This window comes from Styela clava, chromosome 15 (assembly GCF_964204865.1).
Source record: "Styela clava chromosome 15, kaStyClav1.hap1.2, whole genome shotgun sequence".
Lineage (NCBI taxonomy): Eukaryota > Metazoa > Chordata > Ascidiacea > Stolidobranchia > Styelidae > Styela > Styela clava.
In genome coordinates, this window is record NC_135264.1 from 487,617 (window position 1) to 559,705 (window position 72,089).

At 34.0% G+C, this 72,089-nt stretch overlaps 5 long non-coding RNA genes across 6 annotated transcripts; 3 read left to right on the forward strand and 2 right to left on the reverse strand.

Moving 5' to 3' along the window:
- Window positions 1-4,032: 4,032 nt before the first annotated feature.
- Window positions 4,033-13,807, forward strand: LOC144432410 (uncharacterized). 2 transcript variants are annotated; one of them, XR_013480601.1, is made up of 3 exons: window positions 4,033-4,323; window positions 13,283-13,343; window positions 13,625-13,807. It is a non-coding gene; the product is annotated as an uncharacterized LOC144432410 (long non-coding RNA). The 2 variants fall into 2 exon arrangements; XR_013480600.1 differs by lacking the exon at window positions 4,033-4,323 and having other exon boundaries at window positions 12,898-13,343.
- On the reverse strand, window positions 4,322-11,944 carry LOC144432411 (uncharacterized). The gene is made up of 3 exons (XR_013480602.1): window positions 11,473-11,944; window positions 5,118-5,191; window positions 4,322-4,959 (listed from the first exon to the last, which is right to left on the reverse strand). It is a non-coding gene; the product is annotated as an uncharacterized LOC144432411 (long non-coding RNA).
- LOC144411874 (uncharacterized) lies at window positions 8,439-10,499 on the reverse strand. The gene is made up of 2 exons (XR_013468938.1): window positions 10,023-10,499; window positions 8,439-9,745 (listed from the first exon to the last, which is right to left on the reverse strand). It is a non-coding gene; the product is annotated as an uncharacterized LOC144411874 (long non-coding RNA).
- Window positions 13,808-28,071: 14,264 nt separating the features above from the next.
- LOC144411777 (uncharacterized) lies at window positions 28,072-31,362 on the forward strand. The gene is made up of 3 exons (XR_013468887.1): window positions 28,072-28,280; window positions 28,803-28,874; window positions 28,963-31,362. It is a non-coding gene; the product is annotated as an uncharacterized LOC144411777 (long non-coding RNA).
- Window positions 31,363-41,147: 9,785 nt separating this feature from the next.
- On the forward strand, window positions 41,148-46,247 carry LOC144432443 (uncharacterized). Its single transcript, XR_013480673.1, has 3 exons — window positions 41,148-42,516; window positions 42,999-43,082; window positions 43,379-46,247. It is a non-coding gene; the product is annotated as an uncharacterized LOC144432443 (long non-coding RNA).
- Window positions 46,248-72,089: the final 25,842 nt, after the last annotated feature.

A 72,089-nucleotide genomic window follows, 5' to 3' on the forward strand; every position in this document is an offset into this window, starting at 1 on the left:
GAAATAGCCAATTCAGATTTTTACTCTTGGTCGTCGATAGATACCGGTAACACGGCGAAACTAACATGTCGCTGTATACAGGTACGGTACCGGTACCATTAGATGCTGATGTACACGGTATTTAAAGAATATTTTGGTCTACCAACTACAAGTCTACTACTGTAACACAAACATGCTCAATTAACGCATGAAAAGCTACAAAAACCAACCGCCTAAAATAAATATCCACTGACCACAAAGAGCCTCGCTTACCGAGTCCTAATTCCTGAACCAGAAAAAGCGCGGGCTACAGGCACGTGACATTTGAGTGATGTCATAATTGGCACATTACCGGTACAAAATGACCTATGACGGTAAAGAGAAGGATTAAAATGTAGGAAACTTTGATCTCTGCAAAAAGTACCAGTACCGGTACCTCAATAATCAGACCACTACCCGTGGTAAATCCGCACCTACCGTACAGACCAGACCGTTGCTAACACAATCATCAAACTCAGACTCACGCTATTGCATACTTAACATACGTACCGCATTCAGTTTTCATACGCACGCAACCGATCCTGAGCTCCCAAACAGCTTAGAGTCCCAGCCGAGATGGGCGGCACAAGGAAACTCGAAATCAAAAATGCTGCGCACGCAACCTGCCTCGTGGAGTTTTTGCGGATGAATATTTGGAAAAATAGGTCCGCTTACTTCCGGAAAAATAATATATAAAAACAATATCTTATCTTGTCTAATGCAATAGCAAAACAATCAGAATTTTTGGGTGATGAACCAAAATAATTTTAGAATAAAATTAATTCAAATTAATACCCAGAGCAAAATTTAGATGAAATTCTAAAGGAGTATTTAAATTTGCTTCGTGACTATATCGCATGCGTAGATAAATTCGTTTATTGGAAAGAATAATTACTCGTAAATTAGAGGATCTTAGATTTTTTTACTTTTTCCAAGTATACTATTCTTTTTACTATTTTTCTGTTATATTAATTACTAACTGATCAGTGGAATTACTATTCATTAGTAAACTATTAACAAACAAGCACCCTGATTGGCTCAGCTAACCAAGTCACGTGATTTCAATAAAATACTCCTGTAGAAAGTAAAATTCAACGAAAAATTAGTAACAATTTACTAGAAAAATTAGTATATTTACTAATTTTTTTAACAGTGAAGAGGAGATTCTGACTACGAAGATTTGGAGAAGAATAATGACATACGTAAGTTTTTGAGACGTACGATATTTTCGACAATAACCCTGTTTAAAGAATCTTCTTATTCACATTAAAAAGCAATCATATATGAACGTTATGTTTTGTTCAAAATCAAATTATTGACTAAAAAAAATCATGTCTGTATCTTTCAGATATTGGTATTTTTCCAAATGCATTACTTTCCAGTTTGAAGTAGTCCGAAATCTAGTAACAACATAAGAATTATTTTTGATTTTATTTTCCGTATAGTCAGTAATCTCTCGTCATTTTATGAAATTATATTATACTCCGTAATGAGCTTACTCACTCATTCATCCACACTTGATTACATCGCGAGCGAACACGGTTCTTCTTGTTTTGATAACATTTAAGAATGAGTTAATCTTCTACTTTCCTGGCTTACGTGAATGGAGACCATTGTCAACGTGCCCCATGCCCTGTCCCAGCCAAATCGATTTATTGTCAACTAAATTGAGTTTTCAAGCAACTCGACTCAAAGCGATAAAGTGCCCATCTCGCTTTCTGTGCCTCAAAGTTTTGCCGCAATTGAATCCAATTTGAAATCGGTTTAATTCTTTCATAACAATTATTACGATGGTACTTGAAACAAAATCAGGAACATCGAAAGAAACCGATACAGACGAATACTTGCCGTTTGTTGACCAAAGTTGAGTGTAAAATCTTATAAAGGTGTTTTAATTCATTGATAGAAGAGGAGATTCTGACTACAAAGATTTAGAAGAAGTTTTAAGTTTTTGAGATGTAATATTTTTTTTGGATATAACGCTGTTGAGAAACCTTCTGATTCACATATCAACGTAATTTTTTGCTCAAAATCAAATTATTAAATAAATTCTGATATTTTTCAAAATGCTGTATTTCGCAAGTTTGAAGTGGTCCCGAAATCTCGTCACAACACGAGAAATTGATTCGATTTTAATTTTCGTATATTTGAAAATATTATCGTCTTTTAATAAAATTATTTCACCCCAACTTGTGCTGACTCACTTATTTATCCACTCTGGATTACCCGCGGAGGAACCCAAAGTATAATATACTATGGACTATAGTCAATAGGATAATTTCGGTGAAATGTGAGTTTGGTATTTATTTCAGGCGGGTTTGTAACTATTGAAACGCTAATGAAGTAAACTTTTAATTCGTTCATGATATTGATAAACTTTCTTCCGTTGATAGTGTATCTCATCATATCTGAAGTTATGAAGCGGTCTAACTAAACTATTGCAAACATAAAATACTATTCAAGCCGTTAATGCTTCCAAACTCAATAATATTGTATAGTAGTATCAACTCTAACACGCTACTGTACAAAAAGCAATTATGTCGCAATCAAAAAAATAGGCTTGTTTGATTTATAGTTCATTGCAATTTTTGGTTTTCCGCATCAAGGACAAGTTCGTATTATTAATATTAATTGAATTTGTAAATTGTTAAAAAAATCACTTTTAGCTGTTCAGTTGCACTTCCGACGCATATAAAAGATTATATTCAGAAATAAAGTTAAAGACGTATACGCTTTAATTTTTCTCGTTTCCTGATATCATGGAAAATATAGTCCATTGCAAATTTTATTTCCAATAAATATTTAACTAATCATATCTGGGATTTTAAGTTGGTCTTGAATTGTTCCCTAATGTGCAATGTTATATAGAAGTACCTCGAACACGAACACGGTTCTGTAAAGAAAACAACCAAGTCTCCTAGCTAGACTATTCAAAAGGGAATGTTTGCTTCTAGTTTATTGCGACTTTATATGTTATACTACAAAGATTTTGTATATTTATATATATTTAACAAATGCCAAATTATCTTAAGTATTGAAAAAAAATGAATCATCTCAAATGCAAGGAGGTTAGATTCGGTCTGTTTCTGTCAATGACCTAACGGTAACTTAATGAATACTGGCTATGTGATTTTCAGATTTTTTTCAGTATTTGTTGGCGCGTTGGTCCGTTCTTCAGTTACTCAGTAAATGTTTAGTAATATCTCAGATATATTTCAGTAAATGAAAGGACGGTACATAATCTCATTGGTGACAAATAGGTTGAAAGGAAAAAGTTATCCACGGTAGTCATCTAGCATTTTCCTTTTTTTCTTTGTACGGTATTTCCAATGTTTCAACCTGCTTGCCAAAAAAGTTTTAGATATTATCGCATATACGACATACACCTTTACTCTAAACTAAATTTTTTTTTTCCCACTACTCTTGTCTCAAGTCGACTTACCTGAAAGCTTATTCTTCCTATCTTCAGTGTTAATTCTGGATGGTGACAATAAGTAAACAGAAATTGTCACAACCATAGATTCGCGTTATGCATTGGGAAGTCTAACAATTTTTATCGTCAAGTTCGGTTTACTGTGAATTCTCACCCGTTTACAGTCAGTGAAATACCAGACAAAATATTCTATGCTTCGAGATTTTCTTCCACGAGATTCAGCCATTTGGAATTCAATACCTCATATTTATTTCTCAATCAAATCAACTGGAACTGCGTCAGTTGATATTTACTAACGCGCATTACCATTATTCTCTATATATACATAGTGTCAGTATCTATCGGTATTTTAATAGTCGTCGGTAGCTTCACTTTGAGTTTTCGTGACTTTGAGCAAATTTCCAATTGAAACGTCTCAGTGTTATGGTAGTTTTATATTATCAGCATTAATTATAGGCTATCACTTACTAAATCGCGATTGCTGTTATTGACATTCTTTGTGCCAATTTCCTTTCAATCCAATGGTTCAGTGACTCAATTTATTTACGCATGTCTCAAGTCATCCTCAGCTGTAAAAAATGTCAAAAGCGTATAAGTGCTATACGTTGGTACTTTTTTGGTAATTAAATTTTCATCATTACTGTACCATTCCTTGTTTACCAATCCGGTCCAATATGACGCCATAATGAGCATAAACATTGTTTTATAGACTTATAATTTGATTGCAGATAAAAAGCGATACAGGCGATTCCCTGCTCGTCTATCTATGTATGCTGTCCAACGTAGAATGTAGATTTGTATAACGGTGTTTCAATTCATTGATGGAAGAAGAGATTCTGACTACAAAGATTTGGAGAAGAATAATGACATGCGTAAGTTTTTGAGACGTACGATATTTTCGACAATATTCCTGTTTAAAGAATCTTCTTATTTTCTTTGAAAAGCAATCATATATGAACGTTATGTTTTGTTCAAAATCAAATTATTGACTAAAAATACTCATGTCTGTAGCTTTCAGATACTGGTATTTTTCCAAATGCATTACTCTCCTATTTGAAGTAGTCCCGAAATCTAGTCACAACATTAGAATTATTTTTGATTTTATTTTCCGTATAGTCAGGAATCTTCTCGTCATTTTATGAAATCATATTATACTCCGTAATGAGCTCACTCACTTATTCATCCACACTTGATTACATCGCGAGCTAACACGGTTCTTCTTGTTTTGATAACATTTAGGAATGAGTTAATCTTCTACTTTCCTGGCTTACGTGAATGGAGACCATTGTCAACGTGCCCCATGCCCTGTCCCAGCCAAATCGATTTATTGTCAACTAAATTGAGTTTTCAAGCAACTCGACTCAAAGCGATAAAGTGCCCATCTTGCTTTCTGTGCCTCAAAGTTTTGCCGCAATTGAATCGAATTTGAAATCGGTTTAATTCTTTCATAACAATTATTACGATGGTACTTGAAACAAAATCCGGAACATCGACATCTCGAACCTAACCTACAGAAAATAATGAAAAAACTGAATATAACATGCGGATATCTAAACAAATCTTACATTGGTGTACAGTGGCAATTAAAATTTACAAATATAAGCAGATAACTAAATCCATAAAATTATATATACATTACTCTTTTTGAGACTGATTAGATACATACCACATGTTTTAGATCCCCAGGTGACACTATCCAATAAAGTTTAATCCAAAGTGAACTCAATGTAACTTGAATGGCTAAAATATAAAAGCAGCTGTTATTTACCTAGTATAACTATAATACAGCCCTAACCTGCAGTCAAAAATTATATTTTAATTACAATCGGGCATCTCGCATTCAACCCCGATTCTAACTTCAATCCAAATAGGTATTCCTAACCGCAAAATTGAGAATACTAAAACCAATACTCAACATCATAAACGTCTCCGAAGACTTTAACTAACAATGAACATTAAGCTAGACAGTGACAATGCATCCGAGCTGCTTGCTATCAATTTGCTAATTACAGTGATTAATCGAAACACTATCGAAATACTGTTATGGTACACTGCGTCAGATGATTTTCGTCGACTGCGTAACGTCATCAGATTCAGAACTGAACTGAGTCCTTATAGGGGAGCTCTCGTTCAACATAACTGTGTCTAAATAACAAGTTCAAACTGTTACACTTAACGAACTAGTGCAATGAAAGTCATCAGTTAGCACATAATTATTTGAATCTTTTATACCGAGACCCTGACAATAATGGGAAAATGCAAGATTAGAAAAAAAAGCCCGCCAAGTTTTAAAAGAACAAATTAGCAAATCAGTCATCAAGTTAGGGTTATAAATGATTTAAAAATTTTAATTCCCGGAATAATCAGCATTCCTAACCCCAAGCCAAACCCTAACTGGATATTTACTTTTTTTAGTTAGAGCGGTGGCGGGGTTGTTTTTTGACGCAGGATTTGTAATAAAAAGATCCAAACGTTTCACATAAAAGTTACTCAATGTTGGGTTTCTTTGTTTTTGAATCAGGGACTAAGTTTGCCCTGACGAATACTTTTCTCTGTGGAGGTTAATTAAAAACCAGACAGACTTTACTAGAGACTCCGAGAACATTTGGAACAATGTCTCGAGGAGTACGATTTTAAACTCTGCTCTTATTGCGTGTCACCTGCTATTTCTCATTTGCATGTCCGGGTTCGGAGAAATATTTTACGACAGGCGCATCTACGACTAAACGTGACCGCAACCGACGACTGTGAGCAGCAATGAGGCAATTCCTGAACCTGCAAAACGCAGTTAAAACCTGTGCCGTGCGGTGTGCTCAAGTCTTCAGCGATTGCAAACAATCACTTTCAGCTTTCAGTACTTTCATCTGTTCAGTTGACCTACCGACGCACATAAAAGTTTATATCAAGAAACATAGTAAAACACTAATACGCTTTAATATTGCGATAATTATACTTGTTTCTTGATATTGACTCTTATTTCATTGCAAATTTCGTTTCATCAATTTTTTAACACGAACGAGGTGCTGCGAACGCGATTTTGTACATTTATATAATTTTAACTAATGCCAAATGATCTCAAGTATTGAAAAAATGAATTATTTTAAATGCAAAAAGTTTAGAAACGGTCTATTTCTGTCAATAAGCTATGCTAACAGTAACTTATTAAATACTGGCTATGTGATTTTTTCATGCAGTATTTGTTGGCGCGTTGTCCCGTTTTTCAGCTATCAATTTCAAGTCATATCTCAGATAAAGTTTATAATAAAAGGTCGGTACATATTCTCATTGGTAGAGAAAAAATAGGTTGAAATAAAAAAAAAAGTTATCCTCGATAGTCATTTAGTATTTCGCTGCATTTTCTTCATACAATATTTCTAATGTTTCGACCTGCTTGCCAGCAATTATTCGATATTATCGTATATACGCATACGCCTCAACTCTAAAGTGCTTTGATATATTTTCCTATCAACTCTTGTCATAAATCGATCTACCTGAAAACCTATTCCATTTATCCCTTTAATATTCTTGATGGTGACAATAAGTAAAATGAAATTAGTGGTCGTCGTTAGCTTAACTTAGAGATAGATCATCTTTTGAGTAAGTTCTCGTGAGTTTGCTTTGAGCAAATTTACAATGAAAACGTGTCAGTGTTGTTGTCGTGTTATATTGCCAGCATTAGTTATAGGCTATCACTTACTAAATCGTGATTGCTGTTCGTCTATCTACGTTTGCTGAAGTGTAGAATGTAGAATTGTGTTGAGGTGTTTAAATGCAGTTGAAACTCTTGCCGTTTAGGGAGCTTAAGTCTGTGGTAGTCGAAACTGCGCGAGGTAGAATTTCTATAATATTACAATCATTTTTGAAAGATCTGTATAATAGGATTCCTACATAAATTGTTTAACATCGAAAAAGTTTCAGTCAAGATATTTTTTTTAATTAATTATTATGAGGTATTCGGTCTTGTTGCAGGTTGTTTATCGAGCGTGAGAATCTTTAATCTTACATACATTCAGGAAACACGAGTGCGCTTTAGCTTAAAAGCCTTTTATGTTTTCTTTGTCCACATTGAAATGTTAGAAATAGGTTCCTCATGACGCAGTAATTAGTTAAAACAATGCAGTATATGCTTTATTTTTATTCCAGGGAGTCAGCGATACGCGCAAAAGACAGACTTTTATTAAGCTGAGAAGCATTTGAAAAATAAACACAAATTCTTTTAGAAAAGAATTTAGAAAAGAATCTTATTAATTAGTCCCAGGATAAATGAAAAAAATAAAATTCGGCTTCAAATTAATATTGACAATTCAGAAACGAGGCTTGGTGCGACTCCCACCTCAAATATTTCCATTTATAATTATGAATTCATTCACAAACCTTCCAAAACAATTGCTGGGGGAGTTGGCCTATATATTACTCGAGACCTTGGTTTTTGTGAGATTCATGAATACGATCTAGAACATCCAGACTGTGAAGATTTATGGATCAACTTAAAACTAAATTCCAACATCTCTTTCATAATTGGAGTAATCTATAAACACCCCAGAAAAGATATCATCAAATTTACCGAAACTATTTCCAATGCATTAGAAAAGTTGAATAGGGACAAAAAATTATTTATCCTACTGGGTGACTCGAACACTGATTTATTGAGTCATTCAACAGATCTGGCCACTATGAGGTATATTGATATACACCTTGCCAATTTATCACTGCCCCTAATTACTAAACCAACACGAGTAACTCGTACATCCAGTACATTGATAGATAATATTTTTACAAATTCCATTAACCATGATTTGTCAAGCTTTGTCATCCTAAGTGATATTAGTGATCATTATGCACAATTATGTACAATCTCTGCTCCCGTTAGTAAGATAAATAAAAACAGATTACTAAGGCGAGATATGAGACATTTCTCTATTGATAGCTATAGATCTGACCTAGAATGTTCTTTGCACCCCATATCGAATTGCCAAATTACATCTGATAATTTAAATATTTTATTCGATTCATTCATTCAGATATTTAAATCAACCATTGATGCCAATGCACCAATGAAACCACTGAGTCGGCGAGAGAATAGACTTCTAGCTAAACCTTGGTTGACTAAAGGCATCCGCGTATCAATTAAGACGAAACAGAAAATGCATAAAAAATATTTTAAAAATGGTAGCGACACAAAATATAGATTATACAAAACTTACAGCAATTTACTTAGAGTCTTGATAGCTAAAGCAAAGAAATTGTATTACTTTAATAAATTTAAACAAGTCAGTGGCGACGTTAAATCAACGTGGAACCTAATTGGGCGACTGGTCAATATAAAAAAAGACACAACATCAACAACTACAATTAAAGCAATAAAAACAGAAACTGGGCAGAAAGTAAGCAATCCAGATCTTATTGCCAACTATTTTAATGATTATTTTATCTCTATAGGCCCTAAGCTTTCTGAAAAAATCCCTCACACTGAATCTTTTTTGAGCAACCTTAAGAATCCAATAAAAGAGTCTTTTTTTCTGAGACCAATAACCGTCAATGAAGTATATTACACAATAGCAAGTTTACCTGATGGTAAATCGGTTGGTTATGATAATATTCCAGCGAAATTTCTAAAATATGCTGTTGACATAGTTTCCCCATTGCTATGTAAATTATTTAATGCCTCTATAGACTTTGGAATTTTCCCTCATAGTTTGAAAACTGCCAAAGTTTCACCGGTATATAAATCTGGGGATAAAGAATGTACATCAAATTATCGTCCAATATCAGTTCTATCCCCATTGACTTTAGTATTTGAAAGGCTTTTACATGCTAGACTAACCGAATTCATAGAAAGACATGGCATTATAAACAAATCCCAGTTTGGGTTCCAAAAACAACACTCCACTAATCATGCAATTCTCGATATGATTTCTTATTTCTATGATAAGTTAGAGAGTAGGGAATTTATCAGTGCTATTTTTCTTGACCTCAAAAAGGCATTCGATACCGTTGACCATAGCATACTAATTAGAAAAATGAACCATTATGGTTTTCGCGGCCACGCGTCAAAATTTTTCCAGAGCTATCTGAGTTATCGCCAGCAGTGTGTAAAAATCGGATCAAGTTGCTCCGAGCTTGCAACTGTACAATGTGGAATTCCACAGGGTTCGATAATTGGCCCATTAATGTTCCTCCTTTTCGTCAATGATCTTCCGCACGCCACTAACTTGCTTGTCAAACTCTTTGCTGATGATACCGGATTGTTTGGAAGTTCAGCTTCTCCAAGTGATTTGGAATTGGGTATGAACTCTGAAATGGATAAAATTTCAACTTGGATGACTAACAATAAACTCACGATTAATGTCGAAAAATCTAAATGCCTATTAATTAGCCACAAAAATAATCGTAAAAATAAAATTCGACTTGAGATTAGCATTAATGGATCTCTACTCGAAAATGTGAACTCATTTAAATACCTTGGCATCCACATTGATGATCAAATGAAATGGGCCACCCATATTAACTATGTTGCTGGAAAGCTGGCAAGTGCAACTGGTATGTTATACAAACTTAGAAAATTTCTTACCATGCCAGTCCTTCGAATGGTCTATTTTTCTCTTTTCCAGTCATATCTACAGTATGGTATCATATCATGGGGTAACGCATCGACTACTCTCCTTCGAAGATTGGAGGTTTTACAAAACAAAGCAGTTCGATCCATATGTAACGCACCATTTCGGTCTAGAATAGATCCTTTATACCACAGATGTGGAATAATTAAACTTGGTCATATTCATGAATTTGAGGTATTGAAACTCATGCACCAGTACTTTGATGACAAACTTCCCATGGCATTCACCGAATTTTTTACGAAGCAGAGTAATATCCATTCCTACTCTACCAGATCGGCTTCATCAGGTTCATTCCATGTCCCAAGGTACTCCTCGAGCAGAACACAGAAATCCATTAAATATATAGGTGTGAAACTGTGGAACGCTTTACCTAATACCATTAGATCCCTAGCATATTGCACTTTTAAAAGAGACCTAAAAAATAAATATATCGGTGATTATCTCTCCTCTTATACCAGTACGGGTAACCATTGAAATTTCTACTAAGATCGCTTACTTTTTATTACCGTAACGATCTGGCCTACACTGGCTAACGTCAATCAACCCGAACGAAAATAGGTGCAAGGAGTCGGAATCCGAGAGTATCTGCTACATTAATAGTTGATTCAAAAATCGTTCAGAGTGGAGAGCGATAGCTTATTGCCCTTAACCTACGTTCGCTATTATTTTCAATGACCAGGCCGTTTTATCTTTTCCTCTTTATTATGTACATTATATAGATGTAATAGTTTGTTTGTATTCCTCATTAGACCCAATGAGCATATATGCTCATTGTTAGACCTTATCAATTTTTCGTAAGTGTCTCCTAAATTGCATTTGCTGTAAATATTTTCGATTTACTGTTTGCCTTATATTGCTTTTAGTTGCATATTCCGCCAAACTTGCCCTTCCTATATTTTTTCTGTGCTTTTATCTTGCTTTCCTCGAGTTTTTATTAGTTGTTAGTAATTATTCCGTGAAAGTTACATTTTCTGTTTTACTGTGTCATAATCGCATACACTTCGAATGTCGCTGTAATTGTATCAGTTGTGACTTATTCCTAGGATTTATTCATTTTATCCCTCATTCAATTATATTTATTCTAACCTGTAGCGCTGTAGGTGTCGCTGCTTGAAGACCTTCTTAGGTCCCTCGCGACCCCGGTCACACAAAAACATGATTCGTACTGTAATTTATTCATTATGTCACTTCATGTTTGAACGTGTTTTTTTGTGATGACAAAATAAACGATTGATTGATTGATGATTGATTGATTGACAAGGTTCCACTTGAAAATGTCAACTCATACAAATACCTAGGTATCCACATTGATGACCAATTGAAATGGACATCACACATTAATTACATTGCTGGAAAGTTGTCAAGTGCAACAGGTTTATTATTTAAACTAAGAAAATTCCTCACCATGCCAGCTCTCCGATTGGTTTATTTTTCTCTTTTCCAGTCGTATCTGCAGTATGGCATTATAACTTGGGGTAGTGCGTCATCGACTCTACTCCACAGATTAGAAGTTTTGCAAAACAAAGCAATTAGAGCCATATGTAGTGCACCTTTCCGATCTAGACTAGATCCTTTGTACCACAGGTGTCGAATTATTAAGCTTGGTCATATCCATGAATTTGAGATACTGAAACTCATGCACCAGTACTTCGATAACAAGCTTCCCATGGCATTCGCGGGAATTTTCAGAAGGCAGAGTAATATCCATTCATACTCTACTAGATCAGCTTCGTCAAGTTCATATTACCGGTATGTCCCAAGATATTCATCAAGCAGGACACAGAAATCCATAAAATACACGGGTGTGAAACTGTGGAATGCCTTACCAAGTACCATTAAATCTTTAGGCTATTACGGTTTCAAATTATATCTAAAAAGTAAATATATTAGTTATTATCTCTCTTCCATCAGCCATTGATTGGAGTACCGTATTCAGTATGATTCGCCATCTTCTGTTCATAGCCCAGTAGTCGCATTTGTAGACTGTCGCCATGGCTGCCCAAAAAGCCGGAGGAACTATAGGTGTAAGGAGTCTATTTCTAAAGTACCCGGTACTTTAACTTTACCAACCTTGGTGCAACCTCTACACTAAAATGCCAAAATTCGTTATATTTTAATTTATTGAGCAAGCATATGCCTACCATTCTTTCGTAAATTTTATGCCCACTTACTGTGGAGCATATTGTATATATATACATATCAACGTTTTATGATTTATTAGAGCTTACCAACTTCTATTCAATTAGTCACTTACAATTTTGTCTTTGGTCTAACCCAGGGGTCGGGAACCTTTTTGGTCAAGAGAGCCATAAAATATACATATTTCCAATTGCATTTCCGTGCGAGCCATATACCATTTCTTCACTTAATCAGGCCTGAAATGTTTACTCAAAAGTCAACACATATAGTGTCAATATACATTTAATGTGATTTCTGATGCTGCATGTAGTCGCTGCGGGTCTTGAACGGTTGCTCACATGCAGCCCAAGTTGAAATCTACGATACTCATCAGCCTTTTTCGTTTAGGCATATCCGTAGTGTTTTAAAAACTATATCGCTTTGTGATGTCACAATATATGTTCCAGAATCCCCTTGTTTGTCACAATGCCTGTCTAGTAATATCTTACATAACATAGACATGTGCTGGGCGCGTGTTCTGAAACGTATTGGGAATTTCCTGCCAAATTCGGCTATAAAAGAGTTTGGGATCTCGTAACAATAGTAAGCTTAGTCTTAGAATATTATATTTTTCTGGGAGCCATATGCCGTCACCAAAAGAGCCATATATGGCTCGCGAGCCATGGGTTCCCGACCCCTGGTCTAACCATTTTCCCCTCGCTTGTCGTTTGTCTTTTATGTAACTTATATACTTTTATTCAAATATGCCTTTTTTATAAATTTATAGTTGAGTTGTTTTTCTTTTTTTTTCTCTATTATATGATTTTAGTAAAGTTGCGTTTGCTGCGAATTTTTTCAATGATTCAAAATATGTTCATCATAACGACTATTGCATAGTCAATGTTTGTAGCAAATGTAGTTATTTTTTTACACTGAACCAGTAACAGCGCTTTAGGTGTCGCTGCTTGAAGACCTAATAGGATCCCTCGCGACTCCTGTTGCACAAATATCATTATTATTATATTTATTTATTGTACCAATTTTTTGTGCATTTGATGTTTTTGTGACGACGAATAAATGATTGATTGATTGACAGGAGGAGAAGTCAAACCAGTTGCAGAGAAGAGAAAAAGATAACAAGAATATTTCAGTGAATTGTGAGTTTGCTGTTGTATTTAGGCTATTTTGTAACTATTGAAACGCTAATGAAGTAAACAAAATTGAGATCAAAGATCTTTTGAGTAATTTCGCGTGACTTTGCTTTGAGCAAATTTTCCTACAAAATCGAGTCAGTTGTATGGTTGTGTTATATTGTTAGAATCAGTTATATCACTTGCTGAATCGCATTTGCTGTCATTGACATTCAAAAGGTCCTAAACGTATGTACTTTTTTGATATTTAAACTTTTGTAATCATTTCATCCTTCTTTGTTCACCAGGTTGGCCATCGGTTCAGTATGACGTCAATATGAATGGAGTAATAATTTGAATGTTGAAAGAAACCGATACAGACGAATACTTGCCGTTTGTTGACCAAAGTGGAGTGTAAAATTGTATAAAGGGGTTTTAATTTATTGATAGAAGAGGAGATTCTGACTACAAAGATTTAAAAGAAGTTTTAAGTTTTTGAGGTGTAATATTTTTTTCGGATATAACGCTGTTGAGAAACCTTCTGATTCACATATCAACGTAATTTTTTGCTCAAAATCAAATTAGTGAATAAAATCACTTTATAACTTGTAGATTCTGATATTTTTCAAAATGCTGTATTTCGCAAGTTTGAAGTGGTCCCGAAATCTCGTCACAACACGAGAAATTGATTCGATTTTAATTTTCGTATATTCGGAAATATCGTCATTAATAAAATTATTTCACCCCAACTTGAGCTGACTCACTTATTTATCCACTCTGGATTACCTGCGGAGGCACCCAAAGTATAATATACTATGAACTATAGTCAATAGGATAATTTCGGTGAAATGTGAGTTTGGTATTTATTTCAGGCGGGTTTGTAACTATTGAAACGCTAATGAAGTAAACTTTTAATTCGTTCATGATATTGATAAACTTTCTTCCGTTGATAGTGTATCTCATCATATCTGAAGTTATGAAGCGGTCTAACTAAACTATTGCAAACATAAAATACTATTCGGGTCGTTAATGCTTCCAAACTCAATAATATTGTATAGTAGTATCAACTCTAACACGCTACTGTACAAAAAGCAATTATGTCGCAATCAAAAAAATAGGCTTGTTTGATTTAGAGTTCATTGCAATTTTGGGTTTTCCATCGTCAAGGACAAGTTTTAGTAATATTAAATTAATTGAATTTGTAAATTGTTAAAAAAATCACTTTTAGCTTTCAGTACTTTTAGCTGTTCAGTTGCACTTCCGACGCATATAAAATCTTATATTCAGAAATAAAGTTAAAGACGTATACGCTTTAATTTTGCTCGTTTCCTAATATCTTGAAAAATATAGTCCATTGCAAATTTTATTTCCAATAAATATTTAACTGATCATATCTGGGATTTTAAGTTGGTCGTGAATTGTTCCCTAATGTGCAATGTTATATAGAAGTACCTCGAACACGAACACGGCTCTGTAAAGAAACAACCAAGTCTCCTAGCTAGACTATTCAAAAGGGAATGTTTGCTTCTAGTTTATTGCGACTTTATATGTTATACTACAAAGATTTTGTATATTTATATATATTTAACAAATGCCAAATTATCTTAAGTACTGAAAAAAAAATGAATCATCTCAAATGCAAGGAGGTTAGATTTGGTCTGTTTCTGTCAATGACCTAACGGTAACTTGATGAATACTGGCTATGTGATTTTCAGATTTTTTCAGTATTTGTTGGCGCGTTGGTCCGTTCTTCAGTTACTCAGTAAATGTTTAGTAATATCTCAGATATAATTCAGTAAATGAAAGGACGGTACATAATCTCATTGGGGACAAATAGGTTGAAATGAAAAAGTTATCCACGATAGTCATTTGGCATTTTCCTGTATTTTATTCATACGGTATTTCCAATGTTTCAACCTGCTTTCCAGAAATTTTTAGATATTATCGCATATACGACATACACCTTTACTATAAACTAAAGTTTTTTTTTTATTTTCCTACAACTCTTGTCTCAAGTCGACTTACCTGAAAGCTTATTCTTCTTAACTTCAGTGTTAATTCTGGATGGTGACAATAAGTAAATAGAAATGGTCACAACCATTGATTCGCGTTATGCATTGGGAAGTCTAATAATTTTAATCGTCAAGTTCGGTTTACTGTGAATTCTCACCCGTTTACAGTCAGTGAAATACCAGACAAAATATTCTATGCTTCGAGATTTTCTTCCACGAGATTCAGCTATTTGGAATTCAATACCTCATAGTTATTTCTCAATCAAATCAACAGGAACTGCGTCAGTTGATATTTACTAACGCGCAATATTATTTTTCCCTATATATACATAGTGTCAGTATCTATTGGTATTTTAGTAGTCGTCGGTAGCTTCACTTTGAGTTTTCGTGACTTTGAGCAAATTTCCAATTGAAACGTCTCAGTGTTATGGTAGTTTTATATTATCAGCATCAATTATAAGCTATCACTTACTTAATCGCGATTGCTGTTATTGACATTCTTTGTGCCAATTTCCTTTCAATCCAATGGTTCAGTGACTGAATTTATTTACGCATGTCTCAAGACATCCTCAGCTGTGAAAAATGTCAAAAGCGTATACGTGCTATACGTTGGTACTTTTTTGGTAACTAAATTTTCATCATTACTGTACCATTCCTTGTTTACCAATCCGGTCCAATATGATGCCATAATGAGCATAAACATTGTTTTAAAGACTTATAATTTGATTGCAGATAAAAAAAAACGATACAGGCGATTCCCTGCTCGTTTATCTATGTATGCTGACCAACGTAGAATGTAGATTTGTATAACGGTGTTTCAATTCATTGACGGAAGAGGAGATTCTGACTACAAAGATTTGGAGAAGAATAATGACATACGTAAGTTTTTGAGACGTACGATATTTTCGACAATAACCCTGTTTAAAGAATCTTCTCATTCACATTAAAAAGCAATCATATATGAACGTTATGTTTTGTTCAAAATCAAATTATTGACTAAAAATACTCATGTCTGTATCTTTCAGATATTGGTATTTATCCAAATGCATTACTTTCCAATTTGAAGTAGTGCCGAAATCTAGTCACAACATAAGAATTATTTTTGATTGTATTTTGCGTATAGTCAGTAATCTCTCGTCATTTTATGAAATTATATTATACTCCGTAATGAGCTTACTCACTCATTCATCCACACTTGATTACATCGCGAGCGAACACGGTTCTTCTTGTTTTGATAACATTTAAGAATGAGTTAACCTTCTACTTTCCTGGCTCACGTGAATGGAGACCATTGTCAACGTGCCCCATGCCCTGTCCCAGCCAAATCGATTTATTGTCAACTATATTCAGTTTTCAAGCAACTCGACTCAAAGCGATAAAGTGCCCATCACGCTTTCTGTGCCTCAAAGTTTTGCCGCAATTGAATCCAATTTGAAATCGGTTTAATTCTTTCATAACAATTATTACGATGGTACTTGAAACGAAATCAAGAACATCGACATCTCGAACGTAGCCTACAGAAAACAATGAACAAACTGATTATAACATGCGGATATCCAAACAAATCTTACGGTAGTGTACAGTGGCAATTAAAATTTACAAATATCAGCACATAACTAAATGCATAAAATTATATATACTTTACTTTATTTGAGACTGATTAGATACATACCACATGTTTTAGATCCCCAGGTGACACTATCCAATAAAGCTTAATCCAAAGTGAACTCAATGTAACTTGCATGTCTAAAATATAAAAGCAGCTGTTATTTACTTAGTATAACTATAATACAGCCCTAACCTGCAGTCAAAAATTATATTTTAATTACAATCGGGCATCTCGCATTCAACCCCGATTCTAACTTCAATTCAAATTGGTATTTTTAACTGCAAAATTGAGAATACTAAAACCAATACTAAACATCAGAAACGTCTCGGAAGACTCTAACTAACAATGAACATTAAGCTAGACACTGACAATGCATCCGAGCTGCTTGCTATCAATTTGCTAATTACAGTGATTAATCAAAACACTGTCGAAATACTGCTGTGGGACACTGCGTCAGATGTTTTTCGTCGACTGCGTAACGTCATCAGATTCAGAACTGAACTGAGTCCTTATAGGGGAGCTCTCGTTCAACATAACTGTGTCTAAATAACAAGTTCAAACTATTACACTTAACGAACTAGTGTAATGAAAGACATCAGTTAGCACACAATTATTTGAATCTTTCATACCGAGACCCTGAAACTAATGGTAAAATGCGAGATTTGAGACAAACACCACGCCAAGTTTTAAAATAACAAATTAGCAATCATTCATCAAGTTAGGGTTATAAATGATTTGAAAATTTTAATTTCCGGAGTAATCAGCATTCATAACCCCAAGCCAAACCTTAACTGAATAAATACTTTCTTTAAGTTAGAGCGATGACGGGGTTGTTTTTTGGCGCAGGATTTGAAAAAAAAAATCCAAACGTTTCACATAAAAGTTACTCAATGTTGGGTTTCTTTATTTTTGAATGAGGAACTAAGTTTTCCCTCAGTAATACTTTGCTCTGTGGAGGTTAATTAAAAACCAGACAGACTTTACTAGAGACTCCGAGAACATTTGGAACAATCTTTTGTGGAGTACGATTTTGAACTCTGCTCATAATGCGTGTCATCTGCTATTTCTCATTTGCATGTCCGGGTTCGGAGAAATATTTTACGACAGGCGCATCTATGACTAAACAAGATCGCAACCGACGACTGTGAGCAGCAATGAGGCAATTCCTGAACCTGCAAAACGCGGTTGAAAGTCGTTCAATGCGGCAAAAAATCACTTTCAGCTTTTAGTACTTTTGTCTGTTCAGTTGACCTACCGACGCACATAAAAGTTTATATCAAGAAACATAGTAAAACAATAATACGCTTTAATAATACGATACCTGTACTCGTTTCTTGATATTGAAGAAAAATGTTCGATTCCTCTTACATTGCAAACTCTGTTTCATCAAATTTTTAATAGTTCTGGATTGTGACAATAAATAAAATGAAATTAGTGGTCGTCGTTATCCTAACTTTGAGATCATTTTTTGAGTATGTTCTCGTGAGTTTGCTTTGAGCAAATTTACAATGAAAACGTGTCAGTGTTATGGACGTGTTATATTGCCAGCATTAGTTGTAGGATAGGCTATCACTTACTAAATCGCGATTGCTCTCATTTAACATTGTTTGTGCCAAGTTCTTTTAACCCAACGTTTCAGTGACTAAATTTATTTACGCATGTTGTAAGGTATCCTAAGCTTTGAAAAATGCCAATAGCGTGGGTCCTGAACGTTGGTAGCTTTTGGTATTTAATCTTGCATCATTATTTCATCCGTCTTTGTTTCTCAGGCCGGTTTGCGATTTAGTATGACGGCATAAGGAATATAAACACTATTTTAATGAATCTAATTTGGCTGTTCGTCTATCTACGTTTGCTGACAAGTATAGAATGTAGAATTGTATAAAGGTGTTTAAATGCAGCTGAAACTCTTGCCGTGTAGTGGGATTAAGTCTGTGGTAGTCGAAACTGCGCGAGGTAGAATTTCTCTAATATTACGAATTATATAATTTTTTGAAAGATCTTCATAATAGAATTCCTACATAAATTGTTTAACATACTAAATTTTTTGTAAAAATTCTTTTTAACACGTCAAGAAAGTTTTAGTCAAGATATTTATTTTAATTGAATATTATGAGATTTTCGGTCTTGTTGCAGGTATTTCTCGAGCGTGAGAATCTTTCATCTTACATACATTCAGAAAACGCGAGTGCGCTTCATAAAATCGAGTCAGTTGTATGGTCGTGTTATATTGTTAGAATCAGTTATATCACTTACTAAATCGTGTTTGCTGTCATTGACATTCCAAAGGTCCTAAACGCCTGTACTTTTTTAATATTTAAACTTTTGTAATCAATTTATCCTTTTTTATTCACCAGGCTGGCCATCGGTTCAGTATGACGTCAAAATTAATAGAAACATTATTTATGGAGTTATAATTTGATTGTTGATAAAAACCGATACAGACGAATACTTGCCGTTCGCTGACCAATGTGGTGTGTAGAATCGTATAAAGGTGTTTCAATTCATTGATAGAAGAGGAGATTCTGACTACAAAGATTTAGAGAAGATTAATAGAAGGCGTAAGTTTTTGTGGTGTAATATTTTTTTGGGAATATAACGCTGTTGAGGAACTTTCTGATTCACATATCAACGTAATGTTTTGCTCAAAATCAAATTATAGAATAAAATCACTCTATAGCTTGTAGATTCTGATATTTTTCAAAATGCTGTGGTCCCGAAATCTCGTCACAAAAGGGAAATTGATTTGTTTTTAATTTTGTTTAATTCGTATAATTTCGTATAAATTATTTCACTCCAACTTGAGCTCATGCACGCATTTATCCACTCTGAATTACCTGCGGAGAAACCTAATATATAAAATACTATGGACTATGGTCAATAGGATAATTCCGGTGAAATGTGAGTTTGCTATTTATTTTAGGCGTGTTTGTAACTATTGAAACGCTGATGAAGTAAACTTTTAATTCGTTCCTGATATTAATAAACTTTCTTTCGTTGATATTGTATCTCATCATATCCGAAGTTATGAAGCGGTATAACTAAACTATTGCAAACATAAAATTACCAAATTATCTTAAGTATTGAAAAAAAAAGAATCAAATCAAATGCAAGGAAGTTAGATTCGGTCTGTTCTTGTCAATGACTTAATGAATACTGGCTATGTGATTATCAGATTTTTTCATTATTTGTTGGCGCGTTGGTCCGTTCTTCAGTTACTTAGTAAATGTTTAGTAATATCTCAGATATAATTTAGTAAATGAAAGTATGGTACATAATCTCATTGGTCACAAATAGGCTGAAATGAAAAAGTTATCCACGATAGTCATTTAGCATTTTCGCTGTATTTTCTTCATACGGTATTTTTAATGTTTCAACCTGCTAGCCAGAAATTTTTAGATATTATCGCATATACGACATACACCTTTACTATAAACTAAAGTTTTTTTTTTTTTTACCTACAACTCTTGTCTAAAGTCGACTCACCTGAAAGCTTATTCTTCTTATCTTCAGTGTTAATTCTGGATGGTGACAATAAGTAAACAGAAATTGTCACAACCATAGATTCGCGTTATGCATTGGGAAGTGTAACAATTTTTCTCGTCAAGTTCGGTTTACTGTGAATTCCCACCCGTTTACAGTCAGTGAAATACCAGACAAAATATTCTATGCTTCGAGATTTTCTTCCACGAGATTCAGCTATTTGGAATTCAATACCTCATAGTTATTTCTCAATCAAATCAACAGGAACTGCGTCAGTTGATATTTACTAACGCGCAATATTATTTTTCTCTATATATACATAGTGTCAGTATCTATTGGTATATTAGTAGTCGTCGGTAGCTTCACTTTGAGTTTTCGTGACTTTGAGCAAATTTCCAATTGAAACGTCTCAGTGTTGTGGTCGTTTTATATTATCAGCATTAATTATAGGCTATCACTTACTAAATCGCGATTGCTGTTATTGACATTCCTTGTGCCAATTTCCTTTCAACCCAATGGTTCAGCGACTTAGTTTATGTACGCATGTCTCAAGTCACCCTCAGCTATGAAAAATGTCAAAGGCGTATACGTGCTATACGTTGGTACTTTTTTGGTATTCAAATTTTCATCATTACTGTACCATTCCTTGTTTACCAAGCCGATCCAATATGACGTCATAATGAACATAAACATTGTTTTAAAGACCTATAATTTGATTGCAGATAAAAACTGATACAGGCGATTTCCTGCTCGTCTAAATATGTATGCTGACCAACGTAGAACGTAGATTTGTAAAACGGTGTTTCAATTCATTGATGGAAGAGGAGATTCTGACTACGAAGATTTGGAGAAGAAAAATGACATACGTAAGTTTTTGATACGTACGATATTTTCGACACAAAACCCTGTTTAAAGAATTTTCTTATTCACATTAAAAAGCAATCATATATGAACGTTATGTTTTGTTCAAAATCAAATTATTGACTAAAAATACTCATGTCTGTATCTTTCAGATATTGGTATTTATCCAAATGCATTACTTTCCAATTTGAAGTAGTCCCGAAATCTAGTCACAACATAAGAATTCTTTTTGATTGTATTTTCCGTATAGTCAGTAATCTCTCGTCATTTTATGAAATTATATTATACTCCGTAATGAGCTTACTCACTCATTCATCCACACTTGATTACATCGCGAGCGAACACGGTTCTACTTGTTTTGATAACATTTAAGAATGAGTTAACCTTCTACTTTCCTGGCTCACGTGAATGGAGACCATTGTCAACGTGCCCCATGCCCTGTCCCAGCCAAATCGATTTATTGTCAACTATATTCAGTTTTCAAGCAACTCGACTCAAAGCGATAAAGTGCCCATCTCGCTTTCTGTGCCTCAAAGTTTTGCCGCAATTGAATCCAATTTGAAATCGGTTTAATTCTTTCATAACAATTATTACGATGGTACTTGAAACAAAATCAGGAACATCGAGTAGCTTGTAGATTCTGATATTTTTCAAAATGCTATGGTCCCGAAATCTCGTCACAAAACGGAAATTGATTTGATTTTAATTTTCGTATAATCGGTAATCTTACCGCCATTCAATAAAATTATTTCACTCCAACTTGAGCTCATGTACTCATTTATCCACTCTGAATTACCTGCGGAGAAATCCAATATATAATATACTATGGACTATGGTCAATAGGATAATTCCGGTGAAATGTGAGTTTGCTATTTATTTCAGGCCGGTTTGTAACTATAGAAACGCCAATGAAGTAAACTTTTAATTCGTTCCTGATATTAATAAACTTTCTTTCGTTGATATTGTATCTCATCATATCTGAAGTTATGAAGCGGTCTAACTAAACTATCGCAAACATAAAATTACCAAATTATCTTAAGTATTGAAAAAAAAAGAATCATCTCAAATGCAAGGAAGTTAGATTCGGTCTGTTCCTGTCGATGACCTAACGGTAACTTAATGAATACTGGCTATGTGATTATCAGATATTTTCAGTATTTGTTGGCGCGTTGGTCCGTTCTTCAGTTACTTAGTAAATGTTTAGTAATATCTCAGATATAATTTAGTAAATGAAAGTATGGTACATAATCTCATTGGTCACAAATAGGCTGAAATGAAAAAGTTATCCACGATAGTCATTTAGCATTTTCGCTGTATTTTCTTCATACGGTATTTTTAATGTTTCAACCTGCTAGCCAGAAATTTTTAGATATTATCGCATATACGACATACACCTTTACTATAATCTAAAGTTTTATTTTTATTTTCCTACAACTCTTGTCTCAAGTCGACTCACCTGAAAGCTTATTCTTCTTATCTTCAGTGTTAATTCTGGATGGCGACAATAAGTAAACAGAACCATAGATTCGCGTTATGCATTGGGAAGTCTAACAATTTTTATCGTCAAGTTCGGTTTACTGTGAATTCTCACCCGTTTACAGTCAGTGAAATACCAGAAAAAATATTCTATGCTTCGAGATTTTCTTCCACGAGATTCAGCTATTTGGAATTCAATACCTCATAGTTATTTCCCAATCAAATCAACAGGAACTGCGTCAGTTGATATTTACTAACGCGCATTACCATTATTCTATATATATACATAGTGTCAGTATCTATTGGTATATTAGTAGTCGTCGGTAGCTTCACTTTGAGTTTTCGTGACTTTGAGAAAATTTCCAATTGAAACGTCTCAGTGTTGTGGTAGTTTTATATTATCAGCATTAATTATAGGCTATCACTTACTAAATCGCGATTGCTGTTACTGACATTCATTGTGCCAATTTCCTTTCAACCCCATGGTTCAGTGACTGAATTTATTTACGCATGTCTCAAGTCACCCTCAGCTGTGAAAAATGTCAAAAGCGTATACGTGCTATACGTTGGTACTTTTTTGGTATTAAAATTTTCATCATTACTGTACCATTCCTTGTTTACCAAGCCAATCCAATATGACGTCATAATGAACATAAACATTGTTTTAAAGACTTATAATTTGATTGCAGAAAAAAAAGGATACAGGCGATTTCCTGCTCGTCTAAATATGTATGCTGACCAACGTAGAACGTAGATTTGTAAAACGGTGTTTCAATTCATTGATGGAAGAGGAGATTCTGACTACGAAGATTTGGAGAAGAAAAATGACATACGTAAGTTTTTGATACGTACGATATTTTCGACACAAAACCCTGTTTAAAGAATTTTCTTATTCACATTAAAAAGCAATCATATATGAACGTTATGTTTTGTTCAAAATCAAATTATTGACTAAAAATTCTCATGTCTGTATCTTTCAGATATTGGTATTTATCCAAATGCATTACTTTCCAATTTGAAGTAGTGCCGAAATCTAGTCACAACATTAGAATTATTTTTGATTGTATTTTCCGTATAGTCAGTAATCTCTCGTCATTTTATGAAATTATATTATACTCCGTAATGAGCTTACTCACTCATTCATCCACACTTGATTACATCGCGAGCGAACACGGTTCTTCTTGTTTTGATAACATTTAAGAATGAGTTCACCTTCTACTTTCCTGGCTCACGTGAATGGAGACCATTGTCAACGTGCCCCATGCCCTGTCCCAGCCAAATCGAGTTATTGTCAACTATATTCAGTTTTCAAGCAACTCGACTCAAAGCGATAAAGTGCCCATCTCGCTTTCTGTGCCTCAAAGTTTTGCCGCAATTGAATCCAATTTGAAATCGGTTTAATTCTTTCATAACAATTATTACGATGGTACTTGAAACAAAATCAAGAACATCGACATCTCGAACGTAGCCTACAGAAAACAATGAACAAACTGATTATAACATGCGGATATCCAAACAAATCTTACGGTAGTGTACAGTGGCAATTAAAATTTACAAATATCAGCACATAACTAAATGCATAAAATTATATATACTTTACTTTATTTGAGACTGATTAGATACATACCACATGTTTTAGATCCCCAGGTGACACTATCCAATAAAGTTTAATCCAAAGTGAACTCAATGTAACTTGCATGTCTAAAATATAAAAGCAGCTGTTATTTACTTAGTATACCTATAATACAGCCCTAACCTGCAGTCAAAAATTATATTTTAATTACTATCGGGCATCTCGCATTCAACCCCGATTCTAACTTCAATTCAAATTGGTATTTTTAACTGCAAAATTGAGAATACTAAAACCAATACTAAACATCAGAAACGTCTCGGAAGACTCTAACTAACAATGAACATTAAGCTAGACACTGACAATGCATCCGAGCTGCTTGCTATCAATTTGCTAATTACAGTGATTAATCAATACACTGTCGAAATACTGCTGTGGGACACTGCGTCAGATGTTTTTCGTCGACTGCGTAACGTCATCAGATTCAGAACTGAACTGAGTCCTTATAGGGGAGCTCTCGTTCAACATAACTGTGTCTAAATAACAAGTTCAAACTATTACACTTAACGAACTAGTGTAATGAAAGACATCAGTTAGCACACAATTATTTGAATCTTTCATACCGAGACCCTGAAACTAATGGTAAAATGCGAGATTTGAGACAAACACCACGCCAAGTTTTAAAATAACAAATTAGCAATCATTCATCAAGTTAGGGTTATAAATGATTTGAAAATTTTAATTTCCGGAGTAATCAGCAATCATAACCCCAAGCCAAACCTTAACTGAATAAATACTTTCTTTAAGTTAGAGCGATGGCGGGGTTGTTTTTTTGCGCAGGATTTGAAAAAAAAAAATCCAAACGTTTCACATAAGAGTTACTCAATGTTGGGTTTCTTTATTTTTGAATGAGGAACTAAGTTTTCCCTCAGTAATACTTTGCTCTGTGGAGGTTAATTAAAAACCAGACAGACTTTACTAGAGACTCCGAGAACATTTGGAACAATCTTTTGTGGAGTACGATTTTGAACTCTGCTCATAATGCGTGTCATCTGCTATTTCTCATTTGCATGTCCGGGTTCGGAGAAATATTTTACGACAGGCGCATCTATGACTAAACAAGATCGCAACCGACGACTGTGAGCAGCAATGAGGCAATTCCTGAACCTGCAAAACGCGGTTGAAACTCGTTCCATGCGGCAAAAAATCACTTTCAGCTTTTAGTACTTTTGTCTGTTCAGTTGACCTACCGACGCACATAAAAGTTTATATCAAGAAACATAGTAAAACAATAATACGCTTTAATAATACGATACCTGTACTCGTTTCTTGATATTGAAGAAAAATGTTCGATTCCTCTTACATTGCAAACTCTGTTTCATCAAATTTTTAATAATTCTGGATTGTGACAATAAATAAAATGAAATTAGTGGTCGTCGTTTTCCTAACTTTGAGATCATTTTTTGAGTATGTTCTCGTGAGTTTGCTTTGAGCAAATTTACAATGAAAACGTGTCAGTGTTATGGACGTGTTATATTGCCAGCATTAGTTGTAGGATAGGCTATCACTTACTAAATCGCGATTGCTCTCATTTAACATTGTTTGTGCCAAGTTCTTTTAACCCAACGTTTCAGTGACTAAATTTATTTACGCATGTTGTAAGGTATCCTAAGCTTTGAAAAATGCCAATAGCGTGGGTCCTGAACGTTGGTAGCTTTTGGTATTTAATCTTGCATCATTATTTCATCCGTCTTTGTTTCTCAGGCCGGTTTGCGATTTAGTATGACGGCATAAGGAATATAAACACTATTTTAATGAATCTAATTTGGCTGTTCGTCTATCTACGTTTGCTGACAAGTATAGAATGTAGAATTGTATAAAGGTGTTTAAATGCAGCTGAAACTCTTGCCGTGTAGTGGGCTTAAGTCTGTGGTAGTCGAAACTGCGCGAGGTAGAATTTCTCTAATATTACAAATTAAATAATTTTTTGAAAGATCTTTATAATAGAATTCCTACATAAATTGTTTAACATACTAAAATTTTTGTAAAAATTTTTTTTAACACATCAAGAAAGTTTTAGTCAAGATATTTATTTTAATTGAATATTATGAGTTGTTCGGTCTTGTTGCAGGTATTTCTCGAGCGTGAGAATCTTTAATCTTACATACATTCAGAAAACGCGAGTGCGCTTCATAAAATCGAGTCAGTTGTATGGTCGTGTTATATTGTTAGAATCAGTTATATCACTTACTAAATCGTGTTTGCTGTCATTGACATTCCAAAGGTCCTAAACGCCTGTACTTTTTTAATATTTAAACTTTTGTAATCAATTTATCCTTTTTTATTCACCAGGCTGGCCATCGGTTCAGTATGACGTCAAAATTAATAGAAACATTATTTATGGAGTTATAATTTGATTGTTGATAAAAACCGATACAGACGAATACTTGCCGTTCGCTGACCAATGTGGTGTGTAGAATCGTATAAAATGTTTCAATTCATTGATAGAAGAGGAGATTCTGACTACAAAGATTTAGAGAAGATTAATAGAAGGCGTAAGTTTTTGTGGTGTAATATTTTTTTGGGAATATAACGCTGTTGAGGAACTTTCTGATTCACATATCAACGTAATGTTTTGCTCAAAATCAAATTATAGAATAAAATCACTCTATAGCTTGTAGATTCTGATATTTTTCAAAATGCTGTGGTCCCGAAATCTCGTCACAAAAGGGAAATTGATTTGTTTTTAATTTTCGTTTAATTCGTATAATTTCGTATAAATTATTTCACTCCAACTTGAGCTCATGCACTCATTCATCCACTCTGAATTATCTGCGGAGAAACCCAAAGTATAATATACTATGGACTATGGTCAATAGGATAATTCCGGTGAAATGTGAGTTTGCTATTTATTTCAGGCCGGTTTGTAACTATTGAAACGCTGATGAAGTAAACTTTTAATTCGTTCCTGATATTAATAAACTTTCTTTCGTTGATATTGTATCTCATCATATCTGAAGTTATGAAGCGGTCTAACTAAACTATTGCAAACATAAAATTACCAAATTATCTTAAGTATTGAAAAAAAAAGAATCAAATCAAATGCAAGGAAGTTAGATTCGGTCTGTTCTTGTCAATGACTTAATGAATACTGGCTATGTGATTATCAGATTTTTTCAGTATTTGTTGGCGCGTTGGTCCGTTCTTCAGTTACTTAGTAAATGTTTAGTAATATCTCAGATATAATTTAGTAAATGAAAGTATGGTACATAATCTCATTGGTCACAAATAGGCTGAAATGAAAAAGTTATCCACGATAGTCATTTAGCATTTTCGCTGTATTTTCTTCATACGTTATTTTTAATGTTTCAACCTGCTTTCCAAAAATTTTTAGATATTATCGCATATACGACATACACCTTTACTATAAACTAAAGTTTTTATTTTTTATTTACCTACAACTCTTGTCTCAAGTCGACTTACCTGAAAGCTTATTCTTCTTATCTTCAGTGTTAATTCTGGATGGTGACAATAAGTAAACAGAAATTGTCACAACCATAGATTCGCGTTATGCATTGGGAAGTGTAACAATTTTTCTCGTCAAGTTCGGTTTACTGTGAATTCCCACTCGTTTACAGTCAGTGAAATACCAGACAAAATATTCTATGCTTCGAGATTTTCTTCCACGAGATTCAGCTATTTGGAATTCAATACCTCATAGTTATTTCTCAATCAAATCAATGACATTAAACAACATGATGCGCAACTCCGTCATTTTTGGCCGAAGATCGTATCTGATAGCACGCTCCAATGCACATACTTGACGAGACGAAAACGAGCGGATGTGTGCTGCTTTCAAGGCATAGCACAAATGGTGTTCGTGCCTGCTTTGACAGTTGTTGTCGATTTTAATGATATTTTGGAAAGTTGAGGTAAAAAGAAATTGGAAAAAGGTAAGGTAAATACTATTGTTGTATATCACACCCGGGCATCGCACTGTTAAGTACATGTGGGAAAGCCAGCTTTTGTCAAATACTACGAAGTTATTAATTCAGTACGGTACGTAGTTGCCCATTTGCCGAAATTGCATATTTACTTACCCCTTATGGTTTCAAATTGTTCATGCACCTCCATTTAGATTTTTATTTAATCAGTGAGGATATATACTCATTGCTGTAACATACTATTGCTCATTCACTTTTATTTGCGTATTGAATCAAAGAGTTAACAAGTTCACCTAACATTCACTCATACCGGACGATATTGTATAGTCTGATCCCTCAAGTATTTGGAGCCACGAATGCTTGTAATTTTCTGACTAGACCCTTTTATTAGTTGGTTTATATACCAAATTCAGTAAAACATTTTTTACATAAAACATGAGATATTGGATTCATTAGCTTTTCCATTCTAAATCATATAGACTGATTTATTTATTCTTAACGAAAATTAGTAAATCTTCTGTCTTTCTTCAGATGTGAAAGTTGTGGACAAACCTGTCTAAGCATTGTGAGACTCCTGCAGCACAAGAAGCAATAGCAAAAATAGTAAGTATATCAATCAAGAAATTGAGCCGACATAAAGCAAAACTTTCAACTATTCGTCTAACCTCAATTTCCTATTATTTATTCACAGGACAACTGTAGCAGAGGGGAGATATCAGAAGTCTGGCGACATATCATTGACAGTGTGATTCCAAGAAATATATTTAGAGTACTCCATAAATGTTTGCAATAGAAGAACAACCTATGGAGGCATGCAAAGACATTTGACCCTCCGGTAGAGTTGTGTATGGCTCCCATATCCTGCAGTGCTTGAGGAAGATAACTAAAAATTCCAAAGCGTAAGATTCCATAAGCGGTCTTATTTGTAAAATGGCACAAAACACGCCAGACATACTTAAAACAGCTTTGGAAAATGAGGATTACGGGTCACTCACTACACCTGTGTTATATTTGGTTCATCAACTTTTAGTAGTACTATAGAAGAAATTCAGGAAAGGGTATAATCATGATTCACGATAAAATACTGTTATATATTTTGGCCAACTTTGATCTAGACCAGGGATGTCAAACTCGCGGCCCCAGAGAACTTCCAGTGCGGCCCTCGAACGCCTAACAATAATTGTAATAGTATTTTGGAAGTTTTTTTTATCTAAATGAAATAGATTTTTCAAACCTTTTAAAGTAAAATTGATTTACACAGAAAACAATTTACTGAAAGTAGTTTTGAAAAATTATTTTTTTTTGTTCACATTTTGACCCAATTAAGAATACACATCAAGCTAGCAAAAGAATACTTGAATAAAACACTTGAGTGAATAAATTAAACGCAAGTACATGGAGAAGGTGGCATTTTCAAAGAAAATGGGAGTTGCAATATTTCTGCATTTCACAAAATTCTGAAGCAAAGAAGAATTCTGTTTAATTTGTCATATTTCCATCAGTACAATGAAAAAACACACTAAGCTCAGCAGTCAATATGACAAATTCGAAGAGCAACTTCGAACAGAAAATTTCCATGTGTTTGTATATTAATATAATTATACAACGACTTAGTTACTAAAAATCAATATCAATAATAATTCAAGCAATCCTATGCCACGGAATGTGGCGCGAAATGTCTTGTCGAAAAATTCTGTCATTTGTTTTTTTTACTGATCTATACATGAAATGATAAAAGTAACTTTTTTTGCATTACTGGAATTATTTAAACATTCGCAAAGATCCAGATTAACCGATGATCATGTGACCTCGTGAGTTAGAGTTGGTACTATAAAATCATTTCAGCCTGGCCTTAGTATGCTGGTGACACATAAAAGATGCCAAACGTCAGGACAAATGTAATTAAAAAAACAATGAGTTTATACTGTAGTATTTTTGTCAATTTTAGGTCCATATATTTAGATTAAGTGTATGTAATATTCTTTCCTTATCCAAAGCTTGTTTAAAAATAATTTTGATGGTTGTACATAGAATTTTATGATTTTTTGTAAAAAATACAGTAACTTGCAATAATAGTGGAATGCAAATATTAATATGTAATTGCATTTGAAATTAAAGAAAATAATGAAACTTAATCCAACTGTTAAGTTGCATCACAATATATGTCACAAACTGAAACTATCTTTCAACTATACATTATCAAAAACTGTTTGCGGCCCTTTTTACAATTTTCAAAATGCAATGCGGCTCTCGAAAACCCATGAGTTTGACACCACTGATCTAGACGATTCAAGCATTGCTTTGGGAAATAATATCACTTCAAATAAATTGAAAAAAAACTCGCTATATTGAATAAAAAATCGTTGCTATAATAAAGGTAAACCAATTCAGCCACTCGGAATATATTGACCTTCACAAAGCAATGGGGGCAAAATTGAGAGTTCATGAGCTATGAACTTTTGTTCTTTTCCTTGTCTTGAACTTTTCATATTCCACAGCCCCTATTAATTTTTTTTTAATTTAAATTACCATGTGATGGTCATATATATCTTTAACTTGTATTTCCTGTCATGGTGTATTATCTCAATGTGTCAAACTTTTAATTAGTGTGCATATTTTGCTTCCAGATGACATAAATGTATTGTCTTGTTTATCACCTCAGCTTGGAGTATTGACAAGAAAAAGGTGCTAGTAAATTACGTAAAAAAATTTTTAACTCTTTGTTATTATCAGAATTCACAATTAATAGAAATTATAAACAGCCAACAATCAATGAGAATTATATATATGCGAAATCCCTCAGAATAAATTTGTCTTCTAAAATCGGAGGAAAGCAAAACATATAGGTAGTTCCCATTCACACAAATCTTTCAAAAGGACTTGCTCGAGCCAAACTAAATGAGCATCGTCAGGTGGTCGGTAAGGCTGCAAGTTGAATTCAGCCCTGCAACCTCCTGCATCGAAGATAATATTATTGAGCTATGAGCTAAATTTAGACACAAACCTATCTACGGGGCATTATGTACCAGAAATGTTACCTACGATTAACTGAATATGTAATATGTCTAATAAATTCACCTACTAAAGCAAGTTCGATAGGTGCAAACTTTGTGTTATGGAATTGTACCACAGCACTGTAAAAAGAAGTACAAACAGTTTTGCTGTTTTGTATGACACCCTCTTTAAATGAAATTTCAATGTTTAAGCGCAAACATTAAAATTACTAACTTTGAACTTTGTCATTATCTGCAAAATGTTCCACACAAATCTTTACGCTATCGCGTTTGTTATCTTCTCTGATAAAAAAACGTCCATGATGTCCAGAATTACTCTTCACAGCTTGTCTGCAATTCCAGCTTTCCAAGTGAGCAAAACTTCTTAGATATAAGGATTATTTTCTTTCGTTACAGGCGCAAATAGGAAGGTACTACACGTAAAGAAAACGCCGAGTAGCAAAAGCTAGCGGAAAACGGTCGCGCAAGGCGACGAGAAATATGTGCATTGGAGCGTATCATGAAATACAATCTTTCGCCTGTAGCCTTATGGAGTGACGTCAGAGTTGCCTATCATGTTGTTTAATGTCATTGATCAAATCAACTGGAACTGCGTCAGTTGATATTTACTAACGCGCAATATTATTTTCCCCTATATATACATAGTGTCAGTATCTATTGGTATATTAGTAGTCGTCGGTAGCTTCACTTTGAGTTTTCGTGACTTTGAGCAAATTTCCAATTGAAACGTCTCAGTGTTGTGGTCGTTTTATATTATCAGCATTAATTATAGACTATCACTTACTAAATCGCGATTGCTGTTATTGACATTCCTTGTGCCAATTTCCTTTCAACCCAATGATTCAGCGACTTAGTTTATGTACGCATGTCTCAAGTCACCCTCAGCTATGAAAAATGTCAAAAGCGTATACGTGCTATACGTTGGTACTTTTTTGGTATTCAAATTTTCATCATTACTGTACCATTCCTTGTTCACCAAGCCGATCCAATATGACGTCATAATGAACATAAACATTGTTTTAAAGACTTATAATTTGATTGCAGATAAAAACTGATACAGGCGATTTCCTGCTCGTCTAAATATGTATGCTGACCAACGTAGAACGTAGATTTGTAAAACGGTGTTTCAATTCATTGATGGAAGAGGAGATTCTGACTACAAAGATTTGGAGAAGAATAATGACATACGTAAGTTTTTGAGACGTACGATATTTTCGACAATAACCCTGTTTAAAGAATCTTCTTATTCACATTAAAAAGCAATCATATATGAACGTTATGTTTTGTTCAAAATCAAATTATTGACTAAAAAAAATCATGTCTGTATCTTTCAGATATTGGTATTTTTCCAAATGCATTACTTTCCAATTTGAAGTAGTCCCGAAATCTAGTCACAACATAAGAATTATTTTTGATTTTATTTTCCGTATAGTCAGTAATCTCTCGTCATTTTATGAAATTATATTATACTCCGTAATGAGCTTACTCACTCATTCATCCACACTTGATTACATCGCGAGCAAACACGGTTCTTCTTGTTTTGATAACATTTAAGAATGAGTTAATCTTCTACTTTCCTGGCTTACGTGAATGGAGACCATTGTCAACGTGCCCCATGCCCTGTCCCAGCCAAATCGATTTATTGTCAACTAAATTGAGTTTTCAAGCAACCCGACTCAAAGCGATAAAGTGCCCATCTCGCTTTCTGTGCCTCAAAGTTTTGCCGCAATTGAATCCAAGTTGAAATCGGTTTAATTCTTTCATAACAATTATTACGATGGTACTTGAAACAAAATCAGGAACATCGAGTAGCTTGTAGATTCTGATATTTTTCAAAATGCTATGGTCCCGAAATCTCGTCACAAAACGGAAATTGATTTGATTTTAATTTTCGTATAATCGGTAATCTTACCGCCATTCAATAAAATTATTTCACTCCAACTTGAGCTCATGTACTCATTTATCCACTCTGAATTACCTGCGGAGAAACCCAATATATAATATACTATGGACTATGGTCAATAGGATAATTCCGGTGAAATGTGAGTTTGCTATTTATTTCAGGCCGGTTTGTAACTATTGAAACGCCAATGAAGTAAACTTTTAATTTGTTCCTGATATTAATAAACTTTCTTTCGTTGATATTGAATCTCATCATATCTGAAGTTATGAAGCGGTCTAACTAAACTATTGCAAACATAAAATTACCAAATTATCTTAAGTATTGAAAAAAAAATGAATCATCTCAAATGCAAGGAAGTTAGATTCGGTCTGTTCCTGTCGATGACCTAACGGTAACTTAATGAATACTGGCTATGTGATTATCAGATATTTTCAGTATTTGTTGGCGCGTTGGTCCGTTCTTCAGTTACTTAGTAAATGTTTAGTAATATCTCAGATATAATTTAGTAAATGAAAGTATGGTACATAATCTCATTGGTCACAAATAGGCTGAAATGAAAAAGTTATCCACGATAGTCATTTAGCATTTTCGCTGTATTTTCTTCATACGGTATTTTTAATGTTTCAACCTGCTAGCCAGAAATTTTTAGATATTATCGCATATACGACATACACCTTTACTATAAACTAAAGTTTTTTTTTTATTTTCCTACAACTCTTGTCTCAAGTCGACTCACCTGAAAGCTTATTCTTCTTATCTTCAGTGTTAATTCTGGATGGTGACAAGAAGTAAACAGAACCATAGATTCGCGTTATGCATTGGGAAGTCTAACAATTTTTATCGTCAAGTTCGGTTTACTGTGAATTCTCACCCGTTTACAGTCAGTGAAATACCAGAAAAAATATTCTATGCTTCGAGTTTTTTCATCCACGAGATTCAGCTATTTGGAATTCAATACCTCATAGTTATTTCTCAATCAAATCAACAGGAACTGCGTCAGTTGATATTTACTAACGCGCATTACCATTATTCTATATATATACATAGTGTCAGTATCTATTGGTATATTAGTAGTCGTCGGTAGCTTCACTTTGAGTTTTCGTGACTTTGAGAAAATTTCCAATTGAAACGTCTCAGTGTTGTGGTAGTTTTATATTATCAGCATTAATTATAGGCTATCACTTACTAAATCGCGATTGCTGTTACTGACATTCATTGTGCCAATTTCCTTTCAACCCCATGGTTCAGTGACTGAATTTATTTACGCATGTCTCAAGTCACCCTCAGCTATGAAAAATGTCAAAAGCGTATACGTGCTATACGTTGGTACTTTTTTGGTATTAAAATTTTCATCATTACTGTACCATTCCTTGTTTACCAAGCCAATCCAATATGACGTCATAATGAACATAAACATTGTTTTAAAGACTTATAATTTGATTGCAGATAAAAAACGATACAGGCGAAATCCTCGTCTAAATATGTATGCTGACCAACGTAGAATGTAGATTTGTATAACGGTGTTTCAATTCATTGATGGGAGAGGAGATTCTGACTACAAATGTTTGCAGAAGAATAATGACATACGTAAGTTTTTGAGACGTACGATATTTTCGACACAAAACCCTGTTTAAAGAATTTTCTTATTCACATTAAAAAGCAATCATATATGAACGTTAAGTTTTGTTCAAAATCAAATTATTGACTAAAAATACTCATGTCTGTATCTTTCAGATATTGGTATTTATCCAAATGCATTACTTTCCAATTTGAAGTAGTGCCGAAATCTAGTCACAACATAAGAATTATTTTTGATTGTATTTTCCGTATAGTCAGTAATCTCTCGTCATTTTATGAAATTATATTATACTCCGTAATGAGCTTACTCACTCATTCATCCACACTTGATTACATCGCGAGCGAACACGGTTCTTCTTGTTTTGATAACATTTAAGAATGAGTTAACCTTCTACTTTCCTGGCTCACGTGAATGGAGACCATTGTCAACGTGCCCCATGCCCTGTCCCAGCCAAATCGATTTATTGTCAACTATATTCAGTTTTCAAGCAACTCGACTCAAAGCGATAAAGTGCCCATCTCGCTTTCTGTGCCTCAAAGTTTTGCCGCAATTGAATCCAATTTGAAATCGGTTTAATTCTTTCATAACAATTATTACGATGGTACTTCAAACAAAATCAAGAACATCGACATCTCGAACGTAGCCTACAGAAAACAATGAACAAACTGATTATAACATGCGGATATCCAAACAAAGCTTACGGTAGTGTACAGTGGCAATTAAAATTTACAAATATCAGCACATAACTAAATGCATAAAATTTCATATACTTTACTTTATTTGAGACTGATTAGATACATACCACATGTTTTAGATCCCCAGGTGACACTATCCAATAAAGTTTAATCCAAAGTGAACTCAATGTAACTTGCATGTCTAAAATATAAAAGCAGCTGTTATTTACTTAGTATAACTATAATACAGCCCTAACCTGCAGTCAAAAATTATATTTTAATTACTATCGGGCATCTCGCATTCAACCCCGATTCTAACTTCAATTCAAATTGGTATTTTTACTGCAAAATTGAGAATACTAAAACCAATACTAAACATCAGAAACGTCTCGGAAGACTCTAACTAACAATGAACATTAAGCTAGACACTGACAATGCATCCGAGCTGCTTGCTATCAATTTGCTAATTACAGTGATTAATCAATACACTGTCGAAATACTGCTGTGGGACACTGCGTCAGATGTTTTTCGTCGACTGCGTAACGTCATCAGATTCAGAACTGAACTGAGTCCTTATAGGGGAGCTCTCGTTCAACATAACTGTGTCTAAATAACAAGTTCAAACTATTACACTTAACGAACTAGTGTAATGAAATACATCAGTTAGCACACAATTATTTGAATCTTTCATACCGAGACCCTGAAACTAATGGTAAAATGCGAGATTTGAGACAAACACCACGGCAAGTTTTAAAATAACAAATTAGCAATCATTCATCAAGTTAGGGTTATAAATGATTTGAAAATTTCAATTTCCGGAGTAATCAGCATTCTTAACCCCAAGCCAAACCTTAACTGAATAAATACTTTCTTTAAGTTAGAGCGATGGCGGGGTTGTTTTTTGGCGCAGGATTTGAAAAAAAAAATCCAAACGTTTCACATAAAAGTTACTCAATGTTGGGTTTCTTTATTTTTGAATGAGGAACTAAGTTTTCCCTCAGTAATACTTTGCTCTGTGGAGGTTAATTAAAAACCAGACAGACTTTACTAGAGACTCCGAGAACATTTGGAACAATCTTTTGTGGAGTACGATTTTGAACTCTGCTCATAATGCGTGTCATCTGCTATTTCTCATTTGCATGTCCGGGTTCGGAGAAATATTTTACGACAGGCGCATCTATGACTAAACAAGATCGCAACCGACGACTGTGAGCAGCAATGAGGCAATTCCTGAACCTGCAAAACGCGGTTGAAACTCGTTCCATGCGGCAAAAAATCACTTTCAGCTTTTAGTACTTTTGTCTGTTCAGTTGACCTACCGACGCACATAAAAGTTTATATCAAGAAACATAGTAAAACAATAATACGCTTTAATAATACGATACCTGTACTCGTTTCTTGATATTGAAGAAAAATGTTCGATTCCTCTTACATTGCAAACTCTGTTTCATCAAATTTTTAATAATTCTGGATTGTGACAATAAATAAAATGAAATTAGTGGTCGTCGTTATCCTAACTTTGAGATCATTTTTTGAGTATGTTCTCGTGAGTTTGCTTTGAGCAAATTTACAATGAAAACGTGTCAGTGTTATGGACGTGTTATATTGCCAGCATTAGTTGTAGGATAGGCTATCACTTACTAAATCGCGATTGCTCTCATTTAACATTGTTTGTGCCAAGTTCTTTTAACCCAAAGTTTCAGTGACTAAATTTATTTACGCATGTTGTAAGGTATCCTAAGCTGTGAAAAATGCCAATAGCGGGGGTCCTGAACGTTGGTAGCTTTTGGTATTTAATCTTGCATCATTATTTCATCCGTCTTTGTTTCTCAGGCCGGTTTGCGATTTAGTATGACGGCATAATGAATATAAACACTATTTTAATGAATCTAATTTGGCTGTTCGTCTATCTACGTTTGCTGACAAGTATAGAATGTAGAATTGTATGAAGGTGTTTAAATGCAGCTGAAACTCTTGCCGTGTAGTGGGCTTAAGTCTGTGGTAGTCGAAACTGCGCGAGGTAGAATTTCTCTAATATTACGAATTACATAATTTTTTGAAAGATCTTTATAATATAATTCCTACATAGATTGTTTAACATACTAAAATTTTTGTAAAAATTCTTTTTAACACGTCAAGAAAGTTTCAGTCAAGATATTTATTTTAATTGAATATTATGAGTTGTTCGGTCTTGTTGCAGGTATTTCTCGAGCGTGAGAATCTTTAATCTTACATACATTCAGAAAACGCGAGTGCGCTTCATAAAATCGAGTCAGTTGTAAGGTCGTGTTATATTGTTAGAATCAGTTATATCACTTACTAAATCGTGTTTGCTGTCATTGACATTCCAAAGGTCCTAAACGCCTGTACTTTTTTAATATTTAAACTTTTGTAATCAATTTATCCTTTTTTATTCACCAGGCTGGCCATCGGTTCAGTATGACGTCAAAATTAATAGAAACATTATTTATGGAGTTATAATTTGATTGTTGATAAAAACCGATACAGACGAATACTTGCCGTTCGCTGACCAATGTGGTGTGTAGAATCGTATAAAGGTGTTTCAATTCATTGATAGAAGAGGAGATTCTGACTACAAAGATTTAGAGAAGATTAATAGAAGGCGTGAGTTTTTGTGGTGTAATATTTTTTTGGGAATATAACGCTGTTGAGGAACCTTCTGATTCACATATCAACGTAATGTTTTGCTCAAAATCAAATTATAGAATAAAATCACTCTATAGCTTGTAGATTCTGATATTTTTCAAAATGCTGTGGTCCCGAAATCTCGTCACAAAAGGGAAATTGATTTGTTTTTAATTTTCGTTTAATTTGTATAATTTCGTATAAATTATTTCACTCCAACTTGAGCTCATGCACTCATTCATCCACTCTGAATTATCTGCGGAGAAACCCAAAGTATAATATACTATGGACTATGGTCAATAGGATAATTCCGGTGAAATGTGAGTATGCTATTTGTTTCAGGCGGGTTTGTAACTATTGAAACGCTGATGAAGTAAACTTTTAATTCGTTCCTGATATTAATAAACTTTCTTTCGTTGATATTGTATCTCATCATATCTGAAGTTATGAAGCGGTCAAACTAAACTATTGCAAACATAAAATTACCAAATTATCTCAAGTATTGAAAAAAAAATGAATCATCTCAAATGCAAGGAAGTTAGATTCGGTCTGTTCCTGTCAATGACTTAATGAATACTGGCTATGTGATTATCAGATTTTTTCAGTATTTGTTGGCGCGTTGGTACGTTCTTCAGTTACTTAGTAAATGTTTAGTAATATCTCAGATATAAATTAGTAAATGAAAGTATGGTACATAATCTCATTGGTCACAAATAGGCTGAAATGAAAAAGTTATCCACGATAGTCATTTAGCATTTTCGCTGTATTTTCTTCATACGGTATTTTTAATGTTTCAACCTGCTTGCCAGAAATTTTTAGATATTATCGCATATACGACATACACCTTTACTCTAAACTAAAGTTTTTTTTTATTTTCCTACAACTCTTGTCTCAAGTCGACTTACCTGAAAGCTTATTCTTCTTATCTTCAGTGTTAATTCTGGATGGTGACAATAAGTAAACAGAAATGGTCACAACCATAGATTCGCGTTATGCATTGGGAAGTCTAATAATTTTAATCGTCAAGTTCGGTTTACTGAGAATTCTCAACCGTTTACAGTCAGTGAAATACCAGTCAAAATATGCTATGCTTCGAGATTTTCTTCCACGAGATTCAACTATTTGGAATTCAATACCTCATAGTTATTTCTCAATCAAATCAACAGGAACTGCGTCAGTTGATATTTACTAACGCGCAATATTATTTTCCCCTATATATACATAGTGTCAGTATCTATTGGTATTTTAGTAGTCGTCGGTAGCTTCACTTTGAGTTTTCGTGACTTTGAGCAAATTTCCAATCGAAACGTCTCAGTGTTATGGTCGTTTTATATTATCAGCATTAATTGTAGGCTATCACTTACTAAATCGCGATTGCTGTTATTGACATTCTTTGTGCCAATCTCCTTTCAATCCAATGGTTCAGTGACTGAATTTATTTACGCATGTCTCAAGTCATCCTCAGCTGTGAAAAATGTCAAAAGCGTATACGTGCCATACGTTGGTACTTTTTTGGTAATTGAATTTTCATCATTACTGTACCATTCCTTGTTTACCAATCCGGTCCAATATGACGCCATATTGAGCATAAACATTGTTTTAGAGACTTATAATTTGATTGCAGATAAAAAAAAAAAAACGATACAGGCGATTCCCTGCTCGTCTATCTATGTATGCTGACCAACGTAGAATGTAGATTTGTATAACGGTGTTTCAATTCATTGATGGAAGAGGAGATTCTGACTACAAAGATTTGGAGAAGAATAAGGACATACGTAAGTGTTTGAGACGTACGATATTTTCGACAATATTCCTGTTTAAAGAATCTTCTTATTCACATTAAAAAGCAATCATATATGAACGTTATGTTTTGTTCAAAATCAAATTATTGACTAAAAATACTCATGTCTGTAGCTTTCAGATACTGGTATTTTTCCAAACGCATTACTCTCCAATTTGAAGTAGTCCCAAAATTAAGTCACAAAATAAGAATTATTTTTGATTTCTTTTTCCGTATAGTCAGTAATCTTCTCGTCATTTTATGAAATTGTATTATACTCCAAAATGAGCTTACTCACTCATTCATCCACACTTGATTACATCGCGAGCGTACACGGTTCTTCTTGTTTTGATAAGATTTAAAAATGAGTTAATCTTCTACTTTCCTGGCTTACGTGAATGGAGACCATTGTCAACGTGCCCCATGCCCAAATGCAGTTGAAACTCTTTCCGTGTAGTGAGCTTAAGTCTGTGGTAGTCGAAACTGCGCGAGGTAGAATTTCTCTAATATTACAATCATTTTTAAAGATCTGTATAATAGGATTCCTACATAAATTGTTTAACATCGAAAAAGTTTCAGTCAAGATATTTTTTTTAATTAATTATTATGAGGTATTCGGTCTTGTTGCAGGTTGTTTATCGAGCGTGAGAATCTTTAATCTTACATACATTCAGGAAACACGAGTGCGCTTTAGCTTAAAAGCCTTTTATGTTTTCTTTGTCCACATTGAAATGTTAGAAATAGGTTCCTCATGACGCAGTAATTAGGTAAAACAATGCAGTAAATGCTTTATTTTTATTCCAGGGAGTCAGCGATACGCGCAAAAAACAGACTTTTATTAAGCTGAGAAGCATTTGAAAAATAAACATAAATTCTTTTAGAAAAGAATTTAGAAAAGAATCTTATTAATTAGTCCCAGGATAAATGAAAAAAATAAAATTCGGCTTCAAATTAATATTGACAAGGTTCCACTTGAAAATGTCAACTCATACAAATACCTAGGTATCCACATTGATGACCAATTGAAATGGACATCACACATTAATTACATTGCTGGAAAGTTGTCAACTGCAACAGGTTTATTATTTAAACTAAGAAAATTCCTCACCATGCCAGCTCTCCGATTGGTTTATTTTTCTCTTTTCCAGTCGTATCTGCAGTATGGCATTATAACTTGGGGTAGTGCGTCATCGACTCTACTCCACAGATTAGAAGTTTTGCAAAACAAAGCAATTAGAGCTATATGTAGTGCACCTTTCCGATCTTGGCGATCTAGACTAGATCCTTTGTACCACAGGTGTCGAATTATTGAGCTTGGTCATATCCATGAATTTGAGATACTGAAACTCATGCACCAGTACTTCGATAACAAGCTTCCCATGGCATTCGCGGGAATTTTCAGAATGCAGAGTAATATCCATTCATACTCTACTAGATCAGCTTCGTCAAGTTCATATTACCGGTATGTCCCAAGATATTCATCAAGCAGGACACAGAAATCCATAAAATACACGGGAGTGAAACTGTGGAATGCCTTACCAAGTACCATTAAATCTTTAGGCTATTACGGTTTCAAATTATATCTAAAAAGTAAATATATTAGTTATTATCTCTCTCCCATCAGCCATTGATTGGAGTATTCAGTATGATTCGCCATCTTCTGTCCATAGCCCAGTAGTCGCGTTTGTAGACTGTCGCCATGGCTGCCCAAAAAGCCGGAGGAACTATAGGTGTAAGGAGTCTATTTCTAAAGTACCCGGTACTTTAACTTTACCAACCTTGGTGCAACCTCTACACTAAAATGCAAAAATTCGTTATATTTTAATTTATTGAGCAAGCATATGCCTACCATTCTTTCGTAAATTTTATGCCCACTTACTGTGGAGCATATTGTATATATATATATATCTAATACGGTAGTTAAGTAGACATAGCGTGCTAAAAAAGCGACAGTTATGTAGACGGAAAAATTGTGTAGACATTTTCCTGTCCGCTTAATTATTCCACGTTCCATAATTAAAACGTTTTGCGATATTTTGCTGAAATCTTTTTTTCTCTGATAAAACAGTATCAAAAATAATATGTTCTTTCAATATTTTTTAAATAATTGCACATTTTCGCCAACTTTAATGGGACAGTAGTTCTGCTGGTTTATAATCAACGGGTTTAATTTTTGTACATAAAGTGGACATTTTATTTATGCAAAAATCTTTTAATTTTTCGGTATATGTTTTTACGATTTTTGGAGAGTAGATTTGATAATTTTGATACAATAACCAGGCAGAACATGAAGATCGTCCGTTCTGTTTTTTGCAATATAAGCTCAATAAACTGAAAAGGACCTCAATTCACAACTCCGTACTAAAGAGGCTTTGTGTCGCAATAGTAAAACTGTCGGGTTCGCCGAGAACTTTACCACGTTTGCCGTTTTGTTCGCAAGTAACCTGGGCGCCGTGAGGGGATTGGGATCTTCATCAGTGCGTGATTGCCGAAATTTAGATAAAATAGAACAGTTGTGTTTGGAGAAGCGATCCAAGTCTTTTGTGTCAGGTGTTATCAGCTACCCAGTGAGTTGAAGTCGAGTCATAATAAGCAAGGATTTCAACGTCACCGAGGAATGCTGCTGGAAATCATCACTCATCGGATAAGGTGATTAGTCATAACGAATTTTAATATTAGGGTTACTATATTTTTGGTGTAGAGATTTTTCACGTAATCCAGATTATCAAAATATAGACTACTGATACTGTTATGCTTTTACTGGTCGTAGTTCTGATCTGACCATCAAAATAATGCTACGACTGGGTTTGCGTTTGTAAGAGTGTGTAATTCAGAAGGATTTCAAATCCAGATGAAAATACAAACGAAGATTGTGAAAATTCAATGAATTCAATTTTTTGTCGAAAAAGAAGGATATACGAGAAGCGAGTGGTTGACGTTTGTATAGTTTGGTGTAAATAAAAATATCTAATACACCGCTCCATATTAGATTAAAATATTTCATCTTCGGAAAACAGTTTTGAAGAATTGCATTGCTAGCAATTTTGTTTTGTGATTTGGCACATATCCCTGAGTTATTTTACCATCCTCGTCTAGTTATTTACTGGGCTGTATTTTTTGTTCACATTTAGGTGACTCTCCAACGAGATGGCCCACGTTTCAGAACTTGGCAGACGGAAATGCGGGTAGTGATTCGGAGAAAGCTGTGCCAGGAGGTGACTAAATGAGTTTGCTATGCTTGTTTTTTTTTATTAAATACAGTATCGTAAATTGATACCAATGAATGGTAATAAACCAAATCATAATATCATTTGTAGCCCATCACAAATAGCGCAGCTATCTACGAATAATTGTAGTGCACCTTTTAGAAACTCTGGTTTATTTGAGTAATAATGCAATTATCCATTTCAAACATTTCGTTTGTTCGATCAATCAAGAGTAGCGTAATTCTGAATTGGACTAAAACACTGTGATGATGTTTTGTGACTTATGCATGTATTTTTGACCAAAGTTTCAGATAAGTCAACAGACTATACCGCACCATCTTCAGAATCACTTTCAATAAGCAATGTAAGTGATTTCAAAGAAAACCATATATATGGAAAAGAAAAAGGCTGTAAATCAATTTAAAAAAAAAGCTTTTAAACAAACGCGAACCAGAAAAGAAACGACGAAAAGAAAAATATTTGCACGGATTGGTATATCTTGCGAGAAGTTTATTGTAAAGCTTTAAGACATCTCTGTATAATTCATAAAGATGAACCGGCAGTGAGCATAATCTTGTCTCTCCTCAACAACTTAACCTAGTGGGCATATCCACATTCGTATACATACTTAGCATACATTTTTACTATTTAATTATAAATTCAAAATAACAATCATGTTTTTGTATTCCGAGTTGGTGCAAAAATTTTAAATGAATTGTGCAAAGATTCTAAATTGATATTGAGGTTCAATAATTTCATTTTGATCGCTTGTATAGTTGACTGTATAATCAATCACTGCTATAATTAGGCGCCCTGATAGGTAGACATTTGAGTTATAATTGGTGTAATGTTTCTCATTTTAGTTGACATGGCAAAATTTCGTTTCGCATTTATAGGCCCCACTGAAAAGTCACTTAATTGAACATTTGAGATATGTTGTGTATAATGTTTCTCGATATTTTATTCAGAATTTTGTGTTTTAATTATATACCCTCTGAAATGGTCGGAGCTTGAAATTTTTTTTGAATGCTTCTCAATATTATTGCCATTCCAAAATATCATTTTGCATTTACATGACGCACTTACGTAGCTGAGTAGGTTACGATTTGCGATTTATTTTCTGTTTTGTTTTTCAATATGGTTTCAAAATTTTGTTTTATAATATTTGTCACTCTCAAGTTATCGAATAGGTGAACATTAGAGATAAATTTTGAGCAATTTTCCACAACACCAAAATATGATTAGTATTCGAAATTTCGTATTTCAGGTAAATTTCACACACTTAAGTGTGTGAGATATATTTTGTGTAAGATTTCTCAATACGATTCCAGAATTTTGTTTCAATAGTTGTATGCCACACTTAGGTGGTCGGATATGCGGACATTTGAGATATATATTTTGTGTAATGTTTCTCAATATTATTTCAGAATTTTCATTTCAATTTTTGTATGCCCCACTTAGGTGGTCGGATAGGTGGACATTTGAGATATACTTTGTGTAATGTTTCTCAATATGATTTCCGAGTTTTCATTGTGATTGTTTTATGCCACACTTAGGTGGTCAGATAGGTGGACATTTGAGATATACTTTGTGTAATGTTTCTCAATGTGATTTCAGAGTTTTCATTGTGATTGTTTTATGCCACACTTAGGTGGTCGGATAGGTGGACATTTGAGATATACTTTGTGTAATGTTTCTCAATATGATTTCAGAATTTTCATTTCAATTCTTGTATGCCACACTTAGGTGGTCGGATAGGTGGACATTTGAGATATATATTTTGTGTAATGTTTCTCAATATGATTTCAGAGTTTTCATTGTGATTGTTTTATGCCACACTTAGGTGGTCGGATAGGTGGACATTTGAGATATACTTTGTGTAATGTTTCTCAATATGATTTCAGAATTTTCATTTCAATTCTTGTATGCCACACTTAGGTGGTCGGATAGGTGGACATTTGAGATATATATTTTGTGTAATGTTTCTCAATATGATTTCAGAGTTTTCATTGTGATTGTTTTATGCCACACTTAGGTGGTCGGATAGGTGGACATTTAAGATATACTTTGTGTAATGTTTCTCAATATGATTTCAGAATTTTCATTTCAATTCTTGTATGCCACACTTAGGTGGTCGGATAGGTGGACATTTGAGATATATATTTTGTGTAATGTTTCTCAATATGATTTCAGAGTTTTCATTGTGATTGTTTTATGCCACACTTAGGTGGTCGGATAGGTGGACATTTGAGATATACTTTGTGTAATGTTTCTCAATATGATTTCAGAGTTTTCATTGTGATTGTTTTATGCCACACTTAGGTGGCCGGATAGGTGGACATTTGAGATATATTTTTTGTAATGTTTCTCAATATGAATTCAGAATTTTCATTTTAATTTTTGAAAGCCACAATTAGGTGGCCGAATAGGTGGATATTTGAGATATACTTTGTGTAATGTTTCTCATTACGATTTCGGAATTTTCATTTTAATGTTTCATGCCACACTTAGGTGGCCGGATAGGTGGACATTTGAGATATACTTTGTGTAATGTTTCTCAATAAGATTTCAAGAGTTTTCATTTTGATTGTTTTATGCCACACTTAGGTGGTCGGATAGGTGGACATTTGAGATATACTTTGTGTAATGTTTCTCAATATGATTTCAGAAGTTTCATTTCAATTCTTGTATGCCACACTTAGGTGGCCGGATAGGTGGACATTCGAGATATACTTCGTGTAATGTTCTCAATATGATTTCAGAATTTTCATTTTAATGTTTAATGCCACACTTAGGTGGCCGGATAGGTGGACATTTGAGATATATTTTGTATGACGTTTCTCAATACGATTTAAGAATTTTCATTTTAATGTTTAATGCCACACTTAGGTGGCCGGATAGGTGGACATTTGAGATATACTTTGTGTAATGTTCCTCAATATGATTTCAGAATTTTCATTTCAATTCTTGTACGCCACACTTAGGTGGCCGGATAGGTGGACATTTGAGCTATACTTTGTGTAATGTTTCTCAATATGATTTCAGAATTTTCATTTCAATTCTTGTACGCCACACTTAGGTGGCCGGATAGGTGGACATTTGAGATATATTTTGTGAGATGTTTCTCAATATGATTTAAGAATTTTTTTTTCAATTGTTGTATGCCACCCTTAGGTGGTCGGATAAGTTGGCATTTGAGATATATTTTGTGTAATGTTTATCAATATTATTGGAATGTCATAATTTTGACTTGGTATTGATATCTTGACACTCACAACATAGCATCTGTTTAATCCCTATGTTACACCATAGGGTTGGAATAGGCGAACATTTGTGATATGCTCTGTGTATTTCTCAGTTTCAAATATATAACACGTTTGGATCAATTTGTTTCGATTTGTCTACCTTCACGTTGCATTTTGAGTATTTTTTGATATAGAAGAATATTTCCAAAACCAAACACAGTGCATCTCCCTTGCACGAAAGACGGAACATTGAAAAAGAAATGCTATTTTTTGTGATAAATATTGCTAAATCGTTCGAATCCATCGGAAATTGAAGCGAGGTCATACGCTTTAAAATGCGCATTAAAATAAAAGCAACATCATTTATGTAGACATCCAGAGCGACATATAAGAGGGGTCCGGCTTAGTGCCGAAATAGGCTAAAACATTGGGTGGTCTGAATTAAGTGGACGAATTAAGCGGACAAAAATTTTATATCTGTTATCGAGAGGATTATGTTGACTCTTTTTCTCCGTAGTTGTCAACGGCTCTCGCGCTCTCCAAGCACGTATTTAAAAACATTGATACGGACACAGGAACGACGTCCGCTTAAGTACAGCAATTATGGCAGGTCCGTTTAACTACCGTAATAGAGTTATATATATATATATATATATATATACATATCAACGTTTTATGATTTATTAGAGCTTACCAACTTCTATTCAATTAGTCACTTACAATTTTGTCTTTGGTCTAACTATTTTCCCCTCGCTTGTCGTTTGTCTTTTATGTAACTTATATACATTTATTCAAATATGTCGTTTTTTATAAATTTATAGTTGAGTTGTTTTTCTTTTTTTTTCTCTATTATATGATTTTAGTAAAGTTGCGTTTGCTGCGAATTTTTTCAATGATTCAAAATATGTTCATCATAACGACTATTGCATAGTCAATGTTTGTAGCAAATGTAGTTATTTTTTTACACTGAACCAGTAACAGCGCTTTAGGTGTCGCTGCTTGAAGACCTAATAGGGTCCCTCGCGACTCTTGTCGCACAAATATCATTATTATTATATTTATTTATTGTACCAATTTTTTGTGCATTTGATGTTTTTATGACGACGAATAAATGATTGATTGATTGAAAGGAGGAGAAGTCAAACCAGTTTCAGAGAAGAGAAAAAGATAACAAGAATATTTCAGTGAATTGTGAGTTTGCTGTTGTATTTAGGCTATTTTGTAACTATTGAAACGCTAATGAAGTAAACAAAATTGAGATCAAAGATCTTTTGAGTAATTTCGCGTGACTTTGCTTTGAGCAAATTTTCCTACAAAATCGAGTCAGTTGTATGGTTGTGTTATATTGTTAGAATAAGTTATATCACTTACTAAATCGTGTTTGCTGTCATTGACATCCCAAAGGTCCTAAACGCCTGTACTTTTTTAATATCAAAACATTTGTAATCATTTTATCCTTTTTTATTCACTAAGCTGGCTGGCCATCGGTTCAGTATGACGTCAAAATTAATAGAAACATTATTTATGGAGTTATAATTTGATTGTTGATAAAAACCGATACAGACGAATACTTGCCGTTTGCTGACCAATGTGGTGTGTAGAGTCGTATAAAGGTGTTTCAATTCATTGATAGAAGAGGAGATTCTGACTACAAAGATTTAGAGAAGATTAATGAGAGGCGTGAATTTTTGGAGTGTAATATTTTTTGGGATATAACGCTGTTGAGGAACCTTCTGATTTACATATCAACGTAATGTTTTGCTCAAAATCAAATTATTGAATAAAATCACTCTATAGCTTGTAGATTCTGATATTTTTCAAAATGCTATGGTCCCGAAATCTCGTCACAAAACGGAAATTGATTTGATTTTAATTTTCGTATAATCGGTAATCTTACCGCCATTTAATAAAATTATTTCACTCCAACTTGAGCTCATGCACTCATTTATCCACTCTGAATTACCTGCGGAGAAACCCAATATATAATATACTATGGACTATGGTCAATAGGATAATTCCGGTGAAATGTGAGTTTGCTATTTATTTCAGGCCGGTTTGTAACTATTGAAACGCTAATGAAGTAAACTTTTAATTCGTTCCTGATATTGATAAACTTTCTTCCGTTGATAGTGTATCTCATCATATCTGAAGTTATGAAACGGTCTAACTAAACTATTGAAACATAAAATTACCAAATTATCTTAAGTATTGAAAAAAAAATGAATCATCTCAAATGCAAGGAAGTTAGATTCGGTCTGTTCCTGTCAATGACCTAACGGTAACTTAATGAATACTGGCTATGTGATTATCAGATTTTTTCAGTATTTGTTGGCGCGTTGGTCCGTTCTTCAGTTACTTAGTAAATGTTTAGTAATATCTCAGATATAATTTAGTAAATGAAAGTATGGTACATAATCTCATTGGTCACAAATAGGCTGAAATGAAAAAGTTATCCACGATAGTCATTAGCATTTTCACTGTATTTTCTTCATACGGTATTTTTAATGTTTCAATCTGCTTGCCAGAAATTTTTAGATATTATCGCATATACGACATACACCTTTACTATAAACTAAAGTTTTTTTTTAATTTTCCTACAACTCTTGTCTCAAGTCGACTTACCTGAAAGCTTATTCTTCTTATCTTCAGTGTTAATTCTGGATGGTGACAATAAGTAAACAGAACCATAGATTCGCGTTATGCATTGGGATGTCTAACAATTTTTATCGTCAAGTTCGGTTTACTGTGAATTCTCACCCGTTTACAGTCAGTGAAATACCAGAAAAAATATTCTATGCTTCGAGATTTTCTTCCACGAGATTCAGCTATTTGGAATTCAATACCTCATAGTTATTTTTCAATCAAATCAACAGGAACTGCGTCAGTTGATATTTACTAACGCGCATTACCATTATTCTATATATATACATAGTGTCAGTATCTATTGGTATATTAGTAGTCGTCGGTAGCTTCACTTTGAGTTTTCGTGACTTTGAGAAAATTTCCAATTGAAACGTCTCAGTGTTGTGGTAGTTTTATATTATCAGCATTAATTATAGGCTATCACTTACTAAATCGCGATTGCTGTTACTGACATTCATTGTGCCAATTTCCTTTCAACCCCATGGTTCAGTGACTGAATTTATTTACGCATGTCTCAAGTCACCCTCAGCTATGAAAAATGTCAAAAGCGTATACGTGCTATACGTTGGTACTTTTTTGGTATTAAAATTTTCATCATTACTGTACCATTCCTTGTTTACCAAGCCAATCCAATATGACGTCATAATGAACATAAACATTGTTTTAAAGACTTATAATTTGATTGCAGATAAAAAACGATACAGGCGAAATCCTCGTCTAAATATGTATGCTGACCAACGTAGAATGTAGATTTGTATAACGGTGTTTCAATTCATTGATGGGAGAGGAGATTCTGACTACAAATGTTTGCAGAAGAATAATGACATACGTAAGTTTTTGAGACGTACGATATTTTCGACACAAAACCCTGTTTAAAGAATTTTCTTATTCACATTAAAAAGCAATCATATATGAACGTTAAGTTTTGTTAAAAATCAAATTATTGACTAAAAATACTCATGTCTGTATCTTTCAGATATTGGTATTTATCCAAATGCATTACTTTCCAATTTGAAGTAGTGCCGAAATCTAGTCACAACATAAGAATTATTTTTGATTGTATTTTCCGTATAGTCAGTAATCTCTCGTCATTTTATGAAATTATATTATACTCCGTAATGAGCTTACTCACTCATTCATCCACACTTGATTACATCGCGAGCGAACACGGTTCTTCTTGTTTTGATAACATTTAAGAATGAGTTAACCTTCTACTTTCCTGGCTCACGTGAATGGAGACCATTGTCAACGTGCCCCATGCCCTGTCCCAACCAAATCGATTTATTGTCAACTAAATTGAGTTTTCAAGCAACTCGACTCAAAGCGATAAAGTGCCCATCTCGCTTTCTGTGCCTCAAAGTTTTGCCGCAATTGAATCCAATTTGAAATCGGTTTAATTCTTTCATAACAATTATTACGATGGTACTTGAAACAAAATCAAGAACATCGACATCTCGAACGTAGTCTACAGAAAACAATGAACAAACTGATTATAACATGCGGATATCCAAACAAATCTTACGGTAGTGTACAGTGGCAATTAAAATTTACAAATATCAGCACATAACTAAATGCATAAAATTATATATACTTTACTTTATTTGAGACTGATTAGATACATACCACATGTTTTAGATCCCCAGGTGACACTATCCAATAAAGTTTAATCCAAAGTGAACTCAATGTAACTTGCATGTCTGAAATATAAAAGCAGCTGTTATTTACTTAGTATAACTATAATACAGCCCTAACCTGCAGTCAAAAATTATATTTTAATTACAATCGGGCATCTCGCATTCAACCCCGATTCTAACTTCAATTCAAATTGGTATTTTTAACTGCAAAATTGAGAATACTAAAACCAATACTAAACATCAGAAACGTCTCGGAAGACTCTAACTAACAATGAACATTAAGCTAGACACTGACAATGCATCCGAGCTGCTTGCTATCAATTTGCTAATTACAGTGATTAATCAAAACACTGTCGAAATACTGCTGTGGGACACTGCGTCAGATGTTTTTCGTCGACTGCGTAACGTCATCAGATTCAGAACTGAACTGAGTCCTTATAGGGGAGCTCTCGTTCAACATAACTGTGTCTAAATAACAAGTTCAAACTATTACACTTAACGAACTAGTGTAATGAAAGACATCAGTTAGCACACAATTATTTGAATCTTTCATACCGAGACCTTGAAACTAATGGTAAAATGCGAGATTTGAGACAAACACCACGCCAAGTTTTAAAATAACAAATTAGCAATCATTCATCAAGTTAGGGTTATAAATGATTTGAAAATTTTAATTTCCGGAGTAATCAGCATTCATAACCCCAAGCCAAACCTTAACTGAATAAATACTTTCTTTAAGTTAGAGCGATGACGGGGTTGTTTTTTGGCGCAGGATTTGAAAAAAAAAATCCAAACGTTTCACATAAAAGTTACTCAATGTTGGGTTTCTTTATTTTTGAATGAGGAACTAAGTTTTCCCTCAGTAATACTTTGCTCTGTGGAGGTTAATTAAAAACCAGACAGACTTTACTAGAGACTCCGAGAACATTTGGAACAATCTTTTGTGGAGTACGATTTTGAACTCTGCTCATAATGCGTGTCATCTGCTATTTCTCATTTGCATGTCCGGGTTCGGAGAAATATTTTACGACAGGCGCATCTATGACTAAACAAGATCGCAACCGACGACTGTGAGCAGCAATGAGGCAATTCCTGAACCTGCAAAACGCGGTTGAAAGTCGTTCCATGCGGCAAAAAATCACTTTCAGCTTTTAGTAGTTTTGTCTTTTCAGTTGACCTACCGACGCACATAAAAGTTTATATCAAGAAACATAGTAAAACAATAATACGCTTTAATAATACGATACCTGTACTCGTTTCTTGATATTGAAGAAAAATGTTCGATTCCTCTTACATTGCAAACTCTGTTTCATCAAATTTTTAATAATTCTGGATTGTGACAATAAATAAAATGAAATTAGTGGTCGTCGTTATCCTAACTTTGAGATCATCTTTTGAGTAAGTTCTCGTGAGTTTGCTTTGAGCAAATTTACAATGAAAACGTGTCAGTGTTATGGACGTGTTATATTGCCAGCATTAGTTGTAGGATAGGCTATCACTTACTAAATCGCGATTGCTCTCATTTAACATTGTTTGTGCCAAGTTCTTTTAACACAACGTTTCAGTGACTAAATTTATTTACGCATGTTGTAAGGTATCCTAAGCTTTGAAAAATGCCAATAGCGTGGGTCCTGAACGTTGGTAGCTTTTGGTATTTAATCTTGCATCATTATTTCATCCGTCTTTGTTTCTCAGGCCGGTTTGCGATTTAGTATGTCGGCATAAGGAATATAAACACTATTTTAATGAATCTAATTTGGCTGTTCGTCTATCTACGTTTGCTGACAAGTATAGAATGTAGAATTGTATAAAGGTGTTTAAATGCAGCTGAAACTCTTGCCGTGTAGTGGGCTTAAGTCTGTGGTAGTCGAAACTGCGCGAGGTAGAATTTCTCTAATATTACGAATTACATAATTTTTTGAAAGATCTTTATAATAGAATTCCTACATAAATTGTTTAACATACTAAAATTTTTGTAAAAATTCTTTTTAACACGTCAAGAAAGTTTCAGTCAAGATATTTATTTTAATTGAATATTATGAGTTGTTCGGTCTTGTTGCAGGTATTTCTCGAGCGTGAGAATCTTTAATCTTACATACATTCAGAAAACGCGAGTGCGCTTCATAAAATCGAGTCAGTTGTATGGTCGTGTTATATTGTTAGAATCAGTTATATCACTTACTAAATCGTGTTTGCTGTCATTGACATTCCAAAGGTCCTAAACGCCTGTACTTTTTTAATATTTAAACTTTTGTAATCAATTTATTCTTTTTTATTCACCAGGCTGGCCATCGGTTCAGTATGACGTCAAAATTAATAGAAACATTATTTATGGAGTTATAATTTGATTGTTGATAAAAACCGATACAGACGAATACTTGCCGTTCGCTGACCAATGTGGTGTGTAGAATCGTATAAAGGTGTTTCAATTCATTGATAGAAAAGGAGATTCTGACTACAAAGATTTAGAGAAGATTAATAGAAGGCGTAAGTTTTTGTGGTGTAATATTTTTTTGGGAATATAACGCTGTTGAGGAACTTTCTGATTCACATATCAACGTAATGTTTTGCTCAAAATCAAATTATAGAATAAAATCACTCTATAGCTTGTAGATTCTGATATTTTTCAAAATGCTGTGGTCCCGAAATCTCGTCACAAAAGGGAAATTGATTTGTTTTTAATTTTCGTTTAATTCGTATAATTTCGTATAAATTATTTCACTCCAACTTGAGCTCATGCACTCATTTATCCACTCTGAATTATCTGCGGAGAAACCCAAAGTATAATATACTATGGACTATGGTCAATAGGATAATTCCGGTGAAATTTGAGTTTGCTATTTGTTTCAGGCCGGTTTGTAACTATTGAAACGCTAATGAAGTAAACTTTTAATTCGTTCCTGATATTAATAAACTTTCTTTCGTTGATATTGTATCTCATCATATCTGAAGTTATGAAGCGGTCTAACTAAACTATTGCAAACATAAAATTACCAAATTATCTTAAGTATTGAAAAAAAAAAAGAATCATCTCAAATGCAAGGAAGTTAGATTCGGTCTGTTCCTGTCAATGACCTAACGGTAACTTAATGAATACTGGCTATGTGATTATCAGATTTTTTTCAGTATTTGTTGGCGCGTTGGTCCGTTCTTCAGTTACTTAGTAAATGTTTAGTAATATCTCAGATATAATTTAGTAAATGAAAGTATGGTACATAATCTCATTGGTCACAAATAGGCTGAAATGAAAAAGTTATCCACGATAGTCATTTAGCATTTTCACTGTATTTTCTTCATACGGTATTTTTAATGTTTCAACCTGCTTGCCAGAAATTTTTAGATATTATCGCATATACGACATACACCTTTACTCTAAACTAAAGTTTTTATTTTTTATTTACTTACAACTCTTGTCTCAAGTCGACTTACCTGAAAGCTTATTCTTCTTATCTTCAGTGTTAATTCTGGATGGTGAAAATAAGTAAACAGAACCATAGATTCGCGTTATGCATTGGGATGTCTAACAATTTTTATCGTCAAGTTCGGTTTACTGTGAATTCTCACCCGTTTACAGTCAGTGAAATACCAGAAAAAATATTCTATGCTTCGAGATTTTCTTCCACGAGATTCAGCTATTTGGAATTCAATACCTCTTTGTTATTTCTCAATCAAATCAACAGGAACTGCGTCAGTTGATATTTACTAACGCGCATTACCATTATTCTATATATATACATAGTGTCAGTATCTATTGGTATATTAGTAGTCGTCGGTAGCTTCACTTTGAGTTTTCGTGACTTTGAGAAAATTTCCAATTGAAACGTCTCAGTGTTGTGGTCGTTTTATATTATCAGCATTAATTATAGGCTATCACTTACTAAATCGCGATTGCTGTTACTGACATTCATTGTGCCAATTTCCTTTCAACCCAATGGTTCAGTGACTGAATTTATTTACGCATGTCTCAAGTCACCCTCAGCTGTGAAAAATGTCAAAAGCGTATACGTGCTATACGTTGATACTTTTTTGGTATTAAAATTTTCATCATTACTGTACCATTCCTTGCTTACCAAGCCAATCCAATATGACGTCATAATGACCATAAACATTGTTTTAGAGACTTATAATTTGATTGCAGATAAAAAACGATACAGGCGATTTCCTCTTCTATATATGTATGCTGACCAACGTAGAATGTAGATTTGTATAACGGTGTTTCAATTCATTGATGGAAGAGGAGATTCTGACTACAGATGTTTGCAGAAGAATAATGACATACGTAAGTTTTTGAGACGTACGATATTTTCGACACAAAACCCTGTTTAAAGAATTTTCTTATTCACATTAAAAAGCAATCATATATGAAAGTTATGTTTTGTTCAAAATCAAATTATTGACTAAAAATACTCATGTCTGTATCTTTCAGATATTGGTATTTATCCAAATGCATTACTTTCCAATTTGAAGTAGTCCCGAAATTTAGTCACAACATAAGAATTATTTTTGATTGTATTTTCCGTATAATCAGTAATCTCTCGTCATTTTATGAAATTATATTATACTCCGTAATGAGCTTACTCACTCATTCATCCACACTTGATTACATCGCGAGCGAACACGGTTCTTCTTGTTTTGATAACATTTAAGAATGAGTTAACCTTCTACTTTCCTGGCTCACGTGAATGGAGACCATTGTCAACGTGCCCCATGCCCTGTCCCAGCCAAATCGATTTATTGTCAACTATATTCAGTTTTCAAGTAACTCGACTCAAAGCGATAAAGTGCCCATCTCGCTTTCTGTGCCTCAAAGTTTTGCCGCAATTGAATCCAATTTGAAATCGGTTTAATTCTTTCATAACAATTATTACGATGGTACTTGAAACAAAATCAAGAACATCGACATCTCGAACGTAGCCTACAGAAAACAATGAACAAACTGATTATAACATGCGGATATCCAAACAAATCTTACAGTAGTGTACAGTGGCAATTAAAATTTACAAATATCAGCACATAACTAAATGCATAAAATTATATATACTTTACTTTATTTGAGACTGATTAGATACATACCACATGTTTTAGATCTCCAGGTGACACTAACCAATAAAGTTTAATCCAAAGTGAACTCAATGTAACTTGCATGTCTAAAATATAAAAGCAGCTGTTATTTACTAGGTATAACTATAATACAGCCCTAACCTGCAGTCAAAAATTATATTTTAATTACAATCGGGCATCTCGCATTCAACCCCGATTCTAACTTCAATTCAAATTGGTATTTTTAACTGCAAAATTGAGAATACTAAAACCAATACTAAACATCAGAAACGTCTCGGAAGACTCTAACTAACAATGAACATTAAGCTAGACACTGACAATGCATCCGAGCTGCTTGCTATCAATTTGCTAATTACAGTGATTAATCCAAACACTGTCGAAATACTGCTATGGGACACTGCGTCAGATGATTTTCGTCGACTGCGTAACGTCACCAGATTCAGAACTGAACTGAGAGCTCTCGTTCAACATAACTGTGTCTAAATAACATGTTCAAACTATTACACTTAACGAACTAGTGTAATGAAAGACATCAGTTAGCACAAAATTATTTGAATCTTTTATACCGAGACCCTGAAACTAATGGGAAAATGTGAGATTTGAGACAAACACCACGCCAAGTTTTAAAATAACAAATTAGCAATCATTCATCAAGTTAGGGTTATAGATGATTTAGAAATTTTAATTTCCGGAGTAATCAGCATTCATAACCCCAAGCCAAACCTTAACTGAATAAATACTTTCTTTAAGTTAGAGCGGTGGCGGGGTTGTTTTTTGGCGCAGGATTTGAAAAAAAATCCAAACGTTTCACATAAAAGTTACTCAATGTTGGGTTTCTTTATTTTTGAATGAGGGACTAAGTTTGTCCTCAGTAATACTTTGCTCTGTGGAGGTTAATTAAAAACCAGACACACTTTACTAGAGACTCCGAGAACATTTGGAACAATCTTTTGTGGAGTACGATTTTGAACTCTGCTCATAATGCGTGTCATCTGCTATTTCTCATTTGCATGTCCGGGTTCGGAGAAATATTTTACGACAGGTGCATCTATGACTAAACAAGATCGCAACCGACGACTGTGAGCAGCAATGAGGCAATTCCTGAACCTGCAAAACGCGGTTGACACTCGTTCCAATTGCGGCAAAAAATCACTTTCAGCTTTTAGTACTTTTGTCTGTTCAGTTGACCTACCAACGCACATAAAAGTTTATATCAAGAAACATAGTAAAACAATAATACGCTTTAATAATACGATACCTATACTCGTTTCTTGATATTGAAGAAAAATTTTCGATTCCTCTTACATTGCAAACTCTGTTTCATCAAATTTTCAATAATTCTGGATGGTGACGATAAATAAAATGAAATTAGTGGTCGTCGTTATCCTAACTTTGAGATCATCTTTTGAGTAAGTTCTCGTGACTTTGCTTTGAGCAAATTTACAATGAAAACGTGTCAATGTTATGGACGTGTTATATTGCCAGCATTAGTTGTAGGATAGGCTATCACTTACTAAATCGCGATTGCTCTCATTAACATTGTTTGTGCCAAGTTCTTTTTACCCAACGATTCAGTGACTAAATTTATTTACGCATGTTGTAAGTTATCCTAAGCTGTGAAAAATGCCAATAGCGTGGGTCCTAAACGTTGGTACCTTTTGGTATTTAATCTTGCATCAATATTTCATCCGTCTTTGTTTCTCAGGCCGGTTTGCGATTTAGTATGACGTCATAATGAATCTAATTTGGCTGTTCGTCTATCTACGTTTGCTGACAAGTATAGAATGTAGAATTGTATAAAGGTGTTTAAATGCAGTTGAAACTCTTGCCGTGTAGTGGGCTTAAATCTGTGGTAGTCGAAACTGCGCGAGGTAGAATTTCTCTAATATTACAAATTACATACTTTTTTTAAAGATCTTTATGATAGAATTCCTACATAAATTGTTAAACATACTTAAATTTTTGTAAAAATTCTTTTCAACACGTCAAGAAAGTTTTAGTCAAGATATTTATTTTAATTGAATATTATGAGTTGTTCGGTCTTGTTGCAGGTGTTTCTCGAGCGTGAGAATCTTTAATCTTACATACATTCAGAAAACGCGAGTGCGCTTTACAAAATCGAGTCAGTTGTATGGTCGTGTTATATTGTTAGAATAAGTTATATCACTTACTAAATCGTGTTTGCTGTCATTGACATTCCAAAGGTCCTAAACGCCTGTACTTTTTTAATATCAAAACATTTGTAATCATTTTATCCTTTTTCATTCACTAGGCTGGCTGGCCATCGGTTCAGTAGGACGTCAAAATTAATAGAAACATTATTTATGGAGTTATAATTTGATTGTTGATAAAAACCGATACAAACGAATACTTGCCGTTCGCTGACCAATGTGGTGTGTAGAGTCGTATAAAGGTGTTTCAATTCATTGATAGAAGAGGAGATTCTGACTACAAAGATTTAGAGAAGATTAATGAGAGGCGTGAATTTTTGGGGTGTAATATTTTTTTGGGATATAACGCTGTTGAGGAACCTTCTGATTTACATATCAACGTAATGTTTTGCTCAAAATCAAATTATTGAATAAAATCACTCTATAGCTTGTAGATTCTGATATTTTTCAAAATGCTATGGTCCCGAAATCTCGTCACAAAACGGAAATTGATTTGATTTTAATTTTCTTATAATCGGTAATCTTACCGCCATTTAATAAAATTATTTCACTCCAACTTGAGCTCATGCACTCATTTATCCACTCTGAGTTACCTGCGGAAAAACCCAATATATAATATACTATAGACTATGGTCAATAGGATAATTCCGGTGAAATGTGAGTTTGCTATTTATTTCAGGCCGGTTTGTAACTATTGAAACGCTAATGAAGTAAACTTTTAATTCGTTCCTGATATTAATAAACTTTCTTTCGTTGATATAGTATCTCATCATATCTGAAGTTATGAAGCGGTCTAACTAAACTATTGAAACATAAAATTACCAAATTATCTTAAGTATTGAAAAAAAATGAATCATCTCAAATGCAAGGAAGTTAGATTCGGTCTGTTGACCTAACGGTAACTTAATGAATACTGGCTATGTGATTATCAGATTTTTTCAGTATTTGTTGGCGCGTTGGTCCGTTCTTCAGTTACTTAGTAAATGTTTAGTAATATCTCAGATATAATTTAGTAAATGAAAGTATGGTACATAATCTCATTGGTCACAAATAGGCTGAAATGAAAAAGTTATCCACGATAGTCATTTAGCATTTTCACTGTATTTTCTTCATACGGTATTTTTATTGTTTCAACCTGCTTGCCAGAAATTTTTAGATATTATCGCATATACGACATACACCTTTACTATAAACTAAAGTTTTTATTTTTATTTTCCTACAACTCTTGTCTCAAGTCGACTTACCTGAAAGCTTATTCTTCTTATATTCAGTGTTAATTCTGGATGGTGACAATAAGTAAACAGAACCATAGATTCGCGTTATGCATTGGGAAGTCTAACAATTTTTATCGTCAAGTTCGGTTTACTGTGAATTCTCACCCGTTTACAGTCAGAGAAATACCAGAAAAAATATTCTATACTTCGAGATTTTCTTCCACGAGATTCAGCTATTTGGAATTCAATACCTCTTTGTTTTTTCTCAATCAAATCAACAGGAACTGCGTCAGTTGATATTTACTAACGCGCATTACCATTATTCTATATATATACATAGTGTCAGTATCTATTGGTATATTAGTAGTCGTCGGTAGCTTCACTTTGAGTTTTCGTGACTTTGAGAAAATTTCCAATTGAAACGTCTCAGTGTTGTGGTCGTTTTATATTATCAGCATTAATTATAGGCTATTACTTACTAAATCGCGATTGCTGTTACTGACATTCATTGTGCCAATTTCCTTTCAACCCAATGGTTCAGTGACTGAATTTATTTACGCATGTCTCAAGTCACCCTCAGCTGTGAAAAATGTCAAAAGCGTATACGTGCTATACGTTGGTACTTTTTTGGTATTAAAAATTTCATCATTACTGTACCATTCCTTGCTTACCAAGCCAATCCAATATGACGTCATAATGAACATAAACAATGTTTTAAAGACTTATAATTTGATTGCAGATAAAAAACGATACAGGCGAAATCCTCGTCTAAATATGTATGCTGACCAACGTAGAATGTAGATTTGTATAACGGTGTTTCAATTCATTGATGGAAGAGGAGATTCTGACTACAAATGTTTGCAGAAGAATAATGACATACGTAAGTTTTTGAGACGTACGATATTTTCGACACAAAACCCTGTTTAAAGAATTTTCTTATTCACATTAAAAAGCAATCATATATGAAAGTTATGTTTTGTTCAAAATCAAAATATTGACTAAAATTACTCATGTCTGTATCTTTCAGATATTGGTATTTATCCAAATGCATTACTTTCCAATTTGAAGTAGTCCCGAAATTTAGTCACAACATAAGAATTATTTTTGATTGTATTTTCCGTATAGTCAGTAATCTCTCGTCATTTTATGAAATTATATTATACTCCGTAATGAGCTTACTCACTCATTCATCCACACTTGATTACATCGCGAGCGAACACGGTTCTTCTTGTTTTGATAACATTTAAGAATGAGTTAACCTTCTACTTTCCTGGCTCACGTGAATGGAGACCATTGTCAACGTGCCCCATGCCCTGTCCCAGCCAAATCGAGTTATTGTCAACTATATTCAGTTTTCAAGCAACTCGACTCAAAGCGATAAAGTGCCCATCTCGCTTTCTGTGCCTAAAAGTTTTGCCGCAATTGAATCCAATTTGAAATCGGTTTAATTCTTTCATAACAATTATTACGATGGTACTTGAAACAAAATCAAGAACATCGACATCTCGAACGTAGTCTACAGAAAACAATGAACAAACTGATTATAACATGCGGATATCCAAACAAATCTTACAGTAGTGTACAGTGGCAATTAAAATTTACAAATATCAGCACATAACTAAATGCATAAAATTATATATACTTTACTTTATTTGAGACTGATTAGATACATACCACATTCTTTAGATCCCCAGGTGACACTATCCATTAAAGTTTAATCCAAAGTGAACTCAATGTAACTTGCATGTCTAAAATATAAAAGCAGCTGTTATTTACTTAGTATAACTATAATACAGCCCTAACCTGCTGTCAAAAATTATATTTTAATTACAATCGGGCATCTCGCATTCAACCCCGATTCTAACTTCAATCCAAATTGGTATTTTTAACTGCAAAATTGAGAATACTAAAACCAATACTAAACATCAGAAACGTCTCGGAAGACTCTAACTAACAATAAACATTAAGCTAGACACTGACAATGCATCCGAGCTGCTTGCTATCAATTTGCTAATTACAGTGATTAATCAAAACACTGTCGAAATACTGCTATGGGACACTGCGTCTGATGTTTTTCGTCGACTGCGTAACGTCATCAGATTCAGAACTGAACTGAGTCCTTATAGGGGATCTCTCGTTCAACATAACTGTGTCTAAATAACAAGTTCAAACTATTACACTTAACGAACTAGTGTAATGAAAGACATCAGTTAGTACACAATTATTTGAATCTTCCATACCGAGACCCTGAAACTAATGGGGAAATGCGAGATTTGAGACAAACACCACGCCAAGTTTTAAAATAACAAATTAGCAATCATTCATCAAGTTAGGGTTATAAATGATTTGAAAATTTTAATTCCCGGAGTAATCAGCATTCATAACCCCAAGCTAAACCTTAACTGAATAAATACTTTCTTTAAGTTAGAGGGATGGCGGGGTTGTTTTTTGGCGCAGGATTTGAAAAAAAAAATCCAAACGTTTCACATAAAAGTTACTCAATGTTGGGTTTCTTTATTTTTGAATGAGGAACTAAGTTTTCCCTCAGTAATACTTTGCTCTGTGGAGGTTAATTAAAAACCAGACAGACTTTACTAGAGACTCCGAGAACATTTGGAACAATCTTTTGTGGAGTACGATTTTGAACTCTGCTCATATTGCGTGTCATCTGCTATTTCTCATTTGCATGTCCGGGTTCGGAGAAATATTTTACGACAGGCGCATCTATGACTAAACAAGATCGCAACCGACGACTGTGAGCAGCAATGAGGCAATTCCTGAACCTGCAAAACGCGGTTGAAAGTCGTTCCATGCGGCAAAAAATCACTTTTAGCTTTTAGTACTTTTGTCTGTTCAGTTGACCTACCGACGCACATAAAAGTTTATATCAAGAAACATAGTAATACAATAATACGCTTTAATAATACGTTACCTGTACTCGTTTCTTGATATTGAAGAAAAATGTTCGATTCCTCTTACATTGCAAACTCTGTTTCATCAAATTTTTAATAATTCTGGATTGTGACAATAAATAAAATGAAATTAGTGGTCGTCGTTATCCTAACTTTGAGATCATTTTCTGAGTATGTTCTCGTAAGTTGGCTTTGAGCAAATTTACAATGAAAACGTGTCAGTGTTATGGACGTGTTATATTGCCAGCATTAGTTGTAGGATAGGCTATCACTTACTAAATCGCGATTGCTCTCATTTAACATTGTTTGTGCCAAGTTCTTTTAACCCAACGTTTCAGTGACTAAATTTATTTACGCATGTTGAAAGGTATCCTAAGCTGTGAAAAATGCCAATAGTGTGGGTCCTGAACGTTGGTAGCTTTTGGTATTTAATCTTGCATCATTATTTCACCCGTCTTTGTTTCTCAGGCCGGTTTGCGATTTAGTATGACGGCACAATGGATATAAACACTATTTTAATGAATCTAATTTGGCTGATCGTCTATCTACGTTTACTGACAAGTATAGAATGTAGAATTGTATAAAGGTGTTTAAATGCAGCTGAAACTCTTGCCGTGTAGTGGGCTTAAGTCTGTGGTAGTCGAAACTGCGCGAGGTAGAATTTCTCTAATATTACGAATTACATAATTTTTTGAAAGATCTTTATAATAGAATTCCTACATAAATTGTTTAACATACTAAAATTTTTGTAAAAATTCTTTTTAACACGTCAAGAAAGTTTTAGTCAAGATATTTATTTTAATTGAATATTATGAGTTGTTCGGTCTTGTTGCAGGTGTTTCTCGAGCGTGAGAATCTTTAATCTTACATACATTTAGAATACGCGAGTGCGCTTTACAAAATCGAGTCAGTTGTATGGTCGTGTTATATTGTTAGAATCAGTTATATCACTTACTAAATCGTGTTTGCTGTCATTGACATTCCAAAGGTCCTAAACGCCTGTACTTTTTTAATATCAAAACATTTGTAATCATTTTATCCTTTTTTATTCACTAGGCTGGCCATCGGTTCAGTATGACGTCAAAATTAATAGAAACATTATTTATGGAGTTATAATTTGATTGTTGATAAAAACCGATACAGACGAATACTTGCTGTTCGCTGACCAATGTGGAGTGTAGAGTCGTATAAAGGTGTTTCAATTCATTGATAGAAGAGGAGATTCTGACTACAAAGATTTAGAGAAGATTAATGAGAGGCGTGAATTTTTGGGGTGTAATATTTTTTTGGGATATAACGCTGTTGAGGAACCTTCTGATTTACATATCAACGTAATGTTTTGCTCAAAATCAAATTGTTGAATAAAATCACTCTATAGCTTGTAGATTCTGATATTTTTCAAAATGCTATGGTCTCGAAATCTCGTCACAAAACGGAAATTGATTTGATTTTAATTTTCGTATAATCGGTAATCTTACCGCCATTTAATAAAATTATTTCACTCCAACTTGAGCTCATGCACTCATTTGTCCACTCTGAATTACCTGCGGAGAAACCCAATATATATTATACTATGGACTATGGTCAATAGGATAATTCAGGTGAAACGTGAGTTTGCTATTTATTTCAGGCCGGTTTGTAACTATTGAAACGCTAATGAAGTAAACTTTTAATTCGTTCCTGATATTAATAAACTTTTTTTCGTTGATATTGTATCTCATCATATCTGAAGTTATGAAGCGGTCTAACTAAACTATTGAAACATAAAATTACCAAATTATCTTAAGTATTGAAAAAAAATGAATCATCTCAAATGCAAGGAAGTTAGATTCGGTCTGTTCCTGTCAATGACCTAACGGTAACTTAATGAATACTGGCTATGTGATTATCAGATTTTTTCAGTATTTGTTGGCGCGTTGGTCCGTTCTTCAGTTACTTAGTAAATGTTTAGTAATATCTCAGATATAATTTAGTAAATAAAAGTATGGTACATAATCTCATTGGTCACAAATAGGCTGAAATGAAAAAGTTATCCACGATAGTCATTAGCATTTTCACTGTATTTACTTCATACGGTATTTTTATTGTTTCAACCTGCTTGCCAGAAATTTTTAGATATTATCGCATATACGACATACACCTTTACTATAAACTAAAGTTTTTATTTTTATTTTCCTACAACTCTTGTCTCAAGTCGACTTACCTGAAAGCTTATTCTTCTTATCTTCAGTGTTAATTCTGGATGGTGACAATAGGTAAACAGAAATTGTCAGCTATGAAAAATGTCAAAAGCGTATACGTGCTATACGTTGGTACTTTTTTGGTATTTAAATTTTCATCATTACTGTACCATTCCTTGTTTACCAAGCCGATCCAATATGACGTCATAATGAACATAAAAATTGTTTTAAAGACTTATAATTTGATTGCAGATAAAAACTGATACAGGCGATTTCCTGCTCGTCTAAATATGTATGCTGACCAACGTAGAACGTAGATTTGTAAAACGGTGTTTCAATTCATTGATGGAAGAGGAGATTCTGACTACAAAGATTTGGAGAAGAATAATGACATACGTAAGTTTTTGAGACGTACGATATTTTCGACAATAACCCTTTTTAAAGAATCTTCTTATTCACATTAAAAAGCAATCATATATGAACGTTATGTTTTGTTCAAAATCAAATTATTGACTAAAAAAAATCATGTCTGTATCTTTCAGATATTGGTATTTTTCCAAATGCATTACTTTCCAATTTGAAGTAGTCCCGAAATCTAGTCACAACATAAGAATTATTTTTGATTTTATTTTCCGTATAGTCAGTAATCTCTCGTCATTTTATGAAATTATATTATACTCCGTAATGAGCTTACTCACTCATTCATCCACACTTGATTACATCGCGAGCGAACACGGTTCTTCTTGTTTTGATAACATTTAAGAATGAGTTAATCTTCTACTTTCCTGGCTTACGTGAATGGAGACCATTGTCAACGTGCCCCATGCCCTGTCCCAGCCAAATCGATTTATTGTCAACTAAATTGAGTTTTCAAGCAACTCGACTCAAAGCGATAAAGTGCCCATCTCGCTTTCTGTGCCTCAAAGTTTTGCTGCAATTGAATCCAATTTGAAATCGGTTTAATTCTTTCATAACAATTATTACGATGGTACTTGAAACAAAATCAGGAACATCGAAAGAAACCGATACAGACGAATACTTGCCGTTTGTTGACCAAAGTTGAGTGTAAAATCTTATAAAGGTGTTTTAATTCATTGATAGAAGAGGAGATTCTGACTACAAAGATTTAGAAGAAGTTTTAAGTTTTTGAGATGTTATATTTTTTTTGGATATAACGCTGTTGAGAAACCTTCTGATTCACATATCAACGTAATTTTTTTCTCAAAATCAAATTATTAAATAAATTCTGATATTTTTCAAAATGCTGTATTTCGCAAGTTTGAAGTGGTCCCGAAATTTCGTCACAACACGAGAAATTGATTCGATTTTAATTTTCGTATATTTGGAAATATTATCGTCTTTTAATAAAATTATTTCACCCCAACTTGTGCTGACTCACTTATTTATCCACTCTGGATTACCCGCATAGGAACCCAAAGTATAATATACTATGGACTATAGTCAATAGGATAATTTCGGTGAAATGTGAGTTTGGTATTTATTTCAGGCGGGTTTGTAACTATTGAAACGCTGATGAAGTAAACTTTTAATTCGTTCCTGATATTAATAAACTTTCTTTCGTTGATATTGTATCTCATCATATCTGAAGTTATGAAGCGGTCCAACTAAACTATTGCAAACATAAAATTACCAAATTATCTTAAGTATTGAAAAAAAAAAGAATCATCTCAAATGCAAGGAAGTTAGATTTGGTCTGTTCCTGTCAATGACTTAATGAATACTGGCTATGTGATTATCAGATTTTCTCAGTATTTGTTGGCGCGTTGGTACGTTCTTCAGTTACTTAGTAAATGTTTAGTAATATCTCAGATATAAATTAGTAAATGAAAGTATGGTACATAATCTCATTGATCACAAATAGGCTGAAATGAAAAAGTTATCCACGATAGTCATTTAGCATTTTCGCTGTATTTTCTTCATACGGTATTTTTAATGTTTCAACCTGCTTGCCAGAAATTTTTAGATATTATCGCATATACGACATACACCTTTACTCTAAACTAAAGTTTTTTTTTATTTTCCTACAACTCTTGTCTCAAGTCGACTTACCTGAAAGCTTATTCTTCTTATCTTCAGTGTTAATTCTGGATGGTGACAATAAGTAAACAGAAATGGTCACAACCATAGATTCGCGTTATGCATTGGGAAGTCTAATAATTTTAATCGTCAAGTTCGGTTTACTGAGAATTCTCAACCGTTTACAGTCAGTGAAATACCAGTCAAAATATTCTATGCTTCGAGATTTTCTTCCACGAGATTCAGCTATTTGGAATTCAATACCTCATAGTTATTTCTCAATCAAATCAACAGGAACTGCGTCAGTTGATATTTACTAACGCGCAATATTGTTTCCCCTATATATACATAGTGTCAGTATCTATTGGTATTTTAGTAGTCGTCGGTAGCTTCACTTTGAGTTTTCGTGACTTTGAGCAAATTTCCAATCGAAACGTCTCAGTGTTATGGTCGTTTTATATTATCAGCATTAATTGTAGGCTATCACTTACTAAATCGCGATTGCTGTTATTGACATTCTTTGTGCCAATTTCCTTTCAATCCAATGGTTCAGTGACTGAATTTATTTACGCATGTCTCAAGTCATCCTCAGCTGTGAAAAATGTCAAAAGCGTATACGTGCTATACGTTGGTACTTTTTTGGTAATTGAATTTTCATCATTACTGTACCATTCCTTGTTTACCAATCCGGTCCAATATGACGCCATATTGAGCATAAACATTGTTTTAGAGACTTATAATTTGATTGCAGATAAAAAAAAAACGATACAGGCGATTCCCTGCTCGTCTATCTATGTATGCTGACCAACGTAGAATGTAGATTTGTATAACGGTGTTTCAATTCATTGATGGAAGAGGAGATTCTGACTACAAAGATTTGGAGAAGAATAAGGACATACGTAAGTGTTTGAGACGTACGATATTTTTGACAATATTCCTGTTTAAAGAATCTTCTTATTCACATTAAAAAGCAATCATATATGAACGTTATGTTTTGTTCAAAATCAAATTATTGACTAAAAATACTCATGTCTGTAGCTTTCAGATACTGGTATTTTTCCAAACGCCTTACTCTCCAATTTGAAGCAGTCCCAAAATTAAGTCACAAAATAAGAATTATTTTTGATTTCATTTTCCGTATAGTCAGTAATCTTCTCGTCATTTTATGAAATTGTATTATACTCCAAAATGAGCTTACTCACTCATTCATCCACACTTGATTACATCGCGAGCGTACACGGTTCTTCTTGTTTTGATAAGATTTAAGAATGAGTTAATCTTCTACTTTCCTGGCTTACGTGAATGGAGACCATTGTCAACGTGCCCCATGCCCAAATGCAGTTGAAACTCTTTCCGTGTAGTGAGCTTAAGTCTGTGGTAGTCGAAACTGCGCGAGGTAGAATTTCTCTAATATTACAATCATTTTTGAAAGATCTGTATAATAGGATTCCTACATAAATTGTTTAACATCGAAAAAGTTTCAGTCAAGATATTTTTTTTAATTAATTATTATGAGGTATTCGGTCTTGTTGCAGATTGTTTATCGAGCGTGAGAATCTTTAATCTTACATACATTCAGGAAACACGAGTGCGCTTTAGCTTAAAAGCCTTTTATGTTTTCTTTGTCCACATTGAAATGTTAGAAATAGGTTCCTCATGACGCAGTAATTAGTTAAAACAATGCAGTAAATGCTTTATTTTTATTCCAGGGAGTCAGCGATACGCGCAAAAGACAGACTTTTATTAAGCTGAGAAGCATTTGAAAAATAAACACAAATTCTTTTAGAAAAGAATTTAGAAAAGAATCTTATTAATTAGTCCCAGGATAAATGAAAAAAATAAAATTCGGCTTCAAATTAATATTGACAAGTTTCCACTTGAAAATGTCAACTCATACAAATACCTAGGTATCCACATTGATGACCAATTGAAATGGACATCACACATTAATTACATTGCTGGAAAGTTGTCAAGTGCAACAGGTTTATTATTTAAACTAAGAAAATTCCTCACCATGCCAGCTCTCCGATTGGTTTATTTTTCTCTTTTCCAGTCGTATCTGCAGTATGGCATTATAACTTGGGGTAGTGCGTCATCGACTCTACTCCACAGATCAGAAGTTTTGCAAAACAAAGCAATTAGAGCCATATGTAGTGCACCTTTCCGATCTAGACTAGATCCTTTGTACCACAGGTGTCGAATTATTAAGCTTGGTCATATCCATGAATTTGAGATACTGAAACTCATGCACCAGTACTTCGATAACAAGCTTCCCATGGCATTCGCGGGAATTTTCAGAATACAGAGTAATATCCATTCATACTCTACTAGATCAGCTTCGTCAAGTTCATATTACCGGTATGTCCCAAGATATTCATCAAGCAGGACACAGAAATCCATAAAATACACGGGTGTGAAACTGTGGAATGCCTTACCAAGTGCCATTAAATCTTTAGGCTATTACGGTTTCAAATTATATCTAAAAAGTAAATATATTAGTTATTATCTCTCTTCCATCAGCCATTGATTGGAGTACCGGTATTCAGTATGATTCGCCATCTTCTGTCCATAGCCCAGTAGTCGCGTTTGTAGACTGTCGCCATCAAAGCCCATATATACCTAAGTTGCGCAACAATGGAAATTGGCCGCCATTTTCGATCAACATCGCCTGCGAGGTTACGGCGGTTCTGCGCGATCCGCGGCTAGGCTGGTGCTTTCTGCTATAGAATTAAAGGCCGTTCGGCTCTTAATTGCAGCGGGAATAGCAAAACAGTGCAACTATTGAAGCTATCATCAGATGCAGAGAGGGAGGAAATGGGAAAATAATTGTGGGCGACGTAAAGGCTGGAAATCTGGCCCAGGCAGTTCCTTGTGTGAGGTTAGTCAAACGAATGGCCTAATGTCAAACTAACACCAGGAAAGATAGGTTGTACACAGTTTTAGGATGATGTCATATTTAATTATTTATGTCACGTTGCCGATTCGACTCGTTTAAGTTAGCTCTGACCCCAGGAAAGTTGAGAGTTAAATTAGTAAGATTTTCTAAATGCTGGCTTCAGGTGTCAGGTTAGGGAAACTGTTTTCAAATCTTCCTAAGTAATGCAAAGTCAGAACATTGCATTGAATGTATCAGATTCATTGTCACGATTGTTTAAAGCACTGCGGTAACAAAAATTTATAGTAATTAGCAGCATTATGAGTAGACAATTCGGAGCTTAGTGGAAATAATGAATTTCTGAACTGAATGCGTGTTTCGTTAAGTCACTGTCAATTATATTTTGTGTTAAAAATGGGATGCTGAACGCTTGTTATTTCGAAAGTACGTTCATTGTGTAACCTACAACTCATTCCTTTTTCAGACTCATTTTTGAAGAATACCAATTTGATCCGAAGAGTACGGATAAATGGAAAAAATCTAAATAAAAGGGGATGACAATATTCGATGTGCCAAATCCACCAAATAATTCAAATCATCAAGACCTGAATTAACTAAAATATTGACTGAGATGAAGTTTCAAAAAATAACAATAGCCCTACAGTGAGTTGTGAATGCCAAAGTAAACTCTAATTGCCAGTTTGAATGTTTGTAAATCATTTCTTAAACGTTTTAGGTTTGATTGAAACATCCGACTCCAGGACGAACCAGTTGTGTCATAAACCTATAATGTTGGGTCATATAAAAAAGCACAAAAATGTGAAAATTTGGGGGGGATTTCCCTCTAATCGTTTTTTGCGATATGAAACATCATACCACTTTCATTATAACACGGGGTTGCCATTTTTTGCGTTTTTAATCATCCACTCATATGTAGTCGCCATCGCTTGGCTGACATATGCAGTCCAGAGCTCGTAATGGAACTAAGATGAGGAAGGTCAGAATAAAATATGGGCCTAACCGTCACTTGGTACACATACTGCTGAAGTTTCAATTATTGTACCTTTTTCCTGTCTTTGTTATTTAATTGTTGAAATTTCTATTGTTGGTCAATCGAATAGCACTTCTTTTCTGTCTTTCATATTAAGGTATTTACATACTATTCTTGATCAATTAAATGGTCCATTTCTCATGTCTTTGTTATTTGATAAGTATTATTTCTTTTTATTGGTTAATCAAACTATTTCCAAATTGATCTGGACTATTAGTTTATTTGTAATGGTTTCATGAATCATACTGTAACACCAAAGATTTAAATAAAAATGTTCACTATTCCTATGATGATCATTGCTCGCTTTGTTTTGTAGACACGATTCCCAAGATGTGAATTATTGAATTTTCCTATTGATTGATCATTTGTGTGAGTCAGAAACATTCTCAAAACCCCACCTGCTAAACCTCATTGATAAGTACATTATAAGTATTAACATTTTTGGAGTGCAAGTTCGCAAAAATTCCAAACATATATAAAAAGTTCATGCATTTTTTAAACATTTTCAGATTATGACAAACCTATGAATAGAATTCCTCTTGCCCTTTCCAGTGTGTTACTTTTTTCAATACTGTGTAATGTGTATGTCCACTGAGTTTCACTTTATTTTATTTATTATTTTTCACGTTCAGACACATTCTCATCACATTTATTTTTTTGTCCCTGATCCACTTTGTATATATAGCCAATTTATTTATTTTTTTCTGATTATTATCGTCCAAACCCCATTGAATTTAGTTATCAGTTAAGTATAATTTTCCATCACATCCCCTCATTTTGTTCACAAATTTATTGTAAAAATATTATCGTAATAGTTCAAGTTTTGCCACTAGTCATTTTTCAGTGTTCAGAATGGGCCAAAAAGCTTTATAGGGGTAAAAAGCAGGAAGGAATTGAAGCTGAAGTGCCAAAAAGTATTGATTACAAAGATATTCTCATGCACATCAAAATAACCAGAGCCCAGGTCTTTACTAAGTGTGAATATCTAGCTAGATATTCAAAAATGAAAAAAATCCAAATTGTTTTTTGCGTTTTTCTCAAAATTGTGGTTGTGGCTATTTTATTGATGACTGTATTTTTTGGTTGACAAAATAATAAAATCTTTCTCTCATTGTACTACCATGTGTAAGGACGTTTACAATTCAGTTATGCAACTGGAGCCTGGAGTGTCTAAAAAGGGCGAATTTCTAATGTAACATTGACATCTATATTCAGCTACAGTCCCATTTGACGTCGCCTTCACTGTCGAAAAATTTAGTTAGTTTTAGTCATTTAGGCCTGTCGTACTGTGAAACTGTGTGTGTCTACTATTCTAATGGGAAAGTCAACATGCAGGTTTTGTTGCGCCATCAGGACGCCTTGGTTGTCAGCAAATTCCGGGACGCCAGACGTCAATTCCGGGATTGTCCCGGCCATTCCCGTGACGGTTGGTAGCCCTAGTATCATCAGGTCTTGAATAGTTTTAGATTTTGCCTACTTTCCCGAAGGCTATATGTGTTTGTGTGTGTTGACTTGCATTGCCTATATATTTGTTTTAGTGTTACGGAAAATCGAAATAAACTTTACTTTACTAACCGTGCGTTGCGTCTATATTATGTTTGTTACCGAGCGGCGTGGGTTCTTAATGTAAGTGCCCCGTATTGGGTTCAATACTGATTGAGACATCCTATCGGATTTCTGCGCCCTCGGAATATAACTACTGATTTAAATTTGCCCCAATAGCCTTTTAAAACTACTAAAATTAGGCTTGTTTGCGTTACAGTACTCGAGCCGAATGATCGAAAATGGCGTCCATATGACGCCATAATTGGACAAGTTAGTTGCACGGGGTTGGTCGCCATGGCTGCCCAAAAAGCCGGAGGAACTATAGGTGTAAGGAGTCTATTTCTAAAGTACCCGGTACTTTAACTTTACCAACCTTGGTGCAACCTCTACACTAAAATGCCAAAATTCGTTATATTTTAATTTATTGAGCAAGCATATGCCTACCATT